General features: G+C 38.9%; 1 pseudogene; it reads right to left on the minus strand.

Moving 5' to 3' along the window:
- Positions 1–27,218: 27,218 nt before the first annotated feature.
- Positions 27,219–28,463, minus strand: LOC141491625 (eukaryotic initiation factor 4A-III-like; annotated as a pseudogene).
- Positions 28,464–72,089: the final 43,626 nt, after the last annotated feature.

Here is a 72,089-nt window from a genome sequence, read left to right on the forward strand (position 1 = left end):
AAAAAACAAATGGTTGCTGCCATTGTTGTTATTCAGGATTGTCTGAATCTTTATGACCCGATTTGAGGTTTTAGCTTGGTGGTAAACAAAATATTGATCCACATTATTTGCTTTAAATTGTATTTCTTGACTGCTTTTTCTTCCATGGGAAAGTTTTACAAAAGAAGAGTTGTTGAGAATAGAAAGATGTGAATCTCTTTTTGTGATTTTTTCCCCTAATTCCACCACACCTAAACCAGAACAAACCCAGAGCCACACTATCCTGTAACCCACAAGCAGCTGGTCTGAGTCCTGTTGATGACTGTGGGCTTTAAGATGCTTTTCAAAAGAGACTTATAGAAAAAATAACAATAAAACCTCATACTTCCTTCTCCCATCCCAATAACTTTGTTTTAAAGAGGTTTTTCATGTTAATCTCGGCGACAATAGCTGATCCAAATCAAAGGAACAGACTGGAGAGATTCATGCCCCATACAATAAGACCACACGCTCATTGGCCAAGAAGCAGACTTGTCCAGATCATGATGGATGAAAACATTGTGGTTATCGAGTGAATGACTATGGACCATATTCTAGCTTTGATCTAGTCCACTGTTGTCAGGGCATGTAAACAGGTCATATCACAAGACCACCAAACAGTAGCTTCAGCTGCCATCCTTAAGAAGGTACTATCTGGTGTTTGACTTTTGGTCTACACCAACCTGCATTTTCCATGTAGCATCAGAGACATCTCTGCTCTTTAAATTTTTGTTCTCATTTGAAGTGCATTCTTTCTTTCTTTTTTTATAACAATTTTGTTGATATTTAGAAATCTTAAATGAAATCATATTTTTCTATAAGTGAATACTTATTTTTTCTCTTCCCACATTTCCCCATCCCAAGAGAAGCAAAACCCTTATAACAAAGAAGCATAATCAAACAAAAACAAATTCCTATATTTTCATTTCCAAAAATGTGTCTTATCTTGTATACGAGTCCATCACTTCTCTCTTAGAAAACAGAGAGCATTCTTCATCATCAGTCTTTTGGAATCATGATAGACTTTTTCATCAATCAGAGTTCTTAAAATTTTGAAAACTCTTTTTCCGAGTTCGATTATTTTATTGGTTCTGCTCAGTCCATTTAAGTATTCACAGGTTTCTCTCTTCATTTTTTATGCCACAATAGTATTCCATTGCATTCCTACATCATATTTTTGATAGATACCCCTTTAAGTACACTTCTTTGACAGTATAAAAGGAACTGCTATAAATATTTTCATCTTTTCCCTCTTTCTCGTATCTTCTCTGGGAAGAGGTCTAGTAGTGTCATTGATGTCATTAAAGACTATGAACAAGTTATTAATACTCTGGGCATTGACTAAAATTGCTTCCCAGAATGGCTGCAACCAATTCAGAGCTCCATTAACATCAATATAGTAATGTGGCTGTTTCCTTATAGTCCCTTAAAATCTCTCATTTTGCATTTTTCATCAACTTTATTAATATGATGGGTGTGAGTAAACCCTTAGAACTGTTTACTTTGATTTTCTCTAATTATTAGTGATTTGTAGTATTTTTTCAAAGGGCTTGAAATAGCTTGGATTTCTTCCCTTTGAGAACTGCATGTTTCAATCCTTTGACAATTTATCAATTTTAGGTGGGTAGATTAGATAGAATTTAGATCTTGTTTTTATACATTTGAATTTGCCAATTAGACTTTCATCAGAAAACTTGTCTCAAATATTTTTCCATATTAACTGTCACTTCTCACCTTATCTGTATTAGATTTATTTGTGCAACACCTTTCAAATTTTATTTAGTCAAAATCCTGGGTTTTATCTTTTGTGATCCTTTCAGTCTATCACTTGTTTGGTAGTGAATTCTTTCCTTATCCACTTATCTGAAAGATAAGTTCTTCTGTGTTCCTCTAATTTATGATTTGACCTTTTATGTGTAGGTCCTCTATTTTGACGTTTATTTTGACATATAAGATGTTTGCCTAAACTTGTTTTCTACCAAACTGCTGTCTAGTTTTCTCAGAAATTTTTGTAGTATAGTGAGTAAATGAGGTTTTTAGGTTTCATAACCAGGTCCATTTATTTCTGTTTCATTGATGGACCTCTCTAGTTTGAGATACAATATTTCTAGGTTCACCTTCCTTCTTTTTCTATTTTTTTCACATTTCTTCCTCCTTATTGTAAAATTTTGTGTTCTAACTCTTGGAACCACTGACTCCCTTCAAGCCTCAGCTCCAATACCATCTCCTTCAAGGAGTTTGATTTCATAAGCTATTGGTGGCCTGCCTCTACCAAAATCACTTTACATTGATTTTGTTTATAACCTGTATGTAATTATCCAAAAACATATTGCATAGTTGCATATAAAGTCTTGGAGGACAGGGACTGTTGCACAGAATTCTATCTTTAGTACCTATTATAATTCCTGGCAAGGACTAGATATGAACCAATACTTATTGAATGATTGATTATATAGTATCTATTAAACCTAATGTCCCCAAACGGATCTTCCACTCATTTCCTATTTTAAAGGAAAAGGCCTGTATTCTCTTAAAGCTATTTTGGGAGAAATCAGGGAAATGGAGATACTGAAGTTGACTCTCTCCTCCTCACTCTAGTGGGTAAAACAACCTGAAGGTACCAGCTAGGAGTTAGATGGGTAGGAGTTAAGAGGTGCTGAGCTGTCTCTCTCTCTCTCTCTCTCTCTCCCTCTCTGGCCACTGAGCTGCCATTTTAGTAAATCTAGTCTTTGAATATATAATATGATATAATATAATTAATTTATAAGATAAAAATAATATGACATGACATGATATAATATAATAAATATAATATATTAATAGGTACTAGAGATAGAATTATAAAGTGTGACAATGTCTGTTCTCCAAGAGTTTATATACCATTATGCAATATATTTTTGGATAAATGCATACAGGTTATAAACAAAATCAATGTAAAGTGATTTTGGTGCAGATGAGTTACAAACAACTTGTGAAATCAAACTTCTTGAAGGACATGGTATTTGAGTCGAGCCTTGAAGGGAGTCAGTGGTTCCAAGAGTTGGAACACAAAATTTTACTTTGTATTCCGTGTCTTGGGGCCTTCTCTCTCAAACTGGAAATGGAGAAAGGGGAAAACTGCTTTGGGAGATTTGCAAGATCTCCCAAAAGATGAGAGTACATCTGGACTAAAACGGCAGCCAATGCTTTAAGCTCAATACAAATTACCCAGTAGCCTGCAAGTGTGTTACTTTGGCAAATTAAAGTCTGACAGCTCCTATACTTCATATGGAAAGCACTTCACCGATCACAATAGGTCACACTCAGATGACTCTCTCGTGAAGAATTAAACTTTAATAAGAGTCCACTGTCTCTGCTGGGCGAATTTGCAACCAACAATAAGTCTGGGTGGCTCTTTTCCACGAGGCCTCCGCAAAGGAACTGACCAAGGAAAAGAATGGAGCTACTCTGCCTGAAAGGGAACAAATATAAAAATAATTTGGCCTCTTAAAAGAATCAATTTTTCTGTGTACCAGAGCAAGACGCTAACAAGTATTACCGCAGGCCTGTCAGTGATTGGAACACTTTGTAAAGGGTTTCTCTTCAGTGCCAAAGGTAGATAGTTATTGAGCAGGTTTCAACTGTAAGATGATTTCAGTTGCCTGGGAGTCAATTCATAAAAAGGTAGTTTGAGATAGAGTGTTCTTAAGGCTTCTGGGATTAGCTCAAGGCTGTGTGCATGTGTGTGTGTGTGTGTGTGTGTGTGTGTGTGTGTGTGTGCGCTATTCTAAAACCTATCCCCTCATCTCTGACAGAAATATATATGACTCTTCTCCCATGGTTATAACATCTCCTGAGCACTCCTGGGCCTCCCAACATTTCTGAAAAAGTGGGCACCTTAACCAGCCAAGTATTAAATGTGTCCAAAACAGTTCAGGATCCTCATATCCCAATGAAGACAACAGGATCATTGTATCATAGCCCTAGAGGAGGATAGGACCTCAAACACCACCTAGACCAACCATTTTATTTTGTAGATGAAGCCCTTGAAGGGACCAAAGAGATCCAGTGACTTGCTAAAGGTCTCATATTGTAGGTAATAGAGACAGAATTGGAACCTCGACCCCCCAGATTCCAATCAAGTGTTCATTTCCCTGAACTACTTCCATTTACAAGTGAGATGGAGGAAACTGGTAAGAAATTTTCAACAAGGTCTTAGATAAAGCAGGTTGGTTTTTGGCCTTGGAATCCTAAAACAATCTGAAATCAAATATAGAAAACCTAATTGAGTCAAACAAGTTAAATAGAACCCACAGAGGGTTCCAATAATGAGAATGGCAAGAGCAACAACCACATTTCTTTCTTCTATTTCTGAAGGGAGGATTCCTCTGTAGGAATCATTTTAAATACATTTCCATTTGTTTCATTTTGTTTATTTATTTAAATGTAATTATTTACTTTCATACAATAGCTTTTTTTTTTTCTGGAAGGAGGGAGAGATCCTGAAGGAAACTATGGGAATTTTAAAAAGTCAATAAAAAGGTATTTAAAAATAAACAAATATGATTATTAACTCAGCATCACTCAACAGCTTATAGGCCAGTTATATAGAATTTTAAGGTTTACCTGTGCTTTCACAAATATTATGTCACTTGATCCACAGAACAGTTTATTTATTTAATGGATCAAGAGACCAAACTTAGAGAAATAATTGATTTGCCCAGAGTTCAATGGTAGCAGTGTAGGATTCAAATTCAGGACTTCTTGACTCCCATTTCAGGGGCCCATCCCTTACACTAAGCTTGTCTCCATAAATAAGCAAAGAGCAGATGTTACCAGTTTTGGGCCTGCTCCAAGGAAAAATTTGGCTGTTTCTGAATCTTTTGACAAAAAGTGAGATCCAAAAAAGATGAATTTTTTATACCTAATGATTCCACATTTAGGAGAAAAACTAAGATTCTCTTTTTTATTGTAGAGACATCCTTCCTTAATGATGGGCCAGAGAGCAGAGAATGTCAGAAGATAGTGAAAATTCCTTAGGATTGAACCATGTGATGGCTCTGAGACTGAAAAGTGTCAAAGATACACTGTCAATATGATAGTAGAATACTTTATAGAGCATATTTTCTGTATTAGAGTTTAACCTGGTTTTATAGACATGTGAGTAGAAAGAAAAATGAAATTGGGGCCTCGCTGTGTGACTTTGGACAAATAACTTCCTCATCTATAAAATGAGGTTAGACTAGAAGACTGTTAAGATTCCATTTAGTTGCGAATTCTATGAGTGAAAATTTATGAATTTTCCATCTCCCATGGCTCTCCAGCCCTTCTCTCCCTAACCCGGTGCCAACCTCTGTTCAGTCTTCTCTGTTTCTTTGGAAGTTTAAAGAAAAACATCACATTTCTTCAATTTTTTTCCCACCCCTAGATGACTCTAGGTGAAGGCATTTGTCTTAAGTCACATGACTAGGAAGTGATAGAAATGGGGCTAGAATCTTGGTTTCCTAACAACTAATCACTTTCTACCATACCATACTGCCTCTCCTTCAAGAAAGGATTAAGAAAAAATGAAGGTACATTAGCTGACACTGCTCATGTTACTGCAATTCCATTTAGTTTTCTTTCTTTTTCTTTTTTTTTAAGCAATAAGGATAAGATTCAGTTGGCCAAAAACACAGTCATGCAATGAAATCAAATGACATTGGAATTTGTCAGTGCGATGGTTGGTACCATCTTGGTAAAGGAGAAAAGTGAAGAAATAAGACTGTTGTCAATTACAACAAATTGGATGACAGCATTGAGGACAAAGTAAAAAATAGACTGGATTTGCTTAAAAGCAAATGCTTTGTATTGGGGGTTTATTTTTTTCATGTCAAAAATATGAAATTACATGGCAAAAGGAAGTGGTAAAACCTACATCATTCAAAGCCTTGGGAATGTATCCACTTGTTCACACTTGCTCAAGAGTTATTGAAAGTGTGATTCTCATTTTACCTGCTAATCCAATACTTGGATGTATTTAACAGGGAGCTTAGACCTCTCCTCAGTTTTGATTTCTAAGCAATTCCTATGAAAACACTCTACCGCAAAGAAACCTTGTGTATTTATAGACCTTTATAACCAACAAGGAATTCCATGCATCGTCGATCACGAGGCTTAGGCAGCCATTTCTGATGAAGTGACTGTGTTTGCCCTCAGGTTTATATTGAGTATATTTATTGCTGTTTGCACTCAATCAATAAACATTTACTAAGTGTCTACTATATATAAGGCACTGTGCTAATCGCTAGGGATATAGAGATAAGAAATGAAATCCCTACTCTCAAGAAGTTTGAATGCTATAGAGGAAGGTGATATGTGCACATATAAATAAAAACAAATGAAATATATACAGAATAAATAAAATGCAACTAATTATTGAACTGGTGAAAAGTAGCTAAGTGTCACAGTGGATAGAGTTCCTCAGCTTGGAGAGGGGAAGACCTGAGTTCAAATCTGTATGACCTTGGCAGGTCACCTAACCCTGTTTGCTTCAGTTTTGTCATCTGCAAAATGAGTTGAAGGCAATGGCACACTGATTCAGTATCTTTGCCGAGAAAATCTCAGAAAAGCTCACAAATAGTCAGATACAAGTGGTGGACAATAATAATTAATGAGTAGTTGTTGGTGGGGCTAGGGGATAGGAAAAGTTTCATGTGGAAACTGCTGTTTAAGTTGAATCTTGAAGGGGAAAAAGGATTCTGGGAGATGGAGGTAAGGATAGAGATATTTCAGGCATGTGGATCCGCAATTATAAAGGTACTGCTGGGAGAGATAGACTGCTTTGTGTGAGGACAGAAAGTCAGCTAATCTAAATTAGAGAATACAGTAAAAGGAAAAATGTTGATTGAGGCTTGTAAGATTGATTGACAACAAGTTGTAAAAAGACTTTTTAAAAAAGCAATTTAAATTTTATCCACAAGGCTGTGGGTTTTTGAGAAGACACTTGATCAGTCCCATGCTTTAGGAATATCAACTTTGTTATTTTGTGGAAGAGAGTTCAAAGAGGGAAGACACTGAAGGCACAGGGTAGTTTTTTAAAATTTCATTTGATTTTTTAATTGATGAATATTTTTCTTTCTTCCTCATCTACCTCCAATTTAAAAAAGAACATACAAAATCAAAACTTTTGTTAACAAATATTCATAGTCAAATTAAATGAATTCTGACATTTATAGATTTTGTGAGGGTCAGATTAATAATACAAATGATGTATTTTTGAATCTTAAGGTATGTTAAAAATATCTGTGATTTTAAATTCAGATGAATCAGTTTTTTAGTCCATTTTTCTAATGGAAAATGAACTTTTATGCAAAATAAGAACTTTTGATGGAAAAATGGTTCAAAACACTATGAAATTTGGATCCTAAATTCACAAACATTTACCAAGTACCAGGACCTCTGCATACAAAAAATTTTATGACATTGTCATTGTCACCTTTAGACTTGAGCAAGCCCTACTCTAGGGACCCACTGCTTTGGAGGTCTCTACTTACTGTAGATACAAAACATTATAAACCTGAAAATGAAAGATGCAGAACAAAACACAAGAATTATTAAAGATCTGTACGACTAAGTGAATGTTACATTATTTATATGGAAACATCTAAATACACTGAAATTATGCCAGTCGATTGCCCCAGGTAAGGGTTGCAAAGATGCCATTTGAGAAAAGTTAAGGCTGGTTGCATCATCTTCATTTAAAACAAGCTTGGTCTTTACTCCTACTTCCATCAGGATGAGCGCTTGGGGCTTGTCAGAACAGTTTAATCTGACCTCCTGGGCAGCCTACTCTGAAATTAAAGGTAGAATAGAAGGGAGTTGGAGAGAGAAGATCCTTTTTTTTTTTTTACTTGAATCCTTGAGTCTCGTTTAGACCTCCCCCACCCAATAAATGTTCTTGAACTGGTTCGTGAGTTCTCTCCCTCAGCATGATTCTTCGGCCAATCCCAGGAGGCCACTGGTGGGCTTGTATTGGCTTCGGAGATGACTCTTGTGATGCTTTGGAGGTGATTCACAAAGTCCTTAGTGTAGAGTAGTTAGATGGGAAAGTAGGTAAAGCACCATAACCTGAAATCAGAAGGACCTGAGTTCAAATTTGACTATAGACATGCATTAACTGTGTGACCTTGGGCAAGTCACTTAACCCTGATTGCCTCACATCCAGGACCATCTCTAATCATCTTGATTCATATCTGGCACTGGACTCAGATGAATTTGGAGGAGAAAATGAGGCTGGTGATTTAGTATGGCACCCCCTCACTCAAATCCAATTCACTTGCATTTCATGGCATCACCTCCCTTTACATATGTTATTTAATCATCACAACTGAGAGTGAGAAAGATTTAGTGCCATACAATCAGCAAGTTTTGGAGGTAGGATTTGAATCTAGCTCTATGTCAACTGTGCTACCTGTCTCTTAAATATAAAGAAAGGCAAAAGATATTTTGTATCCTCATGGAGTACACAAATAGGCATGAAAACCACTATGTACAAACAAATATCTATAGGAAAATGCAGGTTAGTTCATCAAATTGCCTAGGACAGTGTCTTCTGTTATTTGAGAAACTGAATAGTTTTAAAAAGACTGAATATTTTAATCTTATATTCATCATGTTTAAAATGACATAAGTAATAGTGCAACCTCCCTCCCCCCAGGTTTATTGAAAATTTTAATATGAAAATATTGTTATATTTTTATTAGTAATTGAAACATAAGTTCCACTTTATTTCATTTTCTTAAATTGTAATTTTGATATATTTTGTATTTTCAGTATGAAATGCTCATTTTAATTTTAAGACATATCTAGGGTTTGAAAAAACAGAAAAGCAAAGATAGTATCAATATTCCATTCTTGGTTTATTTATACTACTAACATAACAAGTAACAATGGAAACTTTAGTGTCAGTTGTAACCAAAATTATCTTTTTCATGGAAGCAAAGATCATTATTAGGACTTTTTTTGGAAGGACACTTTTTCATCAGAAATATTTTAAAACAGAGTTTTGGTTTACAATAAAATGCTTATTCACTGTATTTTTCTCTTTGACACACAAAGGGTCACAAGTTTGGATATTCTTAGAATATATATTATTAGGGAATGATAGCAAGCTGTTCCACATATTCAAACTACTAAATATCAGATATCAAATAGTGTTGAAAATACTTTCTGAAAATGAAGCTATGGTGTTTGTAACATGGTGAGGGGCTTTGGCAGTGTAGGAGTGAGGCAAGCTATTATGGCAAACCATTTTCTTGGAATTTCTGACTAATAGTGTTGCAAATAGCAGGGAGGATGGGAAGGGTGGGGAGATTCTCCCTAAATAGCAGTGATAGATTACACTGCACAGAACTGGGGCATGTGTTCTACAATAGTTGTGTGTCCTTCCCTTCAAAAAGGACCAATGATGCCATTATGCTGTTGTGTCTTACTTGCATGGGAATTGGATTTAAATGAGACAGAATCACACAGAGTCATCAACCTCACTCTTTCTTCCAGAGTCTGCAAAGTCCAGTGGCAAGACAAAAGTCAGGATGACTGGTGATGATCCAGGATGTAGTAGATGACCTTAATGTCCTTAATGACTGACCAAACTTCACAACCCCTGCTTTATGTTACCTTTGTGGCTAGTGGAAGAAATTGTTCTCATCTATTCATTCTGATGTGGGAAGAATTTACATGGTTGGGGTATACCTACTTAACATACTGAAGGGTTTGAGTCTTATTGGTTACTCTCAACCTGGTTTAGACCAAGACTTAGCAGTGTGGCCATTGCATGCTATAGCTTCGTGGAGTCACTGATGAGAGTTGAATGGTAGGTAGACACCAAAGGGGGATGAATGCCCCTGAAAAGGCTTTGGTGAGCCCTCACGCTAGTTCTGCCTGAACACCTCAATCAATATTACTCACTAATACAATAGTAATGAAAATTTAGAGAATCATTTTGGCCCTGTATATTACCGTGTTTTAGATCATATTATTTGTGAAAAGATGAATATTGTAAACTAATTATTCTAAAACTTAATCAATAAATCAGTATATCATACTGGACCCATTAATTTTGCAATATACCTTTAATCAATTTCTTTATTTAGATAAAGGTTTTACTGAAAAAAATTACCTGGAAACCCCCACAAACCTGGGGAGCAGACCTGGATATGGTTTTTGTCCCCAAGAACTTTACAGCTTTTTGGTTAAGTCTCAAAGCAGTTTATTTTTCTACTATAATTAGCTCCCTCCTAAGCCCTCCAGCAGATATTAATAGCTGGAACATACCCAATCTGCTATTCCAGATTCTGTGGGTCCCTGAAAAGGATTCTGAAGGTCTACATCTGTTCAAAACTCTTAACCTATTCAAAGTTTATAAGCTCCCACTAATATGTTTACCATTGTTCATCATGGTTCAACAAAGTTAAAGGGAAAATGTTTAATAAAATAGCATCAAAAAAGTAGCCAGAGCAATAGTACTTCCAACCCATAAACCTGGTACACACTCTCCCACAAAGGTAATCTTTTTTTTTTTTTTTCAAGGCAATGGGGTTAAGTGGCTTGCCCAAGGCCACATAGCTGGGTAATTATTGTCTGAGGTCAGATTTGAACTCAGGTACTACTGACTGCAGGGCCGGTGCTCTGTCCACTGTATCACCTAGCCACCCCCCACAAAGGTAATCTAAGGAAAGGATCATGCATGAAAGCCACACACAAAGAAAAGATGTATAGCTAAGATATATATATGAATTGACTCTTCCTCATAAGAGAAGGAGCAGACTTGGACGTGGATCTTTTAGCTTAGAGTCCATAAGCCAAGCTTTGAATCTTTTAGAAAGGCAAAGTACCTTATCTTCAGTAATTGGACTAGGAAATAAAAGAGGTCTGCTCTGACCCAGAGTCTTCACCTCCAGGGGTCAAATTATTTGGGAAAACAGAACTGTGATCTCTATAAAGAGAGATCTCAGACATTTGGCCTGATTTTTGAACTCCCTCCTGCTAACAGAATCAATTTCTTTAGCTATATAACCTCCATCTGACTTGAGGTTAGAAAGTTCTTATAATTCCCAATTAAAACCTTATTCAGTCATTTGCCCCCAGAAACCATTTCAAAGGGATCTGCTAAAGAAAATCCAACAGGAGTTCAGTGAAAGTTGGGCTACTACCTTCACTTGAATTTCAAGATGTTTTGTGGATTGCCAGCTTTGAGAACTCAAGTAAGAACAAAGCAAAAGGGATATTTTTCTTTGCTCTCCCAGCTCACATTCCTACCTCAACTAAACTAAGAGTGACTGGCAAAACCAAAAAACTCCCAGACTTAGAGTCACTCTACATATTTAGTGTGATCTTCTATTAGAAAGTAATTTTGAACATAAAAAACTGAAATATTAAAAATCACTCTAGAATGCCGCCTCTTGGCCAAGTTCCAGTGAACTGTGAACTATGGGATGGGAAACAATCTTAGTCAATTTACCCCTTGCTTTCTAAGTTGAGGGCCAAGAATTGTGAGGTTGGACACATATTTAATCTAGAATTACCCTATATTATCTCTGGTGAGATATTATATACTTGAAAAGCTCCATTGGGGGGGACCCACTATCTCTCAGGATACCCCATTCCACTTTGGGATCAACTGTAATTATAAAGAAATTTGTCCTTACATTTTTTTTTTTAGGTTTTTGTAGGGCACACAGGGTTAAGTGGCTTGCCCAAGGCCACACAGCTAGATAATTATTAAGTGTCTGAGACCGGATTTGAACCCAGGTACTCCTGACTCCAGGGCCGGTGCTTTATCCACTACGCCACCTAGCTGCCCTTTACATCAAGTTTTAATTAATTTCCCTGAAACCATCACCAACTTTTAATTTTGACTCTAGAACCAAATAGGACAAGTCTGATGACTTGATGTCCAGGCTTCTAAACCATTTTTCAGTTAGAGGCATCTAGGTGGCACATTAGAGGAAATGCTGAACCAGGAGCCTGAATTCATCTTTTGCCCCTATTGGTCATGAGGACATATTTCTCTGTTCTGTGGCTACCACTGCTTCAGTCTCTCTGATAACATGGTTGGGAGAAAAAGGGAATTGAACATTGTCTCTAGGATCATTTCTCTTCCCGTTATGCCCTCTGCTACAAGCAAAAGAGACTCTTTTTTCTTTTTTTTTGTTTCTTTTGTTTTATTTTTTCTCTTTTTTTAAAAAAAAAAAATAAACAATCATTTGGACCTCTTAAAATCCATCCTTTACCTCGCCCCCTCTCTGGAAGGAAGAAAGGAAAGGATAGAAGAAAAAAAAGAGGGGGAAGGAAGAAAGAAAAGTAAAGAAAAAGTGGAAAGCAAAAAGTAAGGAAGTAGTGAGAAAGGGAAACTGGAAGAGAGGAAAGGAAGCGAGACTACTTTCTTAATGTACATCTGAGCTTGAACATCATCAGACTGGTCCATAATTGAATGAGATTCATCTTGAAATTTCTTCTCCTACTTAGAACCCCCAGTGATATGGTTAGCTTATTTGGTGAGTTAGAGTTTCTTTCTGAACCTAATTAAGGAGGAGTTCACATCTGATAAATGGACTATAGAGTGTAAACAATCGTTTTAAATATTTAAAAATCCTCACTAAGTTGATTTTGATTGTTTGAGATGGGACTGTGAGTCTTCTCCTTGATGAGATTAATTGCTCTGTCTAGTCACAATGTTGATTTAAAAAAAAATCTAAATATAAAAACCACATTTTTTTCTCATTTAAATTATCTCATTAGATAAAATGGAGTAATGCATTAATTTGGGTTGGAAGATAGTTTAAATAAGAGTCATCTTGGATCTTAAATCAGGCTCCTATTTTCTTGAAAAGGAGCTTTTGTGATTGAGAAAATACATTGGTGAAAATATCCTTGGATATGTCTTCCTGCTTTGGTTTCCTGCTCTGTACACATTCCTCAATCTTAACTGCTGGATCACTAGCCTGTTCCAATCTGTCCTAATAATCATGGACATTTCTCTCTACCTTCCCTCTCTTGGTGATCTTGTCATTAATCAGCATCTCTGTACAGGTAACTCCTAAATCTATGCATCTAGCCCCAATCTCTTTCCTGAATTGCTGATCCTGATTATTAATTATCTGCTGAATTTGAGTCAGATAACCTGGATTCAAATCTTGGTCATGCCATTTACTTACTATCCCTATGATCTTGGGCAAATCACATCATTTCTCGAAGACTGTTTCCTTACCTGTGAAATGAGTTGGAATAGACAATTGAAAAGGTGCCTCCCAGTTCTAAGCCCTGTGACCTAATGAGAAGCCACAATCCACTACATGAATGCAAGTTACCTGTATCTTTTTGAGTATTCCATTTAGCTTAGACTCTGCTTATAGGGTTACAAAAAAGACTAAACACTATTGTAGTACAGCAGAGACAAGGTTATTACTTTCATTTTCCACATAGTAGGTACCTGGCTCATGGCAGGGTCATCAAATTTAGAGCTAGAGCTGGTTTGATATAGTCCAATTCCTTCCCTCCTCGTACAGTTGAGTTTAAGGTAGTACTTAGCAGAGCTAAGATTCAAATTCAGGTCCCCAGACTCCAAATCCTATGCTCTTTTCACAATCCCACTCTACGGGAGAAAAGATTTGAATAAATAAATATTTTTTGAATTGAATTGGAATGGGCTGTTCAATGGCACAGTGGAGCAGTAGCAGTAGCCCTGGAATATTAGGACCTGAGTCCTAATTGCCTAGCTGTGTGACCTTGGGCAAGTCATTTAACCTCATAGCCTTAAATAAATAAAATTTAAAAAACATGAGAAAGAATGAATTGAATTGGGGGCCGCTAGGTGGCGTAGTGGATAAAGCACCAGCCTTGGAGTCAGGAGTACCTGGGTTCAAATCCGGTCTCAGACACTTAATAATTACCTAGCTGTGTGGCCTTGGGCAAGCCACTTAACCCCATTTGCCTTGCAAAAACCTAAAAAAAAAAGAATGAATTGAATAGGAAGCTAGTCAATTAGTTGGACTATTTATGCTAAAACAATTTCCCCTGATTGATTATTTTTTAGATAAAAGTCATTATTTGTGTGTCCTAATAAATGTGAACATTAACTGGATATGGTGGCTTCTTGATGCACATTTGCCAACTCTACTACTAAGGGAAACTGAGGCCAGAGCATCACTTGAGAGTGGAAAATCTGAACAGCAGAATTAAATCAAGAGAGTTTGTACACTAATTTGGTACCAATGTGAGCTTTTAGAAGGGATGTGTGAGGTAGAATGCAAATGGAATGACCGGTCATTCCTCCTATGCTGATCATCTAGGGATTAAGGATTATGAATGGTCACATTCTAACCTGAGTGAGATAGAGACAGGGAGAACCATTTTTAAAAAAATGTACCTATTCCTCTTTTCCTTCTCCCACATCCTGGGAAATTTCAATCCTTCAAAGGCAGGGACAGTTTCAATATCATCTTTATAGTTCTGGCAAATATGTAGTAAATGTTTATTATTAGCAATTTTTTTTTTTTTTAGTTTAATGGTTTCTCCAAGTATTGTAAGTTCCTTGAGGGCAAGAAATGCTTTCATTTTGTCTTTGTAGCTCCCATCTAGCTCCCACAGTTCATTTCTCCTAGCAGACACTTAGGAAATGCCTGTTAAATTGAGTTGTGTCATTTATGAGCCTTTTCCCTCTGTGTAAAAATGAGTTCAATCGTTCTTGCTAGCTTGTGGATGAAGAAATAGGAAAGATAAAGGAATGGTTAGCTCCTCGAGTCACTAAAAGAAAATCTTTTCGACTCAGGCTGAATAATTCACTCATCTCCATGATTATCTCACATTATCTCAGTGGATGATGATTTTAATACTTCATAACACTAATTATAGCATTAGTGGTTTCATATTAATAAGATATCAGGTTTGTTATGCAGGGTGTCTAATACAGGGATGTAAAAAAATACCCATTTAAAGTCCTTGTAAACCAACAACGATTTTAAATACCAGAAGGGATTTCCTTATTGAAATAATGATTTGAGAGTTGGGGTTTTTTGAGATCTATTTGACTCTATTCTTCATGTTTATTTTTCATGAACGTCAACACTGTGCCATTAGTGAAACTGTTGTTTCATATTTTACATATGATTAAGCAAAGAACATGGAAAATTTCTCTCAGTTGTTTATCAACAGGGTGTACTTTGGTTAAATATCAAATACCTTCATGAGAAAGGGATTTCCTCCCCCTCCCCAACCTTATCACTGGGAAGATGGAACTCCAAACTTAGTACAGATCAAAAGGAAAAAAGTCTCAAGGGCTGGGATTTCAAAGACAATGAATTTTACAGAAAATCTTTTAATTTCCTTGTTTCTTAACACCCCCCCACACACACACACACTCCTACTCTAACCCAATCTTGCCCTCATGATGAAGCATGAAAATTGACACAAGGCAGTGGAAGGCCAAGGTCTGTAAGAAGTCAGTTGATGAAGATGATCATTTGACTGTGAGAGCTTGAGGCCAGTGTCCAGGAAGAAAATGACCAATTTCAGACTTTGATGGAAATTGTCTCAGTTGATAGAAGGGCATTCTGGGGTTTGTTTCTCTGAAGGGATTAGAGTTTTACTCAAATCTCAGGAAAATGTGAAAGCTGTGTGTGTGTGTGTGTGTGTGTGTGTGTGTGTGTGTGTGTGTGTGTGTGTAACTTACAAACACAAAAATACATAAATATTATATAATATTTATTTTAGAAAGGCAGCACTCTTACCTTAGAGTCAGATCTGGGTTTAAGTTTTACCTTTGATCAGTATTTATTGTAGAATCCTGGGGAAATCATTTAACTTCCCAGTGATTCCAGGTAACTTTTCTTTTCTTGTCTTTTCTTGTCTTTTCCTTCTCTTTTCTTTGAGGTTCTTGCAAGGCAGACTTGCCAAGGTTACACAGCTAGGTAATTATTGAGTGTCTAAGTCTGGATTTGAACTCAGGTCCTCCTGACTCCAGGACCAGTGCTCTATCCACTAAGCCACCTAGCTGCCCCAGGTAACTTTTAATACTATAAATAGTGTATTGTTGTATTGGTAGAGGAAATTTCCCATTGAGTGTTGCTTCTACCAATGTAATCAGAGATTGGTCTCTCTCTCTCTCTCTCTCAACACACACACACACACACACACAATTTGCACAATCAATAAGTGCTTAATGACTAACTATGAATGTAGTGTTCTTGTCACTCTTACAATGTTGTCTCTTACAAGGAGTAAGCAATGGAAATAGAATTTAAATCACAGAATCTTGGAATTTGAGTGAAGGAAGGAACTTTAGCAGTCATCTAGCCCCACCCATATAAGAAAGAATCATCTCCCTCTACCACCCCATCACACTATAAGAAAGCCTGATCTTCCCAAAGCTTCAATTGTTTTATTATATAAACATTTTATTTGTTTTCCAATTATATGCAATAGTAGTTTCTACCTATCATTTTTGGGTAACGCTTTGACTTTTACACATTTTCCTCCACCCTCCCTTCCCTCCTCTTTCCCCTCCCCCATAGAAGGCAGTCTGATAATCTTTACATTGTTTCCATAAAGCTTCAATTTTTAAAAATTGTCTTATGTAATGCTTTTTCCTATTTTTACCTGTTTTGATTCCCCCCCCCAACATGAGTATTATGTCTTTGTGTTTAATAAAGTTACACATGTAGATTGCTTTCTGTCAGGGGGAGGGGGAGGGGAGGAAGGGAGAAAAATCTAAAACTCAAAACTTTGCAAAAAAATGATTGTTGAAACCTACCGTTGTATGTAGTTGGAAAAGCTAATTAATCAATTAAAAAAAAAAGGAAGCCTGGTCTGTGACCTCTAGCCTGGGGTGTGATGTTCTCATTGCTGCACCATGTTTGGTGTAGCTAAGCCAGTCACAGGGGTTAAGGGTGCTGAATGGATTCTTCTCTTGCATCTCCCTCTCACTGAATCGAGACAAGAAGCTAGTTCCAAAGTGCACTGATACTATTGAAATCAGCAGTGGCTGATTTTTTGAGTAGAAATTAATACAAAAAACATCTAAGGGACAGAAAAATTATAAGATTATAGACTAAGAACAGGAAGGGGCCAGGTAATGGATAGAGTGCTAGGTAGGTCTAGAGAAAGAAAGACCTCAGGTCAAATCCAACTTCAGACATTTACTAGCTGTATGACCCTGGGCAAGACACTTTATTTTTACCTTAATGTCCTCAGCTGTAAAGTAGAAATAATAATAGTTCCCCCCCCCAAGTTATTGTGAGAATCAAATGAGATAATATTTGTGAAGTGGTTAGCACAGTGTTTGCCACATACGAGCAATGGATGTTTTCTCCCTTCCCCTTCATCTGGACATTTCAGTTCCTACAGATGAGGAAGCTGAGATTTAGAAAAGTTAAGTCATCTTGCTCAAAGTTACAGAAGTATTAAATGACAGAAAGGTGATTTGGACCTTTGTGTTGATTTTTCTATTATCTTATGATTCTATCATTTAAATTCTGGTGTTGACATTTTCCCATTCTCCCCAGGGGTCAGCTAATTTGTATCATATTCTCTCCCTAGACACCACTTCACACCCACACAATATAGAGTCTTTCCATAGGATTTATAATTAGCATTATATTAATCAATGATGATGGTGGCCTTCATTCTCGAAAATACCTTGATGTCAGGGAGGTGATGCTATGACAGACACATGAATTGAATTTGAGTGAGGGGGGCTGTGCTAAATCACCAGTCTCACTTTGCCCTCTAGAGTCATTTGGGTCCAGAATGACTGGAGATAGCCCTGAATCCAAGGCAATGAGAATTAAGTGACTGGCCCAAGGTCACACAGCTAGTAAGTGGCAAAATGCCTTCTCATTCATACTCCCATTGTCTTAACTCCAAGATCAGTGCTCTATCCACTGTGCCACCTAGCTCTCCAATAATGGAAAGAAATGACTTTTTTTTTAGGTTTTTGCAAGGCAACCAGGGTTAAGTGGCTTGCTCAAGGCCACACAGCTAGGTAATTATTAAGTGTCTGAGGCTGGATTTGAACCCAGGTACTCCTGACTCCAGGGCCGGTGCTCTAGTGACTGTGCCACCTAGCCGCCCCTTTGAGCTTATTTTCTAATGGAGAAAGACATTACATAATGGGAAGATAGAAGTGGAAGTTGGGGGGAAGGGTGGGGCATGTTTGGAAATGGCTGAGAAGTGATTTGGTGGTCAGGCAAGGTAAGTCAAATCAGAAGTCAATTAACCCAAGGGCAAAGGCTGAAGGATGGGCAAGGAAGGACAGTAGGAGGAGGAAGGCTAGAGAGAGTTACAGAGTACATGGCATGGTTTGGATATGGCTGCAAAGTGGGTCATTCACCGTAACCATGCAGAGCACAAATCTTCCAAATGCCTTCTCATTCTAGACAGAATCCATCACCAGCAGGCTGGCTTCTGAGTACTGAGGTCTCTGTCCAAGTAATCCCTTTACTTACAGCACTAGTTTTTCAAACAAATTCTGTTTAATTTTTCTACTATTTATTGCGTTCTCTTCTGACATTATATAAAGTTATAAAGAATTGGAAATACTTTTCAGCATATTATTTCATTTGAGCTTCACAATAAACCCATGGGGTTGTTCCTATAACTGTTTTTATTCCTATTTATCACATGAGGGAACTAGGGCTCAGAAAGGGCAAGTAATCTAACTAGAATCACCCAGTTCAGAAGTGGAAAGGAAGTAATAATAAAAAAATTCAAAAAATCTCTGAGATTAGAGAGCAAGCTTTATGGGCACAGATATGCAGAAAAGCAGTAGCTTCATAGTTAATTTCTCTCTGTCTGTCTGTCTGCCTGTCTCTCTCTCTCTCTCTCTCTCTCTCTCCACATTTAAAACCTCATGAAGGATACTAACAGTAGTATTGGTGGGTGTATTGGCAGAAATAGTTACCTGCTAGATATTAGAACAATTTTCCCCAAATCCCTTTATCAAGGTATGCCATCCTCCCATAAAGAACTTATTACTTGATTTTGAGCAAATCCCTAAACCACATTGGGACACAGTTTTCTCATCTAATAGAATTTTTTTTGCAAGGCAATGGAGTTAAATGACTTCCCAAGGTCTCAAGGTTAAGTAATTATTAAGTGTCTAAGATTGGATTTGAACTCAGGTCCTCCTGACTCAAAGACCAGTGCTTTATCCACTGTGCCACCTAAGCTGCCCCCTAGTAGAAATCTAATTGTGAGAGAATTTATGATCTCGAGGTCAGGAATTGAATTATTTCACTTTTGTCTTTCTCCCAGATGCTTGTCTCATAGGTCAAGGCACTAAAGTAAACACTTGTTGACTGGTTGATTGATATGTAAATAAAGAGGTTGGACTTAATGTCTTCCTTAGGCTCAGTCATCTCAGAGATTCTGTAATCATTTATAGATATCAACTCCTTTCAAATTCCTGTTTGATCTTTTTAATCATAGATCCTAAGAGACCCACATCAATGAGATTCATAGCCTTTCCAAGTCCTTTACTTTTAAATATAGTCTTCACATAAATATATATGTAGAGTGGGAGGTGGGGGGGGGTGAGGGTGGGGAGACAATTTTGGAAAGACAATTTAAAATGCACAACCATGAAAATTCCAAGGATTTTTACCCTGAGAAGCAATACTTCCCTATTCCTTTCACTTGAAGAATAACTCCTATGGGATTTGACTCTTGCTACTCCTATAGCTGTGAGCAAGTCACTTGAGCTCTGTGGGTCTCAGTTTCTTCTTCTGTCAAATAGGGGAAATAATTCCAGTAGCATCATATTTAAGGGTCATTGTATGACCAAATGAGACAATGTAAATGCTTCTTAAACCCCACAGTGTTATATACAGGGGTGCTGTTATTAGTAAAAGGGGCATGAAAAGCACAATGGTTAAGTTTATTATCCCATTAGTAAGGAGCAGAGTTGGATCCTCTAAGTCTAAATATAGCACTCCTTCCATTATAACATGCAGCTTCCAATTAAATGAGAAGATTCTTTTTTTATTATTATTATGGACCCCCAAGGGAACAATTTAAAATTTCAAAAGCTATTTTCAGAAAAAGACATGATGGAAGTATAGATGGAATTAGTCCTAGAAGGGTGATAAAGAGAAGAGAGGGAGAAGCTGAGCACATTCCATAATACTGAAGAAATTAGAGGAGGATCCCATTCTCTGTAGGCAACTATTGATGAGCATCACATGGAGCAAGAGGGCCTACTGAGGTTCATTCAGTAAAAGACTTGCATCCCATTTTTGGTGACTTTACCAGTCTAGTTTCTGACAAGGTTACAGTGGATATTCTGATTTCAGAGCATGTCAGAGCATTTATACAGCCCCCAACGTGAGCTCCAGCACTAATACAATTCTCATCTTTTACAAGTTTGAAGTTCGCCATATCAGACGTTGACTTCTGGACCTTTTGCCACCAAACACAAGTGATCTTTGAGATGAACCGATGCCACTCAGTACTTCAAAGCGTGCTGGACAGCTCCTCAGAACCAGTGATCAAAGCAAGCTGAGTAGCACCACCAGCAAGCGCCATGCTTCTCAAACTTCTAGAGGACACGACTGCATTAGCCAATTTCCTGGGAAATGGAGAGATCACTGGAGTGCTACTCTTTCCCCCTCATTTGTTGCTTTATATCTCTAATCACTAGATTTTATTTCAGAGTAAAATATAATAAGAGCAGAGGAGAGTACTCGAAAGAGTTCTGGACTTGCAATTGGAAGACCTGGGTTCAAATTTTGCCCTCGACACTCACTTAGGATCACGCAATCCTATAATTAAAGCCGGGAGGAAACTCAAAGGTTATCTAGCCCAATCCCTATTGTTCTGGTCTAATAGGACCTTGAATAAATCATTCAGTCTCTCTGATGCTCTTTAAGGCAATAAATTAAATAGGTGGAGTCTGATTCCTGTCGTGGAGGGAATTCACTCAGTCACTGAATTTGTGCTTACTTGATATATTGACACAAGATGTGATCATAATACTTGCATTCTCTGCCTCATAAATTGGATTGGAGAAGAGTTCTCTATAAATCTTCATGCATTATACAAATATGAGCCCCAAATCTCATTATTATTTTCCTTTGAAGATAAGATAGTTTCTAACATTTCATATACAAATGATCTCATTTGGCTTCTCAAAACTTTTTTTCTATAAATCAATCAATAAGCAAACATTTATTATTTCCTTGTTATGCATTAAGTACTTAGTTGGTCCTGGGACTACAAATATGAAAAATATCCAATAGTCCTCGTCTTTAAGGAACATTAAATTATCTCTAAATATTTGCACCTGCTTTCTAGAAGGCTTTCTCAAATTCACTTCTAAATATCAAAACAAACAGCAGGTTTGGAGGTTGATGTTACCCTCTGCAAAAATAAGAGAAATCAGTAATGACTCTCTGATATGAGACAATGTTCTGTATGTGATCAGTCATATGATTGTTGCATGTGTGTAGTTCAAGGAGAAGGGAAGGAAAAGTCAAAGAAGTAAGGAGGAGGTTTCTCTCCTTTCTCCTGCTATCATTTCCTCTCTCCCCTCCTTACCTCTTAGCCTCCATTTCTCCTTTTTCCTTCTTCTACTTCACTTGTCTCATTCATTCTCCTATCTCACACTCATTGCAGCTTTCTCTTTCCTTTTCATTCCCTCTTCCCTCTCAAATTTCTCCCCCCATTTTAGCCTTCTTTCCTCTCTCCATTTGTAATATTTCTTTGTTTTTGGAAGTTAAGCCACAGTTTAATTTTTCTACATCGGTATAGAATGAGGAAAAAGGACTATAAAAGAGACTGGAATAATTCAAGAATACTGATCAAAGGATCTGTCTCTAACATTTATTAGTCCTGTGACTGAGAACAAATAATTTTACCTCTATTAGGTTTAGTAGCTTCATCTGTAAAATGGGAATTAATAATTAATTGCTATTGAATGTCTTTGCACTCAAAGGGACCAATGATATCATGATGTTGAGGTCAAGATGCAGTGTGTGCAACTAATTGGTCCAATATGAACACAGAATAATGTGAAATAAGTTGGGAAAGATAAGTCCAAGCAGGAAAGAATGTAAGATTTATATTCATACATTGTACATGTATGCTGAGATCTGATATTTGAATCACATTATGTTACTGGGAACCAGGAATGTCTTTATGTGTGGAAAAAGAGGAACACTTTCATAGTAGAAAGGCATCAAGCTCGCCTGGTTGCTTAATTCTGAGTTTAATTCAACATTAGATGAGCAGTTGGGAGGTTAACTAACAAGTAATTGAGGAAATGTAGCCATAGAACAAAAATGCTAGAATCTGTCCATAAGTAAGAAAGCAGAATTGTGATTATTAGCCTGCCTTGTTTACTTCCCAATACACACGAAGACACACAAAAATAGAGGAAACCTGCAGACATGAACTAAGAATGATCAGTATTGGGAGGCATGTGGATTGCAGGTGAAAATTTTAGAGAAAGAGACTTTGGCTCTTGGAAGAGAGAGACCTTTTCTCTGGATCCCATTTCTGAATCATACTTTGTGCTTGTTGCCCCTCGCCCCCACTCCTCACTCTGCTCTATCGCAGATGCATGTCAACTCTAGGACCACTTGTTGAAATCTGACCTTCCCTTCAGGATCCAGTGCAAGATGGACCTCTTCTAAGAAACTTTCCTTGGTTCCACCAATCTGAAGTAAGCTGCTTCTTTGGAGTTTCCATAGGACTTTGTTCTATCTTTTGTATTGTATGGGAATCATCTCTTCCTTGTAACATTGTCCTTGTAACATTCTTCCTTGTAACTTGTACACCTGTCTGGTCTGCTTGATTCAGCTGTAAGCATTTTAAGGCTGGGTCCTGGCTCCTATTTAATTTTTATCTCCCACAGTGGCCAGTCCTTGCTAACTATTGGTCTTTAGTACTAAAAATAGTGCGAAGCAGTGGTTCAGTGGACCAGAGTGACATGCAGCTGACATGTAAAGACTGGTCTTGAGAATTCCTGTGCCATTCTTTAGACTCACCTAAAGGAACTACCTCAATTAAAAAATCAACTAGCTTCCTCATTTCTCCCGATATGGAGATGACACAGATCTTCCCACTTCCTTTTTGCCTCTTGCTGCTGAGTCTGCCCATGGTTGCTTAGTCCAGATCCTATTGCCTGGGAAACAAGCATACACACACCAGCTTCCATCTCCTTGCAAATAGCAGTAATTAAAAGCTCATGACCACAGAATTTCAAAAGCTTGAATCACAACCAGGGAACTCAGTGCCAATGCTGATCATCTCCTGGAGATACAGTAACAAAATCAGCAACAGACCCAAATGACCGGGCTGATGGCAGGTTGCCCGGAGGATGGGCGGAGGAGACCTCAGGTAAAACCAGGAAGAGGGCTAGAGGAGACACCTCTAGATCACTTGCAGGTGATCTGAAGCTGTACTCTGGGAGGAGTACAATTGGTATGAGGAGGTTCAGGGTGGTGACCAATGTGAAGTTTGGTGTTGACTGCCACTTCCTTACTATGTGGAACAGAGGCAATTCTGTCAATATCTATTGCCCACTGTGGGCAGGGAATGCTGCTTCCAGTCCCCCAGTCTCTTGACTTTAGGGTTACTCTTCTGTCTTTAATCTTTCTCACCCTTGAATCCAGTCTTTGGCTAGATCTTCTACCTTCTACTTTCACAATCTCATCTATATTCCTTTCTCTTTATTCACTTGGCCACCATTCTAGCTCAGATTTAAATCACCTTTCAGATGAATCATTCCAACAGCTTTCTAATTGATCTCCCTGTCTTGATTCTCTCCCTACTCCAACCCGTCCTTCTTACATTTGCCAAAATGATTGTCTTAAAGCATAATTCTGCCCACTTCACTCCCATGTTCAATGGACTATTATTGCCTCTGGGATAAAATATAAATTCCTCTGTTTGACTTGTAAAGTCCTTTATAATTCAAACCTAGACTATCTTTCATACTATTCTCCTTCACTCATATGATGTCCCAGCCAAACTGGTCTATTGCCTATTCCTTATATATGACATCCTATCCCCCATTTCCATATCTTTGCCTGTAACTAGCTCATTCCTAGACATAGAAAGTGTTCTTCCTTGTAATGGAATAACTTTTAATTTAATTTATATATTTTGGATAGACTTACCTTTCTGTGTTATTCTTCTTCCTCAGCAGAATATATGCTCTTTGAGGACCGCAAATTATTTTTTATTTTTAGATCTTTAGCAAATATTACATAGTAGATAATTAATGCTTGTAGGATTGTTGATTTGAATTCATTGATGTATATCTACCTATTTAAGAATCTATTGTCTCCTTCAATAGAACTAAACTATTAGAGGTATATTAGAGGGCAGGTATCTGTTTACTTTTGTCTTTGTAGTTTCAAAGTTTAGTACAAGAACTCAATCAGCAAATACCGATTGATCCATTGATCAATTGTATTAGAAATGACCAACCCTCAGGGAGAAGTAAAATGGAGAGCTCTGGGTTCCACTATTTCCTGGAAAGGTCCATGGTCTCAACTTCTCCGGATCAAAGAGGATGATAGAAAAAATACTCAAAGCATACTTTTCTTAGGGTAGCTATTTGATTTTTCAGACCCCCACCATAAGGAACATAATTCTCATATTCGTCATGCCATTTTCACATGGAAGATGGTGCCTTAAAAAATTAATTCAGCCAAGCCCAGAGAGACAGGTGTTATTAACCCCATTTAACAGATGAGGAAACAGAGACAAAGAACAGTTAACTGCCTTGTCTAAAGCCGAACAGAATGTCTGGGGTAAAGCTAGGATTAGGTGAGATTTCCTGACAATCAGTCTGTGGTCTGTCTCTTAGGCCTCAGAACTACCTCTGTTTTCACTAAAGAGTCACCTGAGAAAATTAGTACATTAATAGTCTCATCTGGAGAGGAAATTAGCAACTTAAGGAGGTTAGGAGAAAGGAGCATGATCCTCAGCTTGACTTTTTTTATATCCAGAATGTTGAAGGAGTGAGGAGGGTGGGAATCTGTTTCAGAAAAAATATGCAAGAGGCCAGAAGGCTGCTGTGGCCTGGACACTGGACTAGAGTCTGGAAGGGCTGGGCTCCTACTCTCTCTAAGATACTAACCATGAGACTCTGGGGACAGTTACTCTCTCTGCCTTAGTGGTTTCACCTATAAAGGAACACTGGACTCAATACACTTTAAGATCCATTCTGATTCTATATGTATGATCTTCAATGAAAAAGATGAAAAAAATTTTAAAAAGAAGATAGAACCACATTAATAGCAGCTAAAATAAGATGGGCTAAAGTTTGCAAAATGAGATGGTCCGTTGGATAATGGACTCCACATTGGAGTCAAGATGACTTGCATTCAAATCCAGCCTCAGACACTAAGTAGAAGTGTCTGCTTCAGTTTCTGTATCTGTGCATTGGGGGTATGGAGAGCATTTGTCTCCCAGGATTGTTGTGAAGATGAAGTGAGATAATATTTATAAAGAGCATTGCAGTCTCTGTTTTCTTTCTTTCTTTCTTTCTTTCTTTCTTTCTTTCTTTCTTTCTTTCTTTCTTTCTTTCTTTCTTTCTTTCTTTCTTTCTTTCTTTCTTTCTTTTTTCCTTCCTTCCTTCCTTCTTTCCTTCCTTCCTTCCTTCCTTTCTTTCTCCTTTTTTCTCTCTTGTTCACCCTCTATCTTTGTCCCTCTGAGTGTATGAGAATTAATGAGTTCTAATTCTGCAAAGACTGAATGTAGCCAGACTTTAAAGAGCTTTAAACAAATGGAGGCATTGTATTTTATGAGAAGTAGGGAGCTTCTAAAACTTCCCAACTAAAGGAATGATGTAGTCCTAAGAATAATGATTAAAAATACCCATTTGGACATTCTCTCAGTTTCCATTTCTTTGCCACCACAAACAGAGCTGCTATGCATATTTTTGTACAGGTGATGTTTTTAACCCTTTTTCATAATCTCTTCAGGGTACAGACCCAGTAGTGGTATTGCTGGATCAAAGGGGATGCACATTTTTGTTGCCCTTTGGGCATAATTCTAAATTGCCCTCCAGAAAGGTTGAATGAGTTCACAGCTCCACCAACAATGTAATAGTGTCCCAGATTTCCCATATCCCTTCTAACATTGATTATTGTCCTTTCTAGTCATATTGGCCAGTCTGAGAGGTGTGAAGTGGTACCTCAGAAGTGCTTTAATTTGCATTTCTCTAATAATTAGTGATTTAGAGCAATGTTTCATATGATTATGGATTGGGGAATGGCTTAACAAATGTGGTATATGTGTGTGTGTGTGTGTGTGTGTTTGTGTATGTTTGTGTGTGTGATAGAACACTGTTGTTCTATTAGAAACCAGGAGGGATGGGAATTCAGGGAAGCCTGGAAGGATTTGCATGAACTGATTCAGCTGAGTGAGATGAGCAGAACCAGATGAATATTGTACACCCTAACAGCAACATGGGAGTAATGATCAACCTTAATGGACTTGCTCATACCAACAGGGCAACAATCAGGCACAATTTTGGGATATCTGCGATGGAGAATGCCATCTGTATCCTGAGAAGAATTGTGGAGTTTGAACAAAGACCAAAGACTATTATCTTTAATTAAAATAAAACCATCATCTTATTTTGTAATTTTTCTATCTCCTATACTTTATTTTTCTTTCTTAAGGATATGATTGCTCTCTCATCACATTCAACTTAGATCAATGTACACCATGGAAACAATGTAAAGACTAACAGACTGCCTTCTTTGTGGGGTGGGGTGGAGGGAAGCAAGATTGGGGGAAATTGTAAAACTCTAAATATAACCTTTATAAAATTAAAAAAAAATTTATAAAAGAATATCAGTTTGGAGAGGCATGGTACTATAAGCAGGGAGACAAATTATAAGTTGTGACAATAGTTCTTAAGTAAGTAAATAATGTAGTCCCAAGTACAATGATTAAGAATATCAATTTGGAAGGGGAAAGTACTGTATGCGGGGGATACCAATTATAAGTTGTGACAATAGTTCCGATGAGAACCTCTCCTAGGATAGTAGAGAGAAGGAGATGTATGTGGGAGATGGTAAGCCCATAGGATTTGGCAACTAATTAAATATGGAGGCAGGAGCAGGGAGAAGAGAGTTTAACGCAAATAAACCCTCTTATTAAATAAAAGTTGTACTTATATGACATATAGTAAGCTATCCAACTTTCAAATGTAGTATAAACTAGGGAAATATGTCCAAATGGTCTTTAAAACTTTTATCATCCTCAGATAAGATCAGCAACATCCATGGGCATTTCATCAATTTGAGTTGAATAGTACTGTTCAATATCTCTGAGAATACGGATGTCATCATTCTTTACAAAATTAATTGCCACACCCTTTCGACCATATCGACCGGATCGACCAATTCTATGTATGTATAATTCTCTGTTATTTGGTAAGTCATAGTTAATGATAAGAGAGACTTGAGGAACATCTAATCCTCTGGCCCAGACATCTGTGGAAATGAGTATTTGGCTTGCACCAGATCTAAACTCTTTCATGACAGACTCTCTCTCTCTCTTTTTGGAGCATGTCTCCATGCATTGATGAAACAGTGAAGTTGGCTTCTCTCATTTTTTCAGTCAGCCAGTCTACCTTCCTCTTGGTATTACAAAAGATGACTGCTTGAGTGATGGTCAAGGTATCATAAAGATCACACAAAGTGTCAAATTTCCATTCTTCCCTTTCCACTGCCACAAAAAACTGTTTGATTCCTTCGAGAGTCAACTCATCACGTTTTACCAAGATGCGAATTGGATCAGTCATGAATTTATTGGTCATTTCTAAAATCTCATGAGGCAATGTTGGCGCTGATCAAAACCACCCGAGTAGCTGGAGGCAGGTATCTGTACACATGGTAAATTTGTTCCTTGAACCCTTTATTAAGCATTTCATCAGCTTCATCCAAAACCAACATCTTGATAGCACGGGTTCTTAAACTTCTTCGACACCCGACCTGGTGTACCAGCAACAACATGCCGCCCATAATCCAGTTTTCTGATATCTTCACCAACATACGTCCCCCCCATACAGGCATGACATTGGACATTCATGTAATCGCCAAGAGCAAGAAGACCCTTTGGAATTTGTACTGCTAATGCCCTGGTCGGGGCTAAGATCAAAGCTTGGGTTTCTCGAACCTGAATATCCAAACACCGAAGAACTGAAATGCTCAATGTTGCTGTTTTGCCTGTACCAGACTGTGCGCAATGACATCTCTTCCTTTAGTAATTGGTTTGATAGCACGCTGTTGGATAGCCGATGGTTTTTCAGAGCCATAAGCATAGATGCCCCGCAGCAGGTCCTCCCGCGAACCCATCGTGTGGAAGGTGGAGGTCACGTCCACCTCCTCGCTGGTCTCGAATTCCACTTTGGTCACGTCTTCCTCCTTTAGCAGCCTCCTCCGCGCGGAGCCCGAGGTCACCATCGTGCCTGTGGCGGCCACACTGCCCGGGGAGCCCGAGACTGCCCACGCGCGGCCGCCCGAGCCCCAGAGAGAAGCCGCAATCCTTATTTTCAAGGAATTTATTACATTCTATTGGGAATATGATCATCATTCATTTTATTTCCTCGAAAACAGTCACCCAACCTCTCAGAATTCCAGGAAATCCCAAGACTGTGATACAGATACTGATCTTTATCAGTGGAGGGGATTTCTCATTGGGAACTTGGTGTCAAAATTTGCCTGGGATTCCTTCCTCCCCCCACCCCAAAAGAGCCAACAAGCCAAACTCCAAACAGATCTCTTAGAATCTTAAGGAAGCCTCCATATTGTGACTTTTGACTAGATTCTATCTCATTGATTTCTTTTATTACTCTTTTATTACTAATTGTTGCTTCTATCTCAGCTCTTCCTCTTGGTGAGAATAAGGACTGTCTTCAGGGTCCAGTTTTGTCTGGCTATCCCTGCCTGATTTGACAACTGGTTACCACTACTTTGCTTTCTTAAAACTCTCCCTGGAATTTCTTTTCTTAAATATTCTGACTTCATATTCCAAGATCCCTCAGAATGAACTTCAGCTAGTCCATCCATCCAAGGTATGACTTCAGTTCCAAAAACTGAGATCTTCTAATTGATAATAAACCTTGAATTTTAAATCATAGTAGGGTCAGACCACCTTGATACTTTTGTACTCCTGAGATTACATGGTCTGATAAGTGTGGCCACTTTCTCTATCAGTACAGAGACTGACCTATCTACATCTTCTCATCCTATGTGTTTCTCATCTATATCTTTTAATAACCCCCCCCCCCCAAAGAGAAGTGCAAAATGTATCAGGAACCTTTCTTCCTCTGGAACTTTTAATATTCCATCAGAACTTAGACTAATTCTCCCTCTTGCCACATGACAACCCACCTCCTTTTTCTGGTCTACAGAATCTCTTTATGTTCCACAGTGCAATGGAAAGAGCACTGACTCTGAAATCAGAGAACCTGGATTCAAATCCAAGCACAGATATTCCCTTGCCTCTGTGACCTTGGGTAAGTCACTGAATCACTTTAGGCCCCAGTTCAAATCCTCCGTTTGACACTTACTTGTGTTGTATCTTTGGGAAAATTATTCAAGTTCACTAGACCTCAGTTTACCAACTTGTAAATTAAGGGGCTAGAGTAGATGACCATTGGGGTCCTAGCTTGATCTAGATCTATGAGCCTATATTTGTTCAAAGGAAATCACACTAGACATAGGACCTGTGGTACAAAGACTAGGGCAGGGAAATTCAAATTCTTGGTGGGGTTCTCCTGATTGTGCTTAGTTGACTGTCTCTTAATGCAGTTTCATAACAGTCCCCAAGGCTTCAGTCAAAAAGGCCAGCATTTCTCCTTTGTTCTTTCTTTCTTTTCTTTGCTAATAAAAGATATATATTTAGGAAGCAAAAATCCTGAGGCAACATTTGTCACATTTGTTCCTCCCCTTCTCCACCAACAGCTTATAATTTTGCTAAACAGTGCCACTTTTCACTTTCAAAAAGCTTTAGCCAATAGGGCTCAGGTAACCTTCCATTGGCTAAACCTTACCCACCCTGCTGACCTGGGGGGTCACTCTCATCATGTCATTTCTCCCAGAATACCAATAGTAATGGAGTGGGCAGTGACTCGAAGGTATTCCTGCCTTTTGTCTACTCTGCCTTGAAATACCGTCCACTTTCTTTCTCATCTTTATATCAAGTCAGGGAAATGGTCCCCTCTCAATGGGCCTGAAGGCAGTGGAGGTTGTGGCAACCTATTATTAGGACTTTTCTCTTTTCGTAATTGTTCTGCAATTTGTACCTGGAGAAGCCTTGCAGCCTACAATGCCCACACAGGATGTGGGGAGAGGAGATAGTGATCTGATACCCAGATGTGGCCAGATGCCCAGTGGAGGAGCTGGCCAGTGTCTTCAAATGGTAGAAGGACAAAAGGATGCCTATGTATCTGGAGCAATCTTCTTCCTTCTCTTTCCTTGTTGGGATAATATATATATATATATATATATATATATATATATATATGTATATATACATATATATATATATACAGATATATTAGATTTTGAATATAGTTTTTCCCCTCATTTGATTCAGGATTCAGATTTATATTAAAATAAAAGAAGGAAGGATGGAAGGAGGAAGGGAAGAAGGAAGGAAGGAAGAAAAGAAAAAGGAAAAAAGAAAGAGAAATGAAGGAAGGAAGAGAAGGAAGGAGGAAGGAAGGATGGAAAGAAGGAAGAGATGGGGAAGAAATAACAAAAGAAAATCAAAAGAAGACAAAGAATCAATAAGATATATTAGTCAAAAGTCATTTATTAAGTGACAAATATGTTGTTAGACTCTGGAAATAGGAAGGAAGTGAGAGAAGATAATAAGGAAATTGAGGCAGAGAGGCAGTAAAGTGTTGGACCTGATATCAAAAAGACTTGAGTTTAAATCCTTCCTTAGACACTTCCTTCCCGGGTGATCCTGGGCAAGACACAACTGCTCTCAGCCTCCATCTATAAAATCAGTACAAAAATACCATCTACCACCCAGGGTTGTTGGCAGGGTCAAATGAGACTATATAAGGGAAGGGTTTTTTTTTTTTTTTGCAAGCCTGAGGGACAATGGGTGAAGAATGTAGGAACTTTATCATATACTGTCACTTTGTCACTTAAGCTTAATTCTATTTTTGTTATTATTGTTACAAGGGAAGGTCCAATGATAGGAGACTCACCAGGAAACAAGTGTACTTTGTCTCCCCCCCCCCCCCCCCAAATCTCAACAACCCCTGAAAGACATTTTTTTGCAAGGCAAATGGGGTTAAGTGGCTTTCCCATGGCCACACAGCTAGGTAATTATTAAGTGTCTGAGACTGGATTTGAACTCAAGTTCTCCTGACTCCAGGGCCGGTGCTTTATCCACTGCGCCACCTAGCTGCCCCAAGACATTTTTTTTTTTAATGAGAAGAAATGTATCTGGGTAAAACCAGCCACAGCAGATATACCAGAAGTTCTATGAGAAAACTGACATGAAAATGAATTTCTTCTTTATTTTTCCCTTTTTTTGAAGGCCCCTCCAATACAATTTCCTGCCTTACTCTCTCTCTCTCCCTTATCTCTTTATCTTGTATTTAAGCCTCAAGTTAGACAATATTAATTAAATTAATAAAGAAACAAAATAGATAACAATTAATTAATTTTATCTAAAATAGACAAAATGAATTAAATTAGATGATAATTAGGCCTGGTAAGGTGGTGTGGACCCAGTGGCTGTTCAGTAAGCAGGATTCGACAAGGGTTGGATGTTTTCAGATGATTTTGTTTTCTCTTTTGGGGAGATAATGTGGCACAGTGGAAAGCGCTACTGTGGAGCTGGTTTTGAATCCTGGTTCTTCCATTTCCTACCTATGTGAGCCTCAGCAGCTCATTTGGACTCTCTGGGGCTCAGTTTCCTCATTTGTGAAATGAGGAGAATGGACTAAGTGTGCTGTAACTTTCCTTCTTTGGCAAAATCTTATTTCCATTGGATCCAGGCCATGGAGCCCTCCCTGGAGGTTTACCTTCAGGTTTGAGATTATACCTTTCATGGTCTAAGGTGCACATGGCTGGAGAGGGATCATAGGATCATGAATTAGCCTCAGGTCTTAGAAGAGTCATCAAGCTTCTGCAGAGCCAGTCCTTAGAATACCCCCCTCTTAATTGCAGGTTTTCACCAGAGATACCCCAAGGTTCCTGAACGGTTCTCAGAGCCCGCATTGATTTTAGTCATTCACCTATGAATGAGATGTTACATGATCTGGGGGAGAGTCCAAATTGTTTTCCCCAGGTGTGGAAGGTGGGTGAGGATTCCAGCTTCCTCTGCACCTGCCTAGAGCAGGCACGTTGGGATACATGCTGGTACTGAAGGAGGGAAAGAAAGAGAAAGGACTAATTTGGGAAACACATCTTATTGAATGGTAGCATTGGAAGCAATCTTCCTGGTCTGTGCTCTGGCACCACCCCTAGAAGAAGGGGGAGCTCCCTTAGGTGAAGGGGCTGGGCCATTTTTATTTTTGAATCCCCAGTCCCTAGAATACTACCCTCCACAAATAGGCATTTAGTGAATATTCTCATTAAGGAAGGGTGGAAATGATAGATTTCATTGGACTTATATACACTGTTGTGACTTTGCATTCTCACTCATCTCATCTCAAGGAAATATGCCATGATTTGGGAATGGGAGAAAGACTAAAAGAGGCTCCTTTTACACCTGATAGTCCAAGAAATTAAGTCTCTTGATTCTCATTTGTGCTCATCATGCCACTGGAAATATAAGGGGAGGTTGTAAACATCTCCCTCTCTGCAATGAATTACCAACCTTCTTGTTTCTCCAAAAATTGCTCTGGCTGCTGTTGATGATAATGATGGTGATGCTTGTGATAATGATGATGATGATGATGATGATGATGGTGGTGGTGGTGGTGGTGGTGAATGTACTGACAGACATTGCTTTGACCCTATGGGCCAGATACTACACTAAATGCAGAGTATGAAGAAAGGGAACAGAAACATTAACCTTGCCCTCACAGAGCTCATATTCTGACAGCAGAAGACAGCATGAAAACAACTATGTACATACAAAATTTATAAAGTACAAAAAGGGAGAGGACTAGGGTGGAGGAGGCACAATGTGGCTTATAAAGGTCTCCTGCAGAAATCTGGAATAATGGTTTAAAAGTAGGGCTTAAGTTTTTAAAGGACACTACAAATATTCTCTCATTTTATCTTTAAAACAACCCCATAAGGTCTCATTTTACAGATGGGGAAGCTGAGGCTTCATGTGGTAAAGTGACTGGGATCATCCACTTATAGGACTTCACTTTTGGAAACCTAATTTATGGAATTCTCTCATTAGATACCCTGTGAGTCAGATGATATGATTACTCCCATTTTACACAAGAGATAAATGGAGGGCTAAAGTGAGCTGTGTTAAGTATTGCATAACATATTTATGTTGGAGAATGTATTTGAGCCAGGTTCTTCTCAACTCCGTTCATTCATTTTGTTTTTTGATTTTTGCAAGGCAATGAGGTTAACTGACTTGCCCAAGGTCACACAGCTAGGTCATTATTAAGTGTCTGAGGTCGGATTTGAACTCAGGTCCTCCTGACTCCAGGGCTGGTGCTCTGTCCACTGTACCACTTAGCTATCCCTAGTCTATTCATTCATGCATATTCTTATTTTTTAAATCCTCTGCTTGTGGTTATGCTCTCTAGTCAATAGAAGAAACCAAAGGAATCCAAGTTGCTATTTCAAAATGTCCTATGCTAAAAGCCGGCTATCCAGGGAAAGAAATGAATATAGCAATGAAGGAGCCCACATTTTAAAAGTAAAACCTGAAAATATAAATATGCTGAAGTGTTCAGAAAGCCTCACTCCCTAAATCCTTCATCAATCAGAAAAGAGTGATCTCGAGTCATATTGAAAGGCAAGTTCTACCTGGGGTCACATTCACATCTAAAAGAGACTAAAAGGGGAAGTTGGTGCTAGCTGCCTCCTTTGCACTGACCCCAGCTGGCTTTCTTTGCTTTCTCTATTTTCTTTTCTTTTTTTTTTTTTAAGACTTTTGCAAGGCAGTGGAGTTAAGTGGCTTGTCCAAGGCCACACAGCTAGGTAATTATTAAGTGTCTGAGGCTGGATTTGAACCCAGGTACTCCTGACTCCAGGGCCGGTGCTCTATCCATTGCACCACCTAGCCACCCCTACTTTATTTTCCTGATGCAGAACCCAGGGACTACTGGCCACCACTAACCTTCAGCAAATGCACACCAACCATGAGACTAGAAGACTATATTGCCAAAGCAAAGCAGAGTCTATAATGCAATATTTCAAGGAGCCTCACAATTCTCTCATAATTCCAGGCAAATATTCCTTATTCAACCAATCTCCAAGTGGGGCTAGGAGCCCTGGCTAGTGTGACTTTGTAGATATCTGCCTTGAATCTTTTTTTCTAGACCAGAGGCTCTTAAGTTTTTTAGTTTCAGAATGTCTTTATACTCAATAGTTTTAAAAACTATTAAGGATCTGAATTTGTTTGAGTTTTATCTAACATCTATTGTATTAAAATTAAAACATGTTAGTAATTTTTTATTTTTGAAAAGTTTATTATTTTATTTTAAAATATATACTATATATTTATAATTTGTAATATTAGTGTATTATAAGATATCTAATATGCATAATTTAATTATAATTATAATAAAATAAGCATTTTCATAGCATAGTATAATAAAAAGATGATTGCACATGAAATTGTAAATCTACTATGTAAAACTGCATAGTTTCCCCTCCCATATCACTCCAACAACCTAGTGATGCTCTCACTCCCAAAGAACCTTGCCCTATAACAAACAACTCTACTTAAGTAAAATTTTTTAAAAGGTCATTGATCAGGCCTCATTCTTCAATTTGAGTTCGCCACTTCTCACCACCATGAGTCCTTTGAAACACTTTGGCTATATTAAAATGATTTTGATTTAATGGATCACCCCAAAAATAGACCCCCAGATCACACTTTGACAATCCCTGATGTAGATTCTCTGGGTCTCTCAGTTTCTTAGGGGCTGCAAGGCCAACCTGCTGAAGCCCTTGGGGAGGAGGACAGCTGAAGCATGACCCAGCTGCAGGGTGGAGGCTACACCATAGACCCATCTGTTGTTTACTGGAGCCGAGGATACTGACTTGGAGCCCAGGAAGGAGCGTCTGTCCCATGTATTGTGCTGTTTTGGAAGACTTCACACGTCCTGCCCCTCACCGCCCCTTCTCTTCTGTCTAGTTTCTCTTTCCCTGGACTTCTTCCCATGGAAGCCAATGTTTGCCGTACAAATGCCAGAGCATCCTTGACTGATGCTCCACGTTCATATCCTGCCAACAGCCCAGCTGCCGAAGTCACAGGGAGAGTAAATAACCAGCATCATGTGTCCCCAGATTTCCATCACTGGTGCTGCCATCGGAGCCGGTGCCAACAGGAAAGTCGTTCTGTTGGAATCTTCGCTTTGGCTCCTCAGTCTTATCTCCAAACACACGTCCAATCACACATGCGTGCAAGCTGTAACAAACAGATAGATTCACACAAACATATATACACAATAGCCTTTTCTGACGCTCGTACTTCTAGCCAACTGTGGTTATTGGATTGTTTCCTTAATGAGGCTTCAAAAAAGCACTTGGGAGCCAGGGGAGTGAATTTAAGTGAGATCCTGATAAAAATAGCCGAGAGTCCAGCAGCTGCTGTCCCTAGACAGCCAAACAAGTGTCCCAAGCTGCTGTACATTTCAAGGATCTAATTTCTGTAAAAAGTGTCACTGGGTGAGAATGAGGAGAATTTCAATGGATCAAGAGAAGATTCTAGAAGGCTAAAAACTGATATCTATATAGTATGCCATATCTTCTGTGAGTTTCACAACATCCCTGTGAGTTGAGTATGATGGATATTATTACTCTTGTTTGGTAGATGAGAAACTTGAGACTCAAAGAGGGTTGGGACTTGCCCAGGGTCATCATGCAGCTGGTACTGACACAACTGACACAAATTTAATAAGCCTTTGCATACACTTTTATTCAATTAGCAATTAGCATAGCACCTGGAACATAGTAGGAGCTTAATAGTATTATTGCCGCTCTTCGGTAGATGAGAAACTTGAGGCTCAAAGTGGGTTGGGTCTTGCCTAGGGTCATACTACTAGTAAACAATCAATCAACACAAATTTGATAAGCTGTGCATAGACTTTTATTAAATTAGCAATTAGCGTAGCACTTAGAACATAGTAGGAGCCTAATCAATGCCTGTTGATTGTTGACTGGGGAGGCAACAAAATTAAACAGATACAAGGTGATCTTTGGGGGGGGCAGAAGTGTGGAGGAATGTGTCAGAGATAAGATTTGTCAGAGATAAGACTTCCTCAGTCCAGATCAAGTAACTAAACCGCTACTCCATGTTGACTTTTGTATCTGAATGTGAAGATAATTATTTCGAATTCCTTTTGAAGATAATCAATTAGATCCCTTTAAATCTAATCATGGGAATTACAGGTACAAAAAATGGCATACTATAAAATGTTAGGTTTAGAACTTTAGACATTATCTAGTCACCAGTCCCACTCCCCCCCCAACAACTTTTGAACACCTAGCCAGGACTCTCTCCATTTCCCCTAATTGCCAATTTAATGCCCATTTCATCTATATTTCTTCTTCTGTACATTTGGCTCGTGACCAAACATCCATCCTTCTATGATTGATTGTGTCTGGTTCTGGGTACTTCCTTTTAGGGAGGGCAATTGATAAGTCGAGAATGTCCAGAGGAGGGCGATCAGGAGAGTGAAGGGTCCATGAGTCTATATCTTATCAAGATTAATAAAAGGATATGAGTATATTCAGGCTTTATAAGAGGAGACTCAGAGGAGATGGGGGAAAGGGGAACATGATTATTTCTTCAAGTATCTGATGGTTTGCCCTATGGAAAAAAGATTAGATCTATTCTGTTTGACTCTAGTGGACAGAACTAGAAATAACTGGAGGGAAGCTGTAAAAAAAAAAAAGGCTGATTTAGATGATGTGAGGAAAGACTATTTAGGGCCATCTAAAAGGAAGGAATTTACCTGATTTGTCTATCAGGACCTTCTTAGCAAACTGCCTAGAGTTTGCCCAGTGTCATAAAGACTACAAATGTCAGAGATGGATTTGAACCCAGATCATCTTGGCTTCAAGGACAATACGCTAATTAATATTCCATGCTTATTTTTTAAATTTTATCTTATATTTCAGTTATAATTCAATTCCATTAATTTCACTCTTCCCACCTACTGCCACCAATTTAAAAGAAAAAAAATCTCTTGTAAGAAATATGCATTATAGTCCTCTGTTTTCAAGGAGAATAATAGTGAATTGGTTCATATCTAACAATTAAACAGATTTATAGCTAGCATCCATGTGAAAGATTTTGTTCTTAACCTAATGGTTTATAACAAAAAAAAATAACACATTTCTTTGGAACTTTAAAATTTCAAATCGTTTCCCCATAACTCTATGAAGTAGATGAAGCAAATTACCCTCATTTTCCAGATGAGGAAACAGAGGTTCCTAGAAATTGTGTCTTGCTTAGAGTTCAACAGTTAGCAAGAATCAAGCCAGGATTTTATCTTCCTTACTCCAAGTCCAGTGAAAGGTCATTATACAACGCTATCTTTCACACATCATGTTTTGCTAATTTATAGGGTATTTATATTTTCATAGTCACGGTTGTGTTTGATCTCTTGTTTTCAAAGCTAATTGTTAGAATGTCAACAGCATGACTATTTCCTTTTAATTTCATTGGAATTACAATACCTTTAACCAGTTCAGTTTAGTGCCTTCCCTGCAAGGTATAGTCTCAGAGAGCTGCTTAGAGCACTAAGAAGTTAAACAATTTGCCCAGGGTCAGACAGTATGTGTCAACCTTTCTGTTTATTGCTCTTTCCAGATCATAGGACCTCTAAAGACTATGACCTAGGAGACTTACTCCTTCCTTGTTCTGCAAAATCCTATGGTCCAGTGTATATGACCCCAGTCATACTTTACAGACTACTTAGCTATCCATCTTGGCCATCTTCTCGCCATCCCCCTTGCCTCCCTTCTCCTCCTTCCATCTCTTGCTCTGGAAATTAGAGTCAAAAGGTTTTCATTGCATAGTCAACTTCCTGATGACCTCACTCACATTCCATATGATCTGTATGCCAAAACACTCCTCCTGGGCCATTATTACTCTTCTGTGTCTCTTAGGGTAGCTATGTGGTATCATAGTGCAAAGAGTCTGAGATCCAGAGCTAGGAAGACTCATCTTCCTGAGTTCAAATCTGATCTCAGATACTTACTGTTTGACCCTGGGCAAATCCCTCAACTGTGTTTGCCCCAGTTTTCTCATCTGTAAAATGAACTTGAGGAGGAAATGGTAAACCATTTCAGTATCTTTGCCAAGAAAACTTTAAAAGGGTCATGAAGAGCTGGACAATACTGAAACTACAAAATAACAACAAAAAGCTGTTGTCTATTTCTTTTAAATATAAGGTCTTTGAGATATGGGATGGTCTCCTTTTGCATTTGTATCTCCCGCATTTATCATTATTTTGGCACATAGTTTCATTCACTAATTCACTCATTCATTCATCTATCCATCCATCCATCCAAGCATCTATGCATTCATTTATTCATATGTCTGGAGTCAGACTGAAAGAAGACTGAAGTATAGGATAGCATAATGAATAGAGAACAAGCCTCAGTATGCCCCGCCCCGACTCTCATTAAAGAATTCTCCTCTTCAATTTGCTCATTTGTCCAGTGACACTCTTGTATTGCATTGCAGAGTTGGTGGGTGGCATAGAATAGGTAATAAGTCTAAATTACTTTGAAAATTTTAAGAGAGCTAATTTTTAAATGAATAAATAAAATATATGGAATTATGAAGGAAACCAATTTTATTGAAACCCAGCTATCAAAAAATTTTAATTACCAGATCCTAGATTAAGAACTGGATTAAGATTTAAATGGATGAGGTATGGAAAGAGATAAATGTATATGCATGAGTGTAGGGATGGGGGTCTGTGCCATTAAAGAGTCATTGCTACTAGATGGAAGAATACCTTAAATGTGAAGCTTTGGTGATTAGATTTTGGTGCTAATGAAGACAGGGTCCTACATTTGTAAACAAATGGACTTGGTTCTTTTTGATGTCTACTGAAGGCATTCTCCCTCCATACTTCAACAAATATCAGCAAGGGTCTGGCATTGACCACAAGAAGGGTTGAGGGGAATGCATTTCCATCACTAAAGGTATATTCAATCAAAAAGTAAGCATTTATTAAGCACCTACTATATGTAACCTGAAGAGCATCATGGTAGAGAGAAAAAGAAACTAACTTGGAAGTTAGGAAAATCTGGGTTCCAGTCTCACCTCTGATACATTCTGGGTGAATCACTTAATATCTGGGTGTCTCAAGCAACTCCCTAAGGTGCCAAGTTGCAGGGTAGGCACTGACATGATAGAGGGCATTTTCTCATTGAGAACTCCCTATATTTGAAATTGCAGGACAAGTTTGAAAAAAAAGTGTGAAATATAAAGGCAGAGGTCACTAGATTTGAAATCAAAAACCTGAGTTTGATCCCCCAACTCTTTACCCTCTTAAAAGCAAAATCTCAGAAAATTTTCATACAGGAAAGAACATCAGAGGCAGCAGAGAAACATGACTAGAACACTGGCCTCACAATCAGGAATACTTGGGTTTGAATCCCCCCCAGATATCTACTAGCAGTGTGACACTAAGCAAAGCCTTTCTGGTCTTCTTTTATACAATGAAGGGGTTGGATCTCATGACCTTTAGGGTTCTTTCTATCTCTAAATTTATGATCCTGAGATTCAACTAAAAGTTGAGGAGGAATTCCTTCTATTTTCTGGTCAAATGATCATTCAAAATTCACTTGGGAACCTTCAGTCAACAGGTCACCAACAGAGGATGTATTTAACACCTAGGCTAAAGAGGAGACAATCCCTGCTCCCAAGGATCATCATGTCAGAGGGAAGGCAGTATTTTGTGATTGGCATATTTCTCTTTCTTTAGAATGCACCAGCCCAGAGGTATACTCTCTTCTTAGTGAGTAGCTTTTATTAGTAACCATTTAGGTGGCATTTTAAGGTTCGAAAAAAGCTTTACAAACATTATGTCATTTCAGGGTCATAGCAACTTTGTAAAATGAGTGATGTAGGTATTATTAACTATTTTGCACAGGAGGAAACAGAAAAGAAATGACTTGTCCACCTGAGTCTTTCACAGCTAGTCAGTGTCAACCCCAGCTCTCTTCCCATTTCAAGCCCGGTTCTTTTTGCCTGGCAAATCTCTATTCTGCTTTTCATTCTAGAAAAATGACTATTATGTGACTTTGATTACTTGATTCAATAATTCAACAAATAAGTGAATCATCATATAGCAGAACCTAGCATGGAGTAATGAAAAGCATTCTAGGTAGGCAGTGAGAAGATGAGAGTTCAAGATCCAATTTGAATCCTTTCTGGGCAAGTGATCTTATCTTAATTGATTCCCCTTGCTGTGCCTCAGTTTCTCAATCTGTAAAATAAGGGAATTGTTCTAGTGATCCTTAATGTCCCTTTCAGTTTGAAATACAGAGTCCTATGACTTTCAATTTGACAGGGAATTAGGTAAGGGCATTTTGATAGAATGCACAATTTATTAGCAATTAAATACATAATCTGCTTTCCTCTCCAGGTCTCTATCACTAAATGAATAAAACACACCTGCATGAATTCTGTAGAAATGATCCCCCAACTCAGTAGAATAATGTGTAGATGGGCATTTGGTTCAACTGGAAATTGACTAAATGTCTCCCATTTAACTACGGTCCCAACACAGAAAACAAATCAAGAGATTTGTTTTTTTTTTCCCTCTCTACTATTTTTTTCTCAAACAGATGACAGTTTGGTGGCTTGTAGAAACAAATCTTTTTGGCAAGATTAATTTTAAAGTTAGGCATTATGAGTATCAAATTAAGCTGTCAGCAAGGGAAGCGATACAGGGAAAGATGTGTTACAACACACACACACAAACACACACATATACACACACAAATCTCTGTTCTCTGAACACACTAGTAGATTTTCAGAGGAAAACTTGAGAGGCCAGGCTTCCCATTGGAGTCATTCTTTTCTGGTTATGTCAGATTTCTACCATGCTATTAGAGACACATGTGTCATCCTCACCATCAACCAGCATATCATTGCTGTTTCAAACTGTTACTAGAGCTGTTGACACAGAATATTGTGTCTGTCGACAGCGCCAATTAGCCGGCATGTCTGCCTGGTGACAGCACGGTCTACTTTTGTTTACGGGGACGGTGCCGCGGTATCTCCGTCTCCCAACCTCCAGTGGCAGACAGATGGAGGGAACAACTATGTAATCATCAGCGGAAGCAGCCGATAGTCTGTCTTCACAAATCATTGTGTAGAGCTGAACCGGCAGCCCTTTGTCTGCCTGCAGAAGTGACGGCGGGAGCCCTCCCCTCTGTCAAGTTATGAGGCTGAATATGTATTGAGTGCAGCGTACAGAGACATGCAGAGAAGTGGAAGTGGATGGATGAATAGATGTAGTGTGGGCACAGGTGGATGGCTATATGGATGGATTATGGATGTGTGTGTGCATGGGCCTGTGTATGGGTGGCCAGATGGGGATACATGCACATGTCTCTGTGGATGCATCATGGATTATACATGTGTGTATGGATGAATTGTGGATGCGAACATATATGATTGGGTATGTTTTGGATATAGATGTGTGTATCTATGGATAGATTCTGGATAGATATGGATGGATAGATGGCTACATTATGGGTATATTTGTGTGTATCTGGGATGCATTATGGATGTATATATGTAGATATGGATGGATTGTGGATGTACATATACATGGGTGCATATGTTATATATATGTAAGTATATGTGCATGCATGCATATGTATAATATAGATGGGGATATTATGGATATATATGTATGTCTCTGTGGATGCAATATAGATGTATATATGGATGGATTGTGGAATTATATGTCTATGGATGGATAGATGGCCATATTATGGGTAAATATATAGGTATCTGGGGATGCATTATGGATATACATATGTATATATATATATATGGATATATGGATGAATTGTGGCTGTACATATATAAATATAGCTATAAAGGGATGAATATGTTATGGATATCTATGTTTGCATATATAGATGGATTATGGACATATATGTGCATGTTCATGTATATGAATGGATCTATGGCTATATTATAGGTGTATATGTATGTCTCTGTAGATGCATTATGGAGATATGTACGTGTGTGTGTGTGTGTGTGTGTGTGTATGTGTGTGTGCATAGAGGTTTTTATGGATGAATTGTGGATATCCAGATCTATGGATGGATTATGGATATACACATTTATGGTGGATGGCTATGTTATTGATATATGTGTATTGATGAATGAATGAATTACAGATGTACATCTATATGATGGATGGCTATATTATATGTGTATATATATACATATATATGAATATGTGTGTATATGTGGATGCATTTTGAATATATAATATTTAGTCCTTCCTTCTCAAAGAGGACCATGACACCAGGGAAGGGATGCCATGAAAAGCACAAGAATTTGATTTGATTTGAGCAAGGGGGTGCTGTGCTAAGTTACCAGCCTCATTCTCCTCCAGAGTCATTTGTATTCAGTGGTCAGATATGGAGATGATCCTGGACACAAGGCAATTAGGGTTAAGTGACTTGCCCGATGTCACACAGTTAGGAAGTGTCAAATGTCTGAGGCTGGATCTGAACTCTTGTCCTCCTAATTCCAAGGCCAGTGCTCTAACTACTACTTCACTTAGCTGTCCCTTTGGATGTATATGCATGTGTATGTATTTATATGTGAATGGATTGTGAATATATATACATCCATCATCTATCTATCTATCTATCTATCTATCTATCTATCTATCTATCTATCTATCTATCTCTAGATGGTGGAGCTCCCTTTAGTCCAAACAATTACCTAAAGAAACATGCTTCTCCAGTGCTCTGTATTTCTTATTCTTCCAATCTAGCTATCACTGCAAAAGATAGAAGTGGTATCTAGCTATCATCCAACAACTGAGTATTTATTAAATACCTTTGTATATCAGCCATTATGTTGGTGCTAGAGGAACAATGATAAAAATGATAATGCCTACCCTAAGGAGCATGAATTCTATTGGAAGAGTTAACAGTTTAACCAAGAGTGACCCAGGATGGGGAAGCTATCATCATCACAAGATAGAGAACACAAGAAATGTGTTCAGTTTTTATTCCTGTCTCTTCCAATTATGAGACTGTGGACAAATCAAGACTATTTTCCTCTGTGGAAGATGGACTTAGGGTACTTCTTGCTCTAAATCCTTTGAATTTTGACATTTAAAGTGGAGTTGTCAAAATGATAGTACTCAGGGAAAGAACTTTTTTTGGGGGGAAGAGTCAATGATTTCATTGGTGTAGAGTGGTAGTATCAAACTCATATTGCTGCGCATTGACTTAGCAAATCACAAATTAACCTTAGCTATGTCATAGTTTATTTTTATTTCTTCTGTTAGACATTCCCAATTGCATATTAATCTGGTTTGGACTGCACTCAAGAATGTTGCTGGGGCATGAGTTTGACTACTCATGGGGAACTCTTGGTGTGAAAATTTCCTCTAACAACACAGATCAGCAACTTGTATCAATCTTGTTTGTCTGGAACTTGCCATCTCTTCTGAACTGGAAGGACTTCAGGGGTCATCTAATCATATTCCTCCTTTTACAGAAGAAGAGATGAAGGTCTAGTATCTTGCTCAAGGCAACAAAGGTTAAAAGATTAAAGATATTTCTTATAGAGTTGCTTTTTACACTTGACCAGGGCACACAGTTAGCATGTTTCAGAGGTAGGATTTGAGCTTTGTAGCTGCCCTCTCTCTGCTACATCAAACTGATCCTCACTATTCAAGGAAATATTAGTATTACTTAATTCATTAATCATTTACTATAAGCATATGTCTGAGCTAGTTCAACTTTATGTGAAATCTATAGCACAGCCCAAATTTCAATGAAAGCTTCAGGCTCAAAATACTTTGGAGAAAAGTTAGAATCATTTTTTTTCTTCTTTTATATTTTTATTTTTACTTTATTTTTCCTTGGTTACATGCAAAAACAATTTTCAACATTGACTTTTAATCTTTATTCCACATTTTCGGGGGCAGGGCAAAGGTCACACAGCTAGGTAATTAAGTATTTGAGGATGGATTTGAACCCAGGACTTCCAGATTCCAGGCTATGCTCTCTCCACTGCACCATCTAGCTGCCCCCAACATTGACTTTTAAAAACCTCTTAAAACCTTGAATTCCAAATTATCTCCCCCTCTTACCCCAATCCCCTACTAGAATCATTTTTAAAAAATTATCCAGCAACTGTTTCAGTCTGTCCTTTTCATCTTTGCTCTTTTTTCCTTTCCTTTCAAAAATTCCAGAATCCTGTTTCCCCCAAATGATAGACAGGATACTTCTACCTATATATCCCTACAGTCTTTGTTTCTATTTTTTTATCTGCCTGCCAGAAATCTTTCCATGTTCCAGTCTATTCACTGCTAAGATGCCAAAGTGATTTTTTTTAAAATTCAGATCAGAGTAGCTGAATGGTACAGTGCTATGGATAATATAACAGTCCAAGATTCAGGGGGATCTGAGTTCAAATTCAGCATAAGACATTATCTCACTGTATAACCGATCCTGGGCAAGTCATTTAATCTTGATTGTCTCAAAAAAAAAATCACATCCTACCATGTTACTTTTCTACACAATAAACTCCAATGAGTCATTATTACTTTCAGGATCAAAAATAAAGCCCTCTGTTTGGCATTCAAAGTCCTCCCTTTTTAATCTTCCAATATCTCCTCTCTCTCTCTCTCTCTCTCTCTCTCTCTCTCTCTCTCTCTCTCATTCTCTCTCTCTCTCTCTCTCTCTCTCACACACACACACACACACACACACACACACACACTCAGAATCTTTTGTTCAGTGACACCGATCTCTTTGAAATCCTTAAACAGTAAAGACATTCATCTCATCTCCTGATTCCAGACATTTTCATTGGTTGTCTCCCATGCTTGGAATGATCTGAATCCTCAGCTCCATCCCTTAGATTTCATGGTTTCCCTCGAGTCCCACCTAACACCCAACTTTCTACAAGAAGTCTTTCCCAATCCTCCTGATTATAATGCCTTCCCTTTGTTGGATAGTGCCTATTTTTCTGTAGGTACTTATTTAGCCATAGGTTTTTGCACACTGTCTCCCTCATTAGATTGTAAGCTCCTGGAGGGTGGGGCTCTCTTTTTTTTCCCTTTGTATTTTCAGAGCTTATCAAAGAACATTATCAATCGTTGACTAATTAACTTAGTTTACTTCCTATTAATTAAGAAGAAGAAGAGTTCAGAGGGGTTTGTTTTTGTCATTTTTGTTATGACTCTATTCTGGAGGTAAAAAAATAGCCCTATTTTTGTAGAAAAGAAAACCAAGGATCATGGAGATGATATACCTTGTTCATAATCACACAACGAAAAAGAGATAGTCCAAACGTGGACCAAAGTTGTAGATAATAAGATTCCAACTATTTATTTCATTTAAAATCACTGCCATTCATTTTGTTGTTGATGTTGCTATTTGTTTGCTTGTTAGTTGGTTCCATTTTTTTTTTTGTCTGGACCTGCAGTTTTGTTGTTGTGGTGAATCCCAATATGGAACTTCCCTTTACTAGGGCAGATCAGTACCTGCTCCAGATCTTATAGTCTTAGAGATCCAGAGTCTTGTCTAGGGTCAAGCAGTCAGTATATGAGGTTTAGACCCATATGACCTTGACTATTTATTGTGCCACACTGAATACATATGTGTAAATATGCATATATGCACACACATGGACATATATATGTTTCTATGTGTGTGTAACTATTCATGCATATAGGCATATGACCATTTGCATACATGTGCATATATAGGCTTTATATAAATAATGTGTGTGTGTGTGTGTGTGTGTGTGTGTAGATATACACACACAACTAGGTTGTGGCAGTGGATAGAATACCATTTCTGAAGGCAGGAAGGCAGCTTCCTGATTTCAAATCTGGCCTCAGATACTTACTATGTGACCCAGGGCAACTCATTTAGCCTTATTTGCCTCAGTTTCCTCATCTATAAAATGAGCTAGAGAAGGAAACAGCAAACTACTTTAGTATCTTTGCCAAGAAAGCCCCAAATTAGATCATGATTGAAAAATGATTAAACAACTATCTATCTCTCTATCTATCTATCTATCTATCTATCTATCATCTAGCTATATAGAGAATATATATATTATATATACTCACAGACACACATATATGCTGCCATTCATCTTTGATGACTATATATCACATAATACTTTAAGCATCTACAAATAAATCTGTAGAATCAGAATGTCATACAATAGACAATCTAGTAGAGAATCGCATCTGCTTCTTCTTAGGTAATTCATTTTCAAAAAAGTGAAAGTTGAGATGCTTTCATGATTGACAAGACATCTATACCATCTCCACTTTTATACTCCAATGTCTCTTCATGGCCCAGAAATAGGTGATATTGGGCTAACAAAAACTGTGTCAGCTGCTCTAATTGTGATGGGTCAGGTCAATCTAGGAAGGCTTTAACTACAGATGAGGAAGTAGTTTGCCTTGTCGAGAACAGGGATGTCAAACTCACATAGAGAAGAAGGTCATTTATCTTGTTAAATATTTCCCAGTTACATTTTAATCTTGTTTGGCTATTCAATGAGTATTTGACATCACTAGAATACTCCTTGAGGAGGTAGCAATTACTTTATTTTTATCGTTGTCAATCAAATGCTTCATAGGTTTCCAGAAACATAGTAGGTGCTTATTAAATAATTGCTGATTGGCTAATTGATAGATCAGCCTAGTTTAGAGAAGTTCATCAACAAAATTGACTTTTTTCCATAGTAAGTTTTAAGATTATGTATTAAATAATGGAGAGTTCTCAACCATACTAACAATAATGGAACTTAGAATTATTGAAGAAGATATATATATATATATATATTTATAGGAATACTATCTTATATGCATACATATCTGATACCTACTTTTGGACATTTAATGAGACCAAGGAGGCCTCCAATCATTCTCTCTGCTATGTCAAGGAGCTAGAGAAGGACCACTAGAATATTGAAGGATTTTCTGTTGTAGATTTTCAGGAAGAATTCAAGAGTTGGAGAGGTTGATTTGTTTTCAGAAGCTCCAAAGAAAGGAAATTGAGTCACTGCATTGACTTTGAGGGGGTTCAATCTTTTAGAAACAGATATTTTTTTCAAATTTATTAAAACGTTGCTAGAAAGATTTTTGACTGACATGGATATCTCCACACTGGTCTGCTAATACTAGCTCCATACTAACCTACTAACAAGAGCAATGAGCTTCCAAAAAATTCTAAGAAGCAATCTAATTTTTTAGGGCAGAACAACAGCTCTTTCAAAATTAAATTTTAAAGAGTATTAGAAGAAATTGAATCATTTCTATACAGAAATCATGGTTTCCATATGACAACATGTAAATAAGGTCAACTTAAGGGTGATGTACAAGAGTAAACCTGCTGCTGCCCCTCTAAGAGAGTGCACATTTCCTGAGAATGCCCTAGTTTCTGCTGTAAATAAAATGCTCTTTCCTCTCTCCCCTCCTTCTCTGTCTCTCTGTCCCAGTCTTTCTCCATATTTCTCTCTCTCTCTCTCTCTCTCTCTCTCTCTCTCTCTCTCTCTCTCTCTCCCTCTCCCTCTCCCTCTCCCTCTCCCGCCCCAGCCAAAGAAGGACAGAGCACATGCTGAACAGCTGGAATCTTCAAACATTCTGCCATGATCAGATAATAGGGGGTATATTGGCTAAAATCACATATCACACCAGTGAATTGGTACCATCATGGGAGACAGGCCAGATGGAACATTTCATGTCACTGCACTTACTTATGCTCTCTCCTCCCCCTACCCAATTAAAAAAACCCAACTCAAACACTTATTTTATGGGGAAAAGGGAAGGGTGAGGAAATAATAAACACAGTTTGGCAAAGAATAAATACAATCTTGTGTAGAGATGACTGATAGTAATGCCAGTCCCTCCACTGGGCTAGGAGATGATTGCTGCCCCATTGGACAAATCCAGATTTGTTCAACATCACAGAATGGTTGACATTTGATTTATAGGCTTATCACTTTCATCTGAGAAATGTTAGAACCCCAATCCAGAACTTCGATTCAGGACTGACTTTCTAGAATTATGTAGTGATAGGAAGTTTATCAGATGAGTGCTGAAGTCATTTGCTCAACATCCTCCCATTTCCTTTGAAATAAAGATCATCCTTATAAAGAGTGGTAGTCTTATCATTTTTCCAATCTTGTTTCAACTTACCTTTCTCATCTTTTTCAGATATTCTATTTTTTCAGGTCTAAATTTTCTCTACTTCCTATCCAAACCATTAAGAAGGCAAGAAATAAAAGTGTGATGTCATAAAAAGTCCATTTAAGCCATGTCCCCCCCCAAAAAAAAAGTGAAAGAAAGGGAGAGAGAGAAAAAAGGTAGGGAGGAGGGAGGTAGGGCAAGAGGGAAGGAGGAAGGAAGAAAGAGAAAGGAAGAAAGAAGGGAGGAAGGGAGGAAAGAAAGAAAGGAGAAAAGGAAGGAAGGAAGAGAGAGAAAGGAAGAAGGGAGGAAGGGAGGGAGCAGGAAAGGAAAGAAGAAAGGAAAGGAGGAGGAAAGGAAGAAGGGAGAGAGGAAGAAAGGAGGATGGAAGGGGGAAATAAGAAAGGAAGGATAGAAGAAAGGAAGGGAGGGGGGAAAGGAAGGAAGAAGGGAAATAATAAGGAAGGAAGGGAAGAGGAAAGGAAGGAAGAAAAGAGAAGGAAGGAGGGAGGGAAGAAAGAAAAGATGGAGGAAAGGAAGAAGAGAGAGGAAGAGAAAGAAAGAAGAGAATGGGAAGAAAGAAGGAAGAAAGAAAGGGAGGAAAAAAGGGAGGAAGGGAGGAAATTAGGACAGAGAAAATGGACTTGAATCTACCCTTTGAGTCCATATTTTTTTTTTCTATCTGGAGGGGGGCAGCATTTTGCTCCTGTGAGTCTCCAGAGGGAACACTTTCTGATCACAAAACTATGTGTGTCCCCCACACTTAGCACACAGTAGGTCCGATATACGCTTGTGCATATTTGTCCAATTAAATTCTTGGATTGTGGTCCTGAGTTCTCAGAGATGTCCCAGGGTCTGGTGGCTTGCCAGGATTCCCTCTTTCATGCCTCTCTTTCTCATTCCTTCTGCCAAGGGTGAGGATGCCTTTTCAGTTCACTGTGGACTAGTTAGCTTTTGACAAAAATGGAAGAAAGGGTTTTATTTTTTTAAAATAATGTTCTCTTAAAAACATGCCACAGGAAGAAAAGACAATTGTCTCTGATTCAAGAGCATAAAAGGGTGAGGAGGGGGTTGATATAGAAACGTTTTTCTCTCTAAATTTGACAAACTATTCCCCAGACCAAAGGATGGGCAGATGTGCAGATTGCCACAAGGGCCATATTTTGGCACCAGGAGCTGACCCAGAGTTCCCTTCTCTGGGGAAAAAGCTTTGTCTGGAAGGAGAGGGGAAGAGGGATGGCAGGTTCTCAGCAAACCTAGTGAAACTTCCTTTGGGTTTGTGATTCCCTCCTCCAGTTCCCTGGCAGGGCTGTGGATGTGATATTCCATTTGAGATCTTGCCAGTAGACCCAGGACACCTGAGAAGCTCCCAAGATGAAGTGCATTCTTAAAAAGCAGCTCTGAAAATGGGTCTTCCTCCTCTCCACCTCTTTGCTGTGTGGGCCTGCTTGAGTCTTCCATCCTTGGGCCTTCTTCCATGCCGTTGGCCAGACGGAGCTGCCCGCTGTTACTAATCCCGGGGACCTACCCTAATTCTTCGAGTTCTCGTCCCATTTTTCATTGTAGGATAACAAGTATCTTGACTGTAATCTATTAATTGAATAATTGAATAAACTTGTTTCCCCACCAGCCAGAGCATATTGTTTGCACACAGTGTCATCCTGGGCCCTCTAGCTATGGAAAGCTTGCCAGATATGTTTATTAAACCCCCTGTGCTTGGAAAGAACACAGAAAACTGTCATCTCGAGCAATTCGAAAGTGACTATCTCAGCTGGGGATCTCACTGTTATGAATAAAGGAAGAGTTTGTGGTACAGTTGTGAGATGTAAAGAGAAAAAAGCCTCCCTATGGTGCAAATGTGTTGTAACCCTCAGGCGAGAAAAAAAATATTGAATTGTTGCTGGCAGTACAATGTAATTATTGTGTTAGTGGGGGCTACACCGGCTAAGCTTCTTAAGGTAAAATCACAGCTAATGTCCTGTTTGCAAAGGGACATTCATGTTGTTAAATAAGGATCTCAAAATATTCCCACTGATTAACCATGCTAATGAAGAAGCCGTTTCTAGATAATGGCAACTATCTCCCTGTGTTGTCAGTAGACTATGATTTAAGCTATCTGAGAAAGTTTGGACAAGAAAATAAGCCACCAAAGGACAGGGTGGTAGAGGTATGGCTTGACAGAAGATCCACTGAAAAAGATCTGGAGGCCTCAGTGGACTGCAAACTCCATAAAAGTCAATAGTATGAAAAGTCGGTGAAAACAAAAGGTAATCTAATCTTGGGCTTAGAGTGTGGAGGATGCACTTTTTTTTTTGGTCAGATGACAACTTGAGTATGGTATCAGAATGTGACATAACTTGGTACCTCTCAAGCCCTTAATAAATGCTTTCACATTCATTCATTCAATCATCAATTATTCATTCATTCACTATATTTTAGGAAGAATATGGATAAATTTACAAATGTCCAGAGAAGAACAAACACGATAAGAGGACTCAAGATCATGCCGGGCAAATAAGATGTATTTAAAAAAAAACTGGAGTGGTTTTAGCCTGGAGAAAATAAGACTGGAGGTGGGGAAGAGTAAGAAGGAGACATGACAGCTACCTTCAAATATATGAAGGGCTGTCAAGAAGGCTGATGTTAGTCCTCTTTGGCCCTAGAGGGTAAAACTAGAAGCAATTTGTGGAAGTTATAAGGAGGCCAATTTAAGGTTTTCAGGAAAATCCCTTGACTGTAATAATTATCTCAACAGAGGGATGGGTTTTCCTTCAACATGGAGAGTTCCCCTTTTTGAAAGGTATTTGAGCAAAGGCTCCATGTCCTCTTGGTAAGAATCTATCTAGGACCATGTCACATTTCAGTCAAATTGACCTGTTTGCTGACCCAAGTATTTGGCATCTCATATTCTATCCCTGTATAGGCAATGAGGCTGTTCCCCCATGTCTGCAAGGTGCTCCCTCCTCCTGTCTGCCTCTGAGTAGTCCTAGCTCCTTTCAAGGGTCAGCAAACATGCCACCTTGGAACATGAATTTGGTTTATTTATTTTTACTTAATTTGACTGATTGTTAGTAAATCAGCTCAGCCCTGAAATGACTTTGTACAATTGTATCTCCTAATGCAATGTCAGCTCCTTGGGATTAGAGTCTAACACAATATCTAACCTCCCTCCACTGGGTAGCATCTGCTTCTGCTACTACTCTTATTACTACTGTTCCTGCTATTATTTTTTGCTGCTGCTGCTGCTGCTCCTCCTCCTCCTCCTCCTCCTCCTACTACTACTACTATTATTACTACTACCACCACTAGCTAGCACTGATATAGTGCTTAAATGTCAGTAAAAGACTTTACAAATATTTTCTAATTTTCTCACAACTCTCTGAGATAGATGTTATAGTTCTTATTCTATAGATTAGGAAACTGAGGCAGAGTTAAATGACTTGACCAGAATCATAGTTAGTAGGTGTCTGAGGTTAGATTAGAACTCAAGACATTTGACTGTAGGTCCATGACTCTCCTCTACTGGATACAATAACATCCAATTGTAGGTTTCAAGCCACTCTCTGATGTTGAATTAAATTAGAGAGAGTTCTTGTTCAGTTATGGATTGAAGTTCCTTGGAGTTCCTTGTAACCCTGGGATGCTGACCCAAGAACACAGGTAACCTTCCAGGTGGGAAAGGTTGGAGGCAAAGGAGAAATCAGGATAAGAAACTCTAAGGAAATCTGCAGTTTTGTAACTCTGATCAGATGCTGCTTTCTCTGTCATTTTCTTCTTGGGATTTGATGTGTAGACCTCATTCCTTGTTCTTTGCCTTCTTCTAACACCCACAGTTCCAGAAAATGAAGAACTAACCCATTAGAAAAACCTCAGAATGAATTCTAGTCTTGGAATCTGGAAAGCTGGATTCAAATCCAGAACCTGTTATTAAATGAGTGACCTCAACCGGGTGGCAACTTAGTGCATAGAGTACAGGGAGGATTTGGAGTCAGAAGACTCACTATCCTGAGTTCAAATCCAGCCTCAAACACATACTAGCTGTGTGACCCTGAGCAATTCACTTAATCCTATTTTCCTCAGTTTCCTCATCTGTAAAATGAGCTGGAGAAGGAAACAGCAAATCATACCAGTGTCTTTGCCAAGAAAACCTCAAGCAAGGTCACAAAAAAATCAGACACAACCTCTCAAGTAGGTCACTTACCTTTCTAGATTTTAGCTTCCTTATCTCCTCACCTCAGCCTCCTGGTTTCCCTGCTTTTCTTCATATCCCACCCTCTGAAAGAGATCTGTCAACCCACTCACCTGCTCCCTTGCCTTCCTCTGAGATTACTACCAAATTAGCCTGTAAATATCTTTTTTTACATAGATTTTTTGGGGGGGGTGGGTTGGCTCTCTCGTAAGAATGCCAGTTCCTTCAGAGTCTTTCTTTATAAATCCAGAGCTTAGCACACCCTAGATGCATAATAGATGGATGCCTGTTGATGGACTAACCATAAAATAATGGTTCGGGTCTACAGGATGTCTAAGGAGGTTATTTATGACTCAATCTATGATCCAGTAATCCACATTCGACCAAAAGGGGGGACCCAAGATGTCCAGGGCATGGCCTAGATATATGTCTAGTCCTTTGCCATTTCATGTCAATGAATCCAGGGCTGTTGGTGACTTAGAGTAACTGGGAGAAGGCAGCCCAAAGACTGTGGCCATAAGGGGTTCTTCGAAGTTAGGGCAGATGTGGCTCTTCCCCAGCCCCACCCCATTCCATCCCAGCTGGGGCTTTCCAGTTGGGTTGCTTTCTAACTCTCCTGGGTGTTGGGTAACAGGAGTCTGCCCCCAGGGGAATAAAAGCAGGGCTAAGTAGGTTCGGCCCCGCAGGATTCTTTCCGTGGCCAAAGAAAGCGGGCTCGACACAGATGTAACCTTAGATAATTTCCTGATGAAAAAGTGGCCTCAGGTACCTGTTTTTTGGCAGCCGAGCTACTGGCAGAGTGCACTGTCTGAGGAGACCATCTATGAATATTTCATGGGGGGAAGAAATGGAAAAATACACCTTTCAATAGACAGGCCCCAAGCTCCGAGCGTCATTACTGAAATATGAATCGGATCCCAGGGCCAAACTGGATCTGCCGAGAACACTAGGGGTAGATTGGTCCCTCAGGATGAGCAGCCAAGATTTGGTTGCATCCCCTCACTGCTGACGTCTTAGGCCGTGAGGAAGCAGCAGTTTGGGGCCCTGAGCTCTGTGGTGGAAACCCAAGGCGGCACAGCCTACAGGTCAGGGCCAGTCAGCCCTCCATCACCAAGGACAGTTCCCTAGGCCCTGCGGGTGGACCGTTACACTGAGATTTAAGGGGGTTTTATCCCCACAGACTCCGAAGCAGATGGAGAGCACCAACACCCAAACATACTGTCCAAAAAAAAAATTCCCTTCCATTGTTTGATGGAGATGATTCTGGTGAGGAGATAATGCTGCTGCTGCTGCTGCTGCTGCCTCCCCTTCAGAAGCAGGTTTAAAAAAGAAAGGGCTTGAAGTTGGCATCCAGGGGGTCTTGTGCTTGGGAAGGCATTTTGATCTGGAGACGAATCTCAAAACCGAAGCCCAGTTCTCGATTCCCCCTGGGTTTACTCTTTCATCACTAAGGGCAAGTGGTTCGGAGCTCACCGAGGATGGTTGGATGTGATCAGTTCAAAAGGGCCGGGTCCCTGTGGTGTACTTGGCAAGACATGGCAGGGTTTTCTGGGCTTTCTATAGAATGACACAGGGGCACCGTTGATCGCTCTGAAATGTGAATTTTAGCAATTTGCAGGAACTCGCTGTTGGGTCTTTCAGGTGATTATACACGGATAGAGCTGCCTTTTTTTTTTTTTTACCTGGCTTGGTTTGATTTCGGTCTTTTTTGCATGGAAAAAATCTTGTGTGCCTAAGATTTAAAACTTGAAAATCATCTTGAATCTTATCTGATCTTTGCCTGATGAGTAAACCACTGCTCTGTACTTTTTAATTGAGGCTCCCTGGAGCTTAGTTTTTGCCACGTGATATTTTGCCCAATACACCTAGAGCTTCAAGATGGTTTCATCAATATAAAAGTCCCACTGCTCACCTTAGAAAAAAAATGACCTCTCAGATTCAAAGACTTATGAGAAGACTTGTGGGGATGAATGAAGAGTGAAGTAAGCAGAATCAGGGGAAAACAACATCACAATGACTGTAGAAATGAAAAAGACAGTCTGGTTAGTGCAATGACCAATTTTGGTCCAGGTAATGAATGAAAAACATGGCTCCCTTCTCTTGATAGAGAGGCGAGAGATCACCAGCATGGAAAGGGGAATCCATGGTCAGACATGGTCAGTATTGTTTCTTTTTGCCTAAATATATATATTTTTTAATTGTAAGGGAGGTTTGGTGTTGGGAGGAGGGCTTAAATACAGAAATGTTGGGATGGAAGAAATAAACAAAAGACATTGATTCATCCATTTATCCAGTAAACATTTATTCTACAGTATTTTCCCTTCCAAAGTGATAGAGACAGGTCCTGTGCTCTCCTTGGCACAGGGAATTCCACAAAGAAGAAACTCCTATCAATACTGGTCATCACCTCCTCTGGAACTTCTGGTCTTGGAGAATAAACTGCCCAAAGCAGTAAGAGCCATGTCTTGTCCAGGAACACACTACCAGCCTTCTGGTTCCAAGATCAGCTCTCTATCCAATATGCTATACTGCCTTTTCAAAAATAAAATAAATCCTACTTTATTTTACAGAATCCTTGGCCCTTTCTCATTTATATTGGACAGCATTTGATAGAGAGGTCTTAATAGTTCCTTTTTGCCTTTTCTTCATTTCCCATAAGAGGTAGCTGTGGTATGTAATGGTTAGCACTGACCTCAAGGCCAGGAAACCCTGAGTTTGTGCCCTGCCTCTGTCTTGGCCAATCATCTAAACTAGGGTCCAGAGGTGTCAAACATGTGGCCAATTTGGCTCAAGACACACCTTGGTGCAGCCCAAACTAGATTAACATGTAGACTAAGAAATCTTTTTAAAAATTAATAAAATTACCATAAAATGTAATTATTAGGTGATGCAGCGAATAGAGCACTAAGTCTGGAATCAGGAACCCTCCTCTTCCTGAGTTCAAATCCGATCTCAGACTCATTAGCAGTGTGATCCTGGGCAAGTCACTTAACTCTGTTTGCCTCAATTTTCTCATCTGTAAAACAAGCAAGAAAAGGAAATGGCAAATTACTCCAGGATCTTTGATAAGAAAATTCCAAATCAGGTCATGAAGAGCCACACATGACTGAACAGCAGCGACAACAACAACAACACCTATTACATTTAAAAACTAAGGCAATGACTCACAGTAACTCTCATGCGTAATCAAGTGACTCCATTTTTATTTGTGTTCACTATCAGCCCTCTAGGAAACCTTCTAGGTTATTAGTAGCAGGGAAAGTGCCACAAATGGACATTCTTTACCCTAAAGCACCTGTAGGAATGACATCACAAGTCCAGTCCCCATTGCCATCTTTCCTTAAATCTTTCAGGCTGAGATCAATGTTTGCTTACTTTTCTCTCTTTAGTCAGTCAGCAAATGTTTATTAAGTAGATTATAACTATTATAAATAGATTATAATTCACTATGTCTCAAGCACTGAGCTAAACTTCTTTCTTTCTTTCATTTCCTTTTCCTTTTTCCTTTCTCCTTTCTCCTTTCTCCCTTCTTCTTTCTCCTTTCTCCTTTCTCCCTTCCCCTTCTTCCCTCCCCTTCCCTCCCCTTCCCTCCCCTTCCCTCCCCTTCCCTCCCCCTTCCCTCCCTTCCCTTCCCTCCCCTCCCTTCCCTTTCCCTTTCCCTTTTCTTTTCCATTTTTCCTTATCCTTTTCCCCTTCCTTCCTTCCTTCCTTCCTCCTTCCTTCCTTCCTTCCTTCCTTCCTTCCTTCCTTTCTTTCTTTCTTTCTTTCTTTCTTTCTTTCTTTCTTTCTTTCTTTCTTTCTTTCTTTCTTTCTTTCTTTCTTTCTTTCTTTTCCTTCTTTTTTTATTTTTTTCTTCCTTCCTTACTCTTAATTTCTTCCTTCTTTCTTTCTTTTTTTCTTGGAACAAAGTCAAGTAATGTTATAAGATATGACTTTCTTTCACTAAGTAATTTTACCATCAACTCTTAGGAGGACTGCAATATGTTTTCAGTTTCTTCTTTATTTCCCCTATCCATGACTGGCTATTCTCAGGAGTTAAAGCATTTATATCAAAGTTTTGTTCTAATAACAACAATTAATTCTGTTAACAGGGTAAGAAAGAATCTCTAAAGAAAGGAACTGTCCCAGTGGATCATTCCTTGGTTAATTCAGGGTAGGATTTATTTAACCACAATAACAAAGAACCATTCCCCCCTCCCCCACTGCCAGCACTACGACATGTTCAGATGCAACACTGTTTTCAAATAAGATAATGTTTTACTTGATCTCCACCAAACTTTCCAAGAGGTCCAGGACACACCAAAAGGTAAAGAATTCAATCTCTATATCATGCTTCCTTTTGATGAAGAACTGTATTATCACATCATCATAGCTTTAGAGCTAGAAGAGACTTCAGAGGCCATCGAAACCAACTCTTGCATTTTCCAGCTGAGGAAATGAAAGAGAGCAGGTGATTCCGCCAGGGTCACACAAGTAAGCGGCAGATCTGAGTTTTGAACTCATACCCTTTGTCTCCCAACCCAACATTCTTTCTATTGCTGGGATTCCAAAAAACTTGAGCAAGTGGATATTTTGTGTTATTATTTTATGCTGCTATGGTACTGGGACCTAAAAGACCAGGCTTAGGGAAAAAAAGGTGCCTCCTAATGCAAAAGGAAGACTGAGAGACAGAGAAAAAACTTTGGAATTGTATTGGGACTAGGATTGAATCTTTTCTGTATATAAAACTTACTTATATATAAAACTTACCTATACATAAATCTTACATACTTGTATATAAAACCTTGGACAAATAACCTTCTTGGGTCCCAGTTTCCTCATTTATAAAATGAATTCTATAAATTTGACAGCTAGGTGTCAAACTGGATAGAACACTGGCCCTGGGGTCAGGAGGACCTGAGTTCAAATCTTGTCTCAGACACTAAATAATTACCTAGCTGTGTGACCTTGGTCAAGTCACTTAACCCCATTGCCTTGCAAAAACAAACAAAAATTATAGGGACCCTCCACAAAAAAGGGGGCCTTGGGAAGAGAGCTAGAATGATAGGTGGTTTCTTAGATCCCTTCAGGTTCTAAGTCTATATATGATACTATGAATTCATTCTTTACTAACAACGTCAAACTGCTGAGTGTGAAAACAAAATGGGAGATGTGGTTGTGAAAGAAAGTAATTGTGTAAGCCAGGTAAGGAAGGAAGCTCCCTAGGTCTTCAATGGATGTTGCAATGGGTTATGGAATTAGAACCTTCTTCCTGGTCTTAAGTGACAAACAGAGATTACTATAGTGGACACACCCATTAGGGAGCTCATTTTCCCACCATCTGGGCCATAGAGTTGAAAGCAATGTAAGATCACAGACAATATTTTGAAATAGAGGAAGAATTTGAAATCTGTTGGTCATAGAACCCCGGCATTTCAGAATTAGAAGTGTTGGTGGCCCTAGAGACCTTCCGATCAATTAATTCAGAATCATTTATTAAATTCTTATCACATGCCAACAAATATTCAGTAGGTAGTTAAAGATTCAGGACTGAGATTCTAGAGAAAGACTGGGTTGCATATCTAGGTCTGTGAGTCACGACAATTAAACCCAGGGTAGTGGATGAAATCATCAAGAGAGAATGCAGAGAGAGAGAAGAGAAAAAGCTCACTGGGGAAAGTCCACGGTTAAGGGATGGGATTTGGGTGAAGTACCAACAAAAGGAAATGGAAATGGGTTGGACAGGTAGGATGAAAACAAGGAGATGAGAAGGTACCCGGTAGGAGTGGGGTAGGCATCCACAGCGCCAAATGCAGCAAAAACATAGAAAAAAAGACCAGTTTTTGCTTGGGTGTAGTAGCTAAGTGGTGCAATGGTTTGAGCATCAGCTCTGGAATCAGGAGGACCCGAGTTCAGATCTAATCTCAGATACTTGGCACTCATTTTCACTGAATGACCTTGGGCAAGTCACTTAACCCTGATAGCCTCTAATCCAGGGCCATCTCCAGTTATCCTGATTTATATCAAATCTAATTACTTGCCATGGGATCTCCTCCCTGATGTCATTATTTCCTTCAAGAACTAAAGACAAAACATCATCATCATCAGTTTATGTTTGATTACCATCTATCATGTGGATAGCTCTAGGGTTTCTTCTTTAAAACTTCTACTCACTGCTTGGTTCTACTAGGGTTAAGCATAATAAATCTACCCCCTTTTCCCTAGAACAACCTTTAGATACTTGAAAAGAATTATCATGTTGCTGCCTGGGGCAGTGAGTGACTTGGAATCAGGAAGACTGTTCATGAGTTCAAACCTGACTTCTGACACTAGCTGTGTAACCTAGGGCAAGTTACTTAACCTTCTTTGCCTCAGTTTCCTCATCTGTAAAATGGGTTGGAGAAAGAAATGGTAATATGCTCCAGTATCTCTGCCAAGAAAATCCCAAATGGTTGTGACCCCACGGACCATGGACACTACTGAAATAACTAAACAACAACAATCATGTCTGTCTTGGGTTGACCATGCTTACTCTTGGTGACCCTGCCCTGGTCTATCTTGTCAAATGTTCATCCCAAAATATAGTCAAAAAAACTGAATATAAGACACAATGCTCTGTGACCAACAGCACAACAGGATCATAAATACCTTGTTTCTGGAAGCTCTGTCCCTCTTAGTGAAATCCAAGATCAAAATACATTTCTTGGCCTCACAATAGACTGTTGATTCACATTGTTTTTTTTAAGTGACAGGTCTATACTTGATGCTCACTTACTCAAAATTCCAGGGGTTTCCTAACACTTCTCAAACTAAATACTGAATCCTGGTTTCAAATTTAAAGAACTCCATAATATGACCCCAATACTTCTTAATATACATTCTACAATTCAGCCAAATTGATGATCTTGTGATATATCACACATCCAGTGCTCATCTCTCATTTCTCTGCTTTTGCATTGGCTGACTTCCTTGTTAGGAAATTATTCCTTCTTCACCTTCACTTCTCAGAATCTAATCCAGTTGTAGCTCAGATAATCTAGTCATAGCTCAGAAAAGATACCTCTGTATTTCTAAATTTTGTTTAGAGTGGATAGTGCCTAAAAGTGACAATTTTTATAATACTTTTTCTTCTTCATGAGACTTTCCTGTTTTCCATTCTGCACCCCACCCTACCCCCAAACTGCCAATGCTTCACTCTCCAAATTAACTTGTAGTTTTATATTGTGGTTGCTAGGCGGCGCAATCGAGAAAGTACCACACCTGAATTTGGAGGTCTGAATTCAAATTCATTTCACACATTTAATATGGGCATGAACCTTGGCCCATCACTTAACTTTGATCAGCTTCTGTTTCCTCATCTATAAAATGAAGTTAATAATGGCACATAGCTCCCAGAGTTGGTGTGAGGGTAAAATGAGAAAAATACCTGTAAAGGACTTAGTAAACCCTGAAGAAGCATCAGCACACACTGTCTCCTGAGAAATTCCTTAGGAAAAAAGATGCTTTCATTTCAGTCTTTGCACTCTCAGATTCTAGTACAAAGAAGGAATTTAATGAGTTCAAATCCAGCCTCAGATACTTAATAAATTACGGAGCTGTGTGGCCTTGGGCAAGTCACTTAATTCTATTGCCTTACAAAAAAAACTAAAGTAAACAAACAAACAAACAAACAAACAAATAAATAAATAAATATTGATTGATTGATTGAATTCACAGCCCACTAAAACTTCCACTTACCCCACCTCCCCCAGACAAATTATGCATCTATTTCTGTCTCCCCCATCTTGTACTTATGATGTCAAGATCTAGAACTAAGAATAATTAAAACATCTTTTCTTTCAAATGGGGAAACAAAGACCCAGAGAGGGAAAAAGTGACTTGTCCATGGCCATGCAGTCATTAGATATCCAAGGCAGAAAATCTATTTCTATTGTATTCCACTGCCTACCAACATTGTTTGTTGAATTGCTAGGGAATTATAATACCAAATTCAGAAATTTTCTCCTTGGTGAGGAAGAAATATTAAAGTTAATCAGATTGCAAAGTGCACCATTGAGGGTAGGGGAATTTACTTATGCATCTGTATAGGTAGGTACATAGCTAGTCAAGATCTTCATCGTAGAAAAAATATCCCTGTATTTCTAAATTTTGGTTGGGTGGATATTACCTAAAAGTGAAAATTTTTAGAATACTGTGGAACATGGAGATTCTCTCTTTTTTCTCTCTCTCCTCCTCCTTTCCTCTCTTCTTTTTTTCCCTATCTCCTTTCCTCTCCTCCTTTTCTTCCTCTCTCTTATTTTTCCCTCCCAAGTCCTCCTTTCTTTTCTTTTCTTCCCTCTCCTATCTTCCCTTCTTCGCTCTGCTTCATCTCTTTTCTCTTTCTCTTCTCTTTTGTCTTTTCTTTCCTCAGTCCTCCTCTCCTCTCTTCTTTTGTTCTTCCCTTCCCTCCTTTGGTTTCCTTCTCTGACTTCTCACCTCCTTTGTCCTCCCTCCCCTCTTCTCTCCTCTTCCTTCTCTTATCCCCTGATCATGATAGTGATGATGATGACATCAATATTAATAACAATAGCAGTAACTTGCATTTATATGATGCTTTAAGGTTTTCAAAGGGCTCAGCAAACATTATTTTACAGTGAAAATGAGATTTAACACTCCTCTGCAACTTTCCAGTCTTCATATCTTTTACTCCTCCCACGTTTTTTATCTTTTAAAATATCTTTTAATGAAAGGGATGGTACTCTGGGAGAGAATGGAAATAATAATACAATGGGAAATAGAGATACAAAAATAGATAAAAACAATACCATTTTACTTTAAAAATAAAATATTAAAAAATGGAACTCCTTGAGGGCAAGGACTATCTCATATTGATGTTTGTAACCTCAGCTCCAGGAAATAGGTGGCACCATGTGGGTGCTTAAAGTGACAAGCTATGGCTCTTTGTGCCCATATCTTTTGATGATTTTAGAATAGTAAACTCCAGAGCAGTACCCCCTCACTTTTCAAGCAGTCTCAACAATAGTCACCTTCAGGGGATACTCAACACCCTGAGACAGGTTTCCCAAGAGCAAGAGCTTGGCATCCCACTATTCACTAGAGCTACATCTATGGGTTACTTCACTGGGTGATGTTTGTCATTCTCAAAGAATATGATGACATCAGGGAGGCGATGCCATGACAAGCACATGAATTGGATTTGAGGGAAGGGTATGGATGCTCTAAGTCACCAGCCTTGTTTTCTCCTCTGAAGCATCTGAATCCAGTGGCCAGATATGAATCAGGACAGATAGAGATGGCCCTGAAGGTGAGGCGATCAGGGTTAAGTGACTTGCCCAAGGTCATTTTAATTCGGATCCTCCTATCTCCAAGGCTAACACTCTATCCCCTGTGCCACCTAGCCGTCCTAGAGTAAATGATGGCAAACACCAAAGCAGCTTCTTTCTGGAGAAGCTGAACATAAGTGATGCTCTTAAACCCTGCCTAGAGAGCACTAAGAAAAGATACCTTAGAAGCCCACTCAGCTCTAGGCTTAGTAAGAGAAGAAGCAAGAAAAGTCAGTTCAACTTGAGTATTCATAGCAGTTGAACATTGATGAGGGCCAAATGTGAAACCACAGTAGGCCATGCAAAAAGAAGTTACAGTGACCAAACAGTTGATGCACGGGTCCATAGGCATTGTGCACCCAAGTGGTCAAGAAACTTGAGTGCTAGTGGTATCTCTACCCCTAATTGAATGACTTCTGGGGCAAGCTATGAAACCTAATCTCTCAGTTTTCTCCTCTATGATTACTAAACTAAATGGAATGAAAATTTATTTTTAGTTCTAAACCCTTTGCACTTCAGTTTCCTTGTACATTGAATAGAATAAAATTTTCATTGCTAAACTGTTGGTATTATTAGGAAACTACTTCCAGGTAACCTTAAACTTTAGGTAACTCACTTAAATTCTCCCTGGCCCTCATCTGTAAAGTGGATCCCAAGGTTCATCCTAACTCTTCATCTATGATTCCATGTTGCTATATAGTTCATTATCTTTACATTGCACACAAGATGTCAAAGAGATGCCCTCTTTTTGCAGATACATAGGGCTGCCAATCTTGTCCTCCTTCCTAGGAATTCTCCCTCCCCCTTCCCTCCCCCCCAAACATTCAAGGCTCTTTTCTAGAGGATTGATGGAGAAGTCATGAATAATGGAAATCATCATACAGAGATCTTACAGGATTATAAAAGTATGCATGTATTGTACATGTATGTGTAGAAATAAGTAAGAAATCATGGAGTTTATCATAAAAAGCAATAGAAATACATATATGCATATATGCATGCAAACACACACATGTATAGTCTCTGATTAGCTCCATTGTTTATGACTTAGCCACATATATACATATGTGTGTATATATATATACATATATGTAAAACAAACTTTCAATGGGTGACAAATGTAGAATTGTTCATCGATAAACTTTGATATTTGAATGACTCTGGTTTCATTGAGATGAGCTTTGGTGGGCTCAATTCACTGGACTTTTGGAACCTAGTTAAATCCTCCTATACACTGACCTAGGGACATCCACTAAGGGCTGAAGTCAACCCACATGTAAACCAATAACCCTGGTAAGGAGAGAGACTGTTTAATCTTTACATGCACAGTGACTTGCCCCTCCCCCATTTTAAGTCTATACCTGTAATTTCTTCACTGGAGGAAGCTCCCAACATGGACACATTCCTTTTGGAATCAGATTTGCACCTCTTCTTGGAACACATGCTATAATGATGTCTTTGAATCCCAGACCTGGCTGCTTATTAACTGAATTCATTGACTGAATGAGAGTTGGCTGGGGCACTTTGACGGTAAGTGACTTATTCAGGGTCACACAGCCAGTAAATGTCTGCTTGAAGCCCCATCTTTCTGGTGCTAAGTCCAGTCTTCATCTGATAAACCTTACTGTCCCTCACCTAGTATGTATTAAGTGCTTAATAAAAGTTATTGAATTGAATTGAAGAGACAGCTAAATGATGTAGCCTCCTGGTTTGACTCCTCATTGGAGACAGGGTGAACTCAGTTTGATTCTATCTGGGAATCACAATGAGCAGGTCAATTAACTTCTCCCAGTCTCAATTTCCTTATCTGTAAAATAGTTATATCTGTCCTCCTGGAACAAAAATAAAGAACCTCCTGCCATCCCCTCCCTTCCCCCTAATGCTGGGCCGTTTTCCCTATTCCCCTTTCCACTAGATTCAGCTGCTAGGATCATTGTATACATGCATTACCAAATACAAGAGGGGTATCCACAACAATTAGACACCTCTTCTGGTCAATTGACCTGTCAGCAGGCATTCATGTCTGGGCCAAGTATTTCCTTTGGCCCTTTTAGACCTGGGCCTTGTTCTCTGGGCTACGTCAACCTTCTGCGGCTGGCAGCCCAGGTGAGCTTGGCTCCCTTTCAGCTCTTGTCTGTGGCTTGATCTGAAAACCTTTTTAAGCGGAGGGAAGAGGGAGGTGGGAAGACCGGGAATTTCAGGGGGAAGGGAAGGGGAGGGTACTGAGAGACATCAGAGAGATAATTGCCCTAAATTATACACTGTCTGGGGGTAAATTGTGATGAGAAGGTAAGTGAAAATTGAGCCTGAGCAGGACTTCCTGGATACCATCAGGAAGGGGAGATATGTCCAGCCTCCTTGGGGGCAAAAGCTACCTTGACAACTGCAAACACCAATTTTTGTTTATTTGCTTTCCAGTCTATATTTTTGGGAGGTGAGGAAAGGAAGGGTTCATTTGAGGAACAGAAGACAAAAGATGACTTGATGCATCTATTTTCCCTTATTTCTTTTGGGGGAAAATGTATCTAAAAGTCATCTATTCCAACCTATGCATTTACAGAGAAGGAGACTGAGGTCCAGAGATGGCAACAGATTTTATATCATAAATTTCAAGATAAAAGGCAACTTAACAGCCATTTAGTTGGACCTGTCCATTTTACAAGGGAGGAAACTGAGGCTTAGGGAGGGAAAGACTAAACTCATAAGATTCAGAGCTAGAAGGGACCTTAATGTTTATCTAATCCAATCTCTTTATTTTGCAGGAGAAATTGATACCTGGGAGAGATTAAGGGATTTGTTAAGTCATAAAGCCCTGCTTGCTAAGGTTAAAATTGTGGATCAGATGCTGCTCTATATTGGTAAAAGAGACCTTCATTACTTAAGATTTCCTTGATCAGAGATGAACAACTCAAAAAAGAAATGTAGGGAGAAGGTGAGGTCTTACACTTGCCAGGATATGACGCAAAAGTCAAAATTTTGTTACCATTGCTGGCATAAAAGCATAATAAATATAGGAATCATATCCAGAAGAGTGGAAGACAATGATTCTACTTCTTCCTTATTTTCTGTGGTTGCTCAAAATCATTTGCATTGTGATGTTCTTGTGAACAAAGTGGGTTTTGTAGACATACACTCCATGGAACCTTTCTGATATTTTCTAGACAAACCAAGCGATATGGGTTGAAGACACAGGATCTCTAGAAAGAGTTAAATGTGAGTTAAAAGGAATTTCTGACCCTCAGTCAGATGTTGATAGAGGCAATGGACCTCTATCTGGCATCAACTATATGAAGCCTAATCTTAGCTGAGGGTACTACTCTCCCTGACTCTAGTTAGAGCTTTTAGTTGTGTACCTTTAGTCAGTCAGTCAATAAGCATTAGTTAAACGCTTGGCCATGCATAAGGAAAGCTGCTAGATGGTTCAGTGGATAGAGTACCAGGGCTGGAGTCAGGAAGAATTGAGTTCAAATCCTACCTTAGACACTTTCTAGCTATGTGACCCTGAAGAAGTCATTTACCCATGTGTGCCTCAATTTCCTGATTTGTAAAGTGAGTTGGAGAAGGAAATGGCAAACTACTGGATTATCTTGTCCAAGAAAACTCTAAAAAGTAATGAGGAGTTGGACCATTTTGAAATTGAGTGAACAATGAGTATAAGGCTGTGAATATAAAGAAAGATACCTTCCTATATATTTCCTGGTCAATATATTCTCTGTATATGTGTCTTACCCCACTGGTGGTAGGCAAGGGTACCTCTGACAACTCAAGAATCCTACAGTCTAGCGAGAATTTTTAGAATTGGACTCTGAGTATTATTCAGCCCTTTGTTATAATCAACTCATTTGTCTTTCCTGAGGAGCCAATCTAGGCAAGACCAATTAGAATTAGTGAAATTTATAAATAAGTATTAGTGCCTGCAATGAATAAGGAATTGCACTAGTTATCTAGAATATAAAAACAGACGTTAAACATCCCTGGTTTCAAAGCCCTGACTTCTACTGGAGTAAGATAGTCTGTATATAGGTAGAAAGTATATATAAAATAACACAGTGGTTTCATTAGAAAAAGAGCACTAAGAGCCAAGAGGGAGGTGTAGCCTTAGCAGGAGAGATCTCTTATAGGAGGTAACACCTGAGCTGTGCTTTGAGGGAGGTTGGGATTTGGGGAAGCAGAGATAAGAGGGAGAGAATTCCAGATAATGGGCAAGCACTTAAGAGGATCTAAATATTTTGTTACTTGTATAAACTTCCTCAGTATCCAAATGGCAGTAAGATGGATAGGCAAGGCCAAAATGATGGTCCCTAATGAGTATCTTTTGAAGTCAATCAGTGTACACTACTCAAAATCCTCCGAGAAGGAAAAGGAAAATGAAGACATGGACATAAGGGGCACAGAAAATGAGCTTCAAAGTTTGAAAATGAGATGATGTATCAACTTGACAAGTTCAGATAATTGTACAGTCTTACTACAGTAGCGTCAAGTCCCTGGATACTTAATAGAATTTTATCAATGTAAATGTGAATGTGACAGATGCCACAACAAATGAAGATGGGGGGGAAGAGAAGGAAAAAAGGATTTATTGAACACTTACTATGTATCAGCCGCTGTGCTAAGCATCTTACAAAAATTATTTCATTTTATCTTCCAGAATTGAAGGTGTTGTTATTAGCTCCATTTCACAGTTGAGGAACCTGAGGTTAAGTGACTTGCCCAGGATCACGCAGCTAGTGTGTCTGAGGCCAATTTGAACACAGGCTGAAGAGCATACGGGATCTTATTTTCTTTCTTTAGAGGTAACAAGATAGTATAGAGCAGTTTCAGATATGGAGATATGAAGTCTTTCCTCAGATACTGGCCAGCCATGTGATCATAGGCAAGACTTTTAACCTCTTTGGGCCTCAGGTCCCTCATTTGTAGAATGAAGCAGCTGGGCTCAAAGAGTCCTTATAATTTTAAATCAATGAGTTATGATTCTCACTGTGTGACCTTGGGCAAGTCACCCCTTTTCTTACAGTCTCCATAAAATAGCATCTTCCTCATAGTTACTACAAGGGTTCAATGGGATAAAGTGTTTAAAGTTCTACATACATAACAACTATTATGATTGTTACCAGGTGCTAAGAGACCTTGGATCTATTCTGTACGTATCTTGTATGTACACAGTGAATTCCATATTTGCTCCTCCCATTAAAACATGAGCTCCTTGATAGCAGACCTCTCTCGGCCTCTCTTTATATCCACAGCACTTTGCCCAATGGCAGAGTCAGTGCTTAAGGAATGATTTTTGATTGAATGACTGTTTCTAAGTGTGATGTGAGAAACAAGAAGAACAGCAAAGATTGTACTGCTTCTTTCTGATTATTGCCACACTGCTCCTAAAGGAAGGTTTCACAGAAGAGGTAGCAGTTGAGCACCAGGCTTTGTTTTTGTTTTTGTTTTAACAAGGCAATGGGGTTAAGTGACTTGCCCAAGGTTGCACAACTAGGTAATTCTTTTCATTTATTTATTTATTTATTTATTTTAGTTTTTGCCAGGCAATGGGGTTAAGTGGCTTGCCCAAGGCCACACAGCTATGTAATTATTAAGTGTCTGAGGTCAGATTTGAACTCAGGTACTCCTGACTGCAGGGCCCGTGCTCTATCCACTGCTCCACTTAGCCACCTCAAGCACCACGCTTTCAAAGTTGGCCATGATATCAAGAGGGGGACACGAGGGGCAGGGAACATTTCAGGTATGAGTGAGTCCAAATATGGTGGTCTGCAAGATTCTTTATATGTCTATGGACTTACTAGGTGTCTAGTACCTAGTGAGGGATTAATAAATGCTGGTTGAATTGAATTGGGTTCATTTGCATGAGGATATTTCCATGAAACAAACTGCCATCAGTGTCGCATAATTAACCCTTTCTGAAATGCACAGAGTTGAGAATATAGAAGAAAAACATGAAGGGAGATAAAAGAATCAGAGAAGGTTGCAAGTAAACAGAAAGAAAGAACCATTTATTGGCTGGTAAGTGGATGAGTGGCCTACTTAACAGCTCCAGAAATTGTCATATTTATGTTTTAAAAGGTTCCACTTTGAAATGGGCCCCCTGAACTCCCCATGGGCACTCATTTCATTTGCCGGGGGGATGTGTTTGGGCTTCGCCTCCACGCACATCATGATAACGCATGCAGGGTCTCTCTTTCAGCTCTGCTTATTTCAGAATTCAATCAGGTCAGGTCAGATACCTTGAAAACCAGGAGCCGCCTGTTCAAAAGAAACACAGCACAGCTCTTTGAAAATGTCTTTTTCCTATTATTAAGTTGGGGCACTGTCTTGCTGAGCTGTTTTCTCCCCCGATTCCTCAGCCAGTATTTCATGAGTCACTTTGGCTAAGTCTGACAGCAGAGAGGTTCAGGAGGTCACTGCCATCTTCCTTGTGCTAAAAACCTGAACATGGTAGGAGACAGAGACAGGATTTCATTGGGAGAAAGATGTCAGCATTAGAAATGCACATTCATGAGTCTGGAGTGGTTTGCATATAATAAACAAAAGAGAAGAGAGCCCAGTGGGGGATTGACCAAGGAAGCTCTCTCCACCGAGCTAGGTCTTGGCTTATAGAACGAACGAGGCTTGCAGAACTCCATCCAAAGAAGACCAGAGAGGAAAAACTCATTTGTTTCTTCACTGTTCAAAGCCAACGATTTTGAGCCCTGGTTTTGTGAGAATGCCCCAGGATGTTGTTGTCTCAAAAGAAGTGTGAAGGGTTCAAAAATTCTTAAAACAAATTTCATTTTAATAGACTTTAAATATAGGACATATAGCAATTTGAGGACGAAGAGAGGAGATAAGGCAGAGTGACAAGAACTTTATGAAAATTAAAGGCATAGAACTTGGGTTCAAATTCTATCTCTGATATTTGCTCTCTGTGTGACTATGGGCAAGTCACCTTGGCTTCCAGCAACCTCAGTTTCTTTGCCTAAAATTTTTTTTTTTAAGAATGATGTTGTTAGGGGCAGCTAGGTGGCGTGGTAGATAGAGCAACGGCCCTGGAGTCCAGGAGTACCTGAGTTTAAATCCGGCCTCAAACACTTAATAGTTACCTAGCTGTGTGGCCTTGGGCAACCCACTTAACCCCATTGCCTTGCAAAAAACCTAAAAAAAAAAAGAATGATGTTGTTATGAGGATCATATGAGATAATGTCTTAAGGAGAGGGGGCCGCTAGGTGATGCAGTGGATAGAGCTATAGGGATGTAGTCGGGAGGTCCTGAGTTCAAATTTGATCTCAGACATTTACTAGCTGTGTGACTCTGGGCAAATCAATTTACCTTGTTTGTCTCTATTTTCTCATCTGTAAAATGAGCTGGAGAAGGAAATGACAAGCATATTTGCCAAGAAAACCTTGAATGAGGTCACAGAGAGTCAGACATGACTGAAACAACTGAAAAACACATCATATAAGGACAGGATCTAGACCTAGGATTTCATTGGGACAGGATGAGGATGCTTCTTCCACCATTTTGCAACTTTGAGTTAAAAAGCCTGAAGCACTGGGAACTTAAGTGACTTATCCAAAGTCACAGAGCTAATAGCTGTCGGAAGTAGAACTTTCTGATTCCAATGCCAAAGCCCTAGCTATCATGCCACACAGCTTCCAATATAGATAAAGCCCTTTACAAGCTTTTACAAACCGTAAAGGTCTATAGAATTATAATTGTCTGGTAATGTCAAGGTTTGCTAGTTCACGAACAATCATTTTTTTTTTCTATTCTCCTGTTACGAAAAGTCTTACTTTATTTCTTAAGTTCAGAATAAAATAAATTAGAGAAAAAAAGAAAAAAGTCACATGAACAATATTGCACTATTAGACTCAAAGGGTTGGGACAGGGATAGTTTTACTATTTGAAAACACAAAAACACAGGACTTACTAATAATTTTTTATAGTACAAATGCTTGGGAACAAAAAAAATCATTGGTATTTCTATTCAATTTTTTTTATTTGCTAAATTTCATTCATTGTAAAATTCCAACATTTTCTGTATGTGCAGAAAACTCCCAATGCAACAGAACTCTTCTGGGACAAGAGTCCTCCACCCTTACTCACCCACAATCCCTCTTCCTTCCTTTCATTCCACTTTGAACACCATCTGACAAGTCTTCTTGATTGTCCTTTCATAACCTCTCTCACATCCATCCTCTTCCTGCAACCACCCTCGTTCAGAACCTCATCACCTTCACCTGGACTATTTCAATAGCTGCCTAATGGGTCTTCCTGTTTCTAGTCTCCCCGCACTTCAATCCCTCCTCTCTATGGTTGTCAAGGTGATAATCCTGAAGTGCAGATGTGACCATATCACTCCCCTGCTCTAGAAGCCCCAGTGGCTGTCTGGTGGCTATAGCATAAAATACAGCTTCTTTTATTTGGCATTTAAAGAACTTCCCAACCTGGCCCATACTATCTTTCTAGGCAAGAAACCATCTCACAATTTTTGGTCTAATTAGAGTGACATACTTTCTTCTGTTCTCCCTTATGACATTCCATCTCCCATCTTTGTCTCTGAATACAAGCTGTCCCCTCATACCTGGAGTGGCCCGCCTCCTCACTTCTAACTCTTTGAACCCCTAGCTCTCCCTCAGTCCCTTTCAGTTCAGCTTGAGACTTGGAACCATTAGACTTTCATTTACTTTTCCAGCCTGACTCCATACTATTGCCTATCATCAACTCCTTACTCTAACCAACTAGACCATTGATTTTGCCATGAAGTTAACACTCTTATCTCCTATGTCCATGCTTTTGTATACGGCAGCCTCCTTTCCTTGCACTTCCACATGCTTCTTTCCCTTTTCATTGCCTTCTTTTCTTCAAGGCTCAATTTAGATGCTATTGTTAGGGAAACTTTTTAAAATCTCTTCTCCAGTTCTCTTTTCGTTTTTATTTTTCTTGTACTATAGCTATTGCGTAGACATAATATATTCCCAATACTTAATAAATGCTTATAATTGAATTGGATTAATTTTTCATCTCCCACTCAATCTGACTTTCTCCCTAAATCTTTGATACCTTTCATAATGCTCTATTTTCCCCATGCCCATGAAGGAACTAAAGTTCTCTCTGCTCCTCTTGAGCATAAAACGTCCAGTCCCAAAGTCATACTGGATTTTCCTAAGCCTTCCAGTTCCATTGTGTCACTGTTGGGCACAATGACATTCTTTGAGAGAGGAAAACTTACGGGGTAAAAGCAAAATCAATATGTCCTATAGGACAGGATGGGCACTGTGGCTGAAGCAATTAGGTACATTAGGAACCTATTCAACCATCACTAAAATGCATCTGGGGAGCACAAGAGGAAGACTTTGAACACTGAATAAAAATACAATATGGGTATCAGGTACAAATCCCAAGTTAGAGGAAATCCTACCTAGTGAGGGAAAAGTGCTAGCACAGAATGATATTTGGCACCAGGTTCCTTCATGAAATCTACCCCCTCCTTCACTTCCCATAGTGCTTTGTTTCATGCAGAAACACAAGCTTCCATTTTGTCTTCTTGCAAGCATAAAGCATAAGAGATGGAAAGAAGTCAGAGGGCATCTAAACCTGCTAGCTAGTCCTTAATACAGGAATTCTTCCAAGAAGATCCTTGCCCAGTGACCATGCAGCCTTTGATGGAGGAATAGTCTCTCTGAAAGAGCATTTTCCCAAGTACTTTTAGTTATGATGTATCTTGATTTTTTTTTTCAAGATATATTTTTTGAGGCAGCTAGATGGTGCAATGCATAGAGCACCCATCCTGGAGTCAGGAGAACCCAAGTTCAAAACTGGTTTTAGACACTCAATATTTACTTGGGAAGTCACTTAACCCCACTGCCTTGCAAAAACAACAAAAAATAGACAAAAAGATATATTTTGATGGTATGTCTGTGCTTATAGGCAGGCACACATATGAATTTATAATTTGGCTCAAATACCAGGAGGCCACCTGCTTCAGAATCAAATCCTAGTCTTACCCTTTTCTAACTTTGTAACCTCAGCTAAGTCACTTCAACTCTCTGGGCCTCAG

This window comes from Macrotis lagotis, chromosome 6 (genome assembly GCF_037893015.1).
Source record: "Macrotis lagotis isolate mMagLag1 chromosome 6, bilby.v1.9.chrom.fasta, whole genome shotgun sequence".
NCBI classification, from domain to species: domain Eukaryota; kingdom Metazoa; phylum Chordata; class Mammalia; order Peramelemorphia; family Peramelidae; genus Macrotis; species Macrotis lagotis.